The sequence below is a fragment of the Rhinolophus sinicus genome, linkage group LG07 (genome assembly GCF_036562045.2).
Source record: "Rhinolophus sinicus isolate RSC01 linkage group LG07, ASM3656204v1, whole genome shotgun sequence".
NCBI lineage: Eukaryota > Metazoa > Chordata > Mammalia > Chiroptera > Rhinolophidae > Rhinolophus > Rhinolophus sinicus.
Window position 1 is genome coordinate 18,283,531 of NC_133757.1, and position 72,089 is coordinate 18,355,619.

Genomic DNA, 72,089 nt, shown 5'->3' on the forward strand with positions numbered 1-72,089 from the left:
CTAATTCCTCAGAGTATTAATAGATATTACTTGAGAAAAAGATTTCTAGCTCAGTAGTTTTCAGATTCTCTCTAAGATAACGAAACATGCATATATAAGAAGGCTTCTCGTTGCATTTAGTGTTTGTGCTCATTGTGGTTCTTCAAGGAGTCTAATATATGCACAGATTCCTAAAGTTATTTAACCCAAGAAAGCCTATTTTTAAAGTCTTTCACTGGACCATTCTTATTCATAGCCATAGTTCTATGGACAGCATTCAGCTTGTTTTATCAAAAAGTACCAGTGAGGCAGGCCCGGTGGCTCAGGCGGTTAGAGCTCTGTGCTCCTAACTCCAAAGGCTTCCAGTTCAATTCCCATATGGGCCAGTGGGTTCTCAACCACAAGGTTGCCCGTTCGACTCCCGCAAGGAAATGTGGGCTGTGCCCCCTGCAACTAGCAACTGGACCTGGAGCTGAGCTGCGCCCTCCACAACTAAGACTCAAAGGACAACAACTTGAAGCTGAACGGCACCCTCCACAACTAAGATTGAAAGGACAAAAACTTGACTTGGAAAAAAAAAAAAGTCCTGGAAGTACAGACTGTTCCCCCAATAAAGTCCTGTTCCCCTTCCCCAATAAAATCTTTTTTTAAAAAAAAAAAAGTACCAGTGAGCAACACATAAATTCCAGCAACAATCCTTGGAAGGCCACATATCTTCTTGTGCCAATGAAAGTTGCCCATCCAAGGAAAGTTGTGTTTATGGTAATGGCAAGACCTGCCTATCCTCTCATAGTCTTTCCTCTCCTATAGATTTAGTAGTTTGTTAAAACTAAGATTCTCAGCAACAGGCAAGATTTCTTCAATCATTCTAATCTAAGTAAAGGGAAGAGTGAGTCACTAAGATTCACTATCATGGTTTATTAACCACAAAAGCATTTGCATTGGTTCTTAAATCCCATAAAGAAGAGAAAGAGTGATGGAAATCCAAATAGATATCTATGTTGGTCAAGATTTAGTAGAGTCTGACTTGGGGAATCACTATTTCCATTCCTGATTCAAGATAATATTTGTTGAATACCTACTATGTATGTACCAAGTGACATGCTACGTAGGCACATACATGGGCAGTATCTTATTTAGTACTGACAATTCCACAAGATAGGTCTTGTTATTCCTCTCTCAATAAGCATCTAAAGCTTCTCCTCCCTGCTCTTCCAGTCTTCATCATCAGTGTGCCGGGGTTTTTCCAGCTTGTCTGATGCCCAGTCCAATTTCAATGCCATGTTTTATAAGCTTTGTTACAGCAGCACCCCACTTCCACGTAACAAATTCAGTTCCAATAAGCTGTTGGGGTGATGTTTTCATATCTGTAGGACAAATGGAACTGTAGAAGCTAATCTGTGGCCCATTAGAGGAGCTGGCTTAATGGATGAGGCAAACACAATGAGGCTGGACCAGCAAAGATGGCAAGAGCACAAGCTATGATGATGCTGTTAAACTTCTGTCTTAATAATCCTTGAACTGCCAGACGCTTCACATGATAAATGTGTTCATTGTTTAAGCCAGTCAGTGTCAGGTTTTCCATTATTCATAGCCAAGAGCATCTTTATTGATGACCAGAATCAGGAACAGAATATGAGTTTATTGATTCCCAGCCCAAGGATTTTTCCAAGGGATCTTTACATTTAGTGAGAAAGAAGAACTCCACCTGGAACATGGGAGCAGCACACTGTGGGTGTGGCCTAAGCTGACGGAGAACACTGTTCACCGGGACAGCCACTTTGTAGATTTAATGTTTAGGACACACTAGAGTTTTACATATTCTGGGAACAACAGAACAGCATTCAAAACATGGTTTCTGTCCTTACGTATCTTTCATTCTTACCATACACCTGAGAATGGACCCACCCGGACTCCTTTTGCGTACATCATAGATTTTTCTGTTTCTTATCACAGTACTGCCAGATAGGAGGTAAGTAATAGGTATGTGCCATAGTCACTTGATATGTACAAGTTGATTGGCTGATTGTGTGACTCCAGCGAGAATAAATACCAAGAAGCAGAGAGGGAGGAGGGGAAATGCGAGACGAGAAGAAAAATTTGGCCAATTCCATTTCTTTGGTGTAAATATCATTCTAATTTTTACTTTGAAATACTGTCAGGCCTAGTCTCAGAAATTGGCAATGATTTGCACTCAGAGCTCTGAGTTTCTACGTGGGTGAGTGAAGAACATCTTTTATACATTATAAAGGAGAAGATGTTCTATGCAACTCTTTCCAAATTGCCATCTTAACATGGTGATCATTCTGTGTGTGTTCCCTGAACACATATTTAAGTTGGGAAGCAGAAAAGGGAGGGAGGAGAGACGTGTGGTTGGATTACAATAATGTTTCTTTGAGCACGTTTTGGCTCCGTAGAGCTGAGGTATGTTTCATAAACAGCAGAGCCTCAATTGTCACATTTTCCTAGGGATTTGAGGTACCATAAAAAAAAAAAAAAACTAGTTAGCGTCTTCTCATTTGTCATGATTTACTTTTCATGTTTTATAAATGAAGCATCACAGTAGAATCCAATCTGACCTCTAAATGATGGGCAGATGAAGCCGAATTGTAATTTAACTTTCACCGTTTTAAAATGTGTTTTATTTCCTGGGAGAAAAATGTAGCTCTGAAATTGGTATTGTCTTTTCTCGTGAGCTGATTAAGACCTTTTCAATTGACATGACTGAATGGATCCTATCTTTTTATCATTTGTGTTGCATTTGTACTTGATTGATTCATTAACTATTTATTGAACTCCTACAATACACTAAGCATCCTATTGAGTGGTGCATTCATTTCCTATCACTGCTGTAACAAACTACCACAAACTCAGTAGCATAAAACAACACACATTTATTTTCTTACAATTCTGGAGATCAAAAGTCTGACATGACTTTGATGGAGCTATAACCAAGTTGTCAACAACGTTGATTCCTCCTGGAGACCCCAAGGGAGAATGTATGTCTTGCCTCTTCTACTTTTAGGGTCTGCTGGCATGCCGTGGTTCATTACTGCATTGCTGTGATCTCTTGCTCTGCCATCAGTCTCCTGTTACTCACTCATCTCCTGCCTCCCTTGTAAGGATGCTTGTGATTATATCAGACCCACCTGGATAATCCAGTAAACTCTCCCATCTCAAGTTCCTCATCTTAATCACATCCACTGAATCCATTTTTCCATATGAAGTAATGTTGATAGCTTTTGGGGATTAGAAAGTGGATATGGTGTGTGTGTGTGTAGGGGCGGGGGGACTATTCAGCTGGCCACAAACGGAAAGAAGGAGCTAGCTTGCTTCTTAAGGATGATACAGTCTGGGAAGGGAAATTAATATATTTAATTACAATGCTTTATAAAAATAAATGCCAAGAGAGAAATGCCAGGGAAATGTGAGGTCCCAAGAGAAAATGCTCATATCCAGCTGAGGGCACAGAAAAGTTTTCCAGGAGTTGGTTGAGCTGGAATTTGAAGGGTGGGAATATTTGGGGCTGGAGTGATGAGAACTGACATGTTTTGAGTACTTTCTAAGAGTCAGGGCATTTTGGTAAGTGCCTCATGAATTCCTTTATTTGTCATAAATGTCTCATAAGATAGGAACAACTATTTGTCCATTATAACAAATGACTAAAGGCAATAGAGACAGGTTAAGCTGTTTGCCCCAAATCACACAGTTTTCCACTCATGGATGGAAAAGCTCTGCTTCAGGGCATGCCAGGTTGAGGTAACAGGACTGTAAGGGCAGGGCACAGTGAATGGAAAGTGCCTTAAATTCCTGCATCCCCTCTGCCCACCACAAAGGCTGCAAAGGTTTTATAGGATTATCTCAGGGATGGCCCTGGGGGCTCAAGAAAACAGAGGAAGTTTCCAGAACAAAGAAGCATGAATGTGAAACTGAGAATATAAAGAAGTTTTTACTGCTTCCCCCAGCACTGACTTGTGATTTCTCAGTGGGATAATTACAAAAATGAAGTAGGGAGAAAAATGGTACAATTATATTTAATTAGTTCCAGTGGCTGTTGGCTGTTTTAACCTTCACCTATGAATATTATTAGCAGGCAGATTGTGTCTTGTGTTGTAACCTGCATAAAGCAGTTTTTTGTTCACTTGCTTATTTTGTTTTTACCCCTTGTTTGTTTTCCTTTCCCTTGGCAAACACTACCAGGGTAATAGATTAGATTAAGACTATTATGTGATATATTATTTTAGCAGTGCCTATAAGACAGTAATAAAGAGAAAATTCAATAGTATTGGCATGATAAAGTGAAAACTATTAATAAGGAAAAAAAGTTCATCACAGTCATTACATTTGAGTGTTGGAAAGAAGCATAGTATGTTGGGGGTTGGCAGAATTGCATTACAAAGTCATTTAATTTCTATATGGATTTTTTTTTTTCCCAGTGAGTAATTAGTGTAAATAATTTTGGCTGCTTCAAAAAACCATGGATACTGACAAAAAACTAAGGAGTAGATGATGGGAAGCAGATGGATCATTTAATTTATTTCTCAATTATAGTTGACACATCAGGCACAGAAATCTGCAAGTCATCTATTTCTTTATGGTCCATTTTGCAGCTGTGTTTACTGTCATAACAAATAAATACATTATCTCATTAATGGAACACTGAATAATCTCTATGCCAAAAAAAAACACACATCCACACACAATGCTTATGCTTCAAAGAGAACACAAAAAGGGTTTCTGAATACAGCAGAGTTGTAGGACCTGTGTGGAGTAAAGGCTTTTGAAAATAAGATGTGATCAAGGCAGAGTGTAACCTTTTACCTTTTAGATATGATCTATTGGTCATTGGGCAATTTCCTTCTCACCTAGCCACACCATCAAATGGAGTCACACTTGGAAATCTCTGTGCATTTCCTAGTTAATGTGCACTGAATATAAGATGCAGATGGATAATAAAGATTATTGTACTCCATTTTAGGATCTCTCGTCTCTTCAACTAGAAATACCAGAAAGACTGGGGAAATATCAGAACCTGCCTCTGGGCTTCATTTGAAGTTATAAAAGCAACACGGGATGAATTAGGAGGAGGATAGGTCCTTTATTCTCAAGAGAACAGATGTACTGTCACATTCTAACAGCTTCCCCATTAGAGTCGTGCAGTTGGTGGGAGGGTTGTGGGTGGGGTGGTTGCTAAAGATTGGGTCTAATAATCAAGAAGTGTGTAAGTATTGATCTCCTACTATTTCTTCACTTTGGGTTCGGAGTTCATGTGGTCCATGAGTATTCAGTGTTGGCAAGCATTACAGAAATGCACAAGCTACTGGGACATTCTCCTTGACTTTGTTTGAACCTATAACCCATCTATTGGTCCCATTCATTAATTCTCATGACTATTATATCCTTTGTTATCCGACCACGTGGTCCAACTTTATTTAATAGCTGTATCCATGAAAAGTCCTTGGAAATCAAATTCAGGCCTAGAGATTCATATTGATCTACATTCAAATCTCACTTTTACACATTTTAGTTTTATGACCTTAGACCTTAGATCACTGACCTAATATCATTGGGTATCAGTTTTCTCAATTGAAACATAGGAGTGATCTATTTCATTGGATTGTGACATTCAATAATAAGACAATTACCATAAAAGCTTAGTGAAATGCCTGGCACAGAGTAGGTGCTAAAACTATTGTTTTATATTAGAAAATATATAGCTACATTATTATTTGTTCCTATTGCATATTGTTATAATCTTAGCTATACGGTAAAAATACATCAAGTACTCCTGTAAAGAGGAGAAGTATTACATGTGTTATGTATCTTCTTCCTCAAGATGTAAGCTTGGGGATTTGGTTGGAAATTTTCTTAAAGCAGACTACTTGTACACCAGTTTAGGATATGAAAAAATGACTCATTCCAATAATGCATGCTTACCCAATAAGACATTACTTTAAATCTTTTTCATCTCTACTTTATGCTGAGATGGGGCACTATACAAACACTCGGTCTTCATAGTATTGCCAGTGTTTGGACTAGTGTTAAGACTTTGGTCTGATGATAGATTTGATGCTAATTTAAGAAGTAAAAGTCAATCCAGAAAAAATGTTGTTTGGATCCAGCATATTAGAATATCAGGCACCTTTTCAATCATAATTTCTGAATGGAGAGATACTTACTGACACACACCTAATACACACAAACACACACACCTAGAATTTCGGGATCTGTGCATTTTCGAAGATCTGGTGATATGTGATTGCAGTGTTCTCATCCCAGAATACTCCTAGGTGAGTATCTGATGGTGAGTCTAGAACAAAGAGAAAGGCTGACTAGAGAAAAGAGAGGAGAAGTTAACAGAAACAAGAGGGTTGGGTCTAGATCCAAAGCTGTAGAGTACTAAAACAGGCCTTCAGGAGGAAAAACGTCTAATGAAAACTGACATTTCGATAACTATATGGTTTGTCATGTGATTGATGCCTTCTTCATAACCCCTACATCTTTGGTAAAGTAAAAGTGAGTGAATTAAGTCTGCAATTGTGCCACTGATGGGGAAAGCACTGCAGGGATGAGTTTTAAGTCTGGATCTGGGTCCAAAGAGCCAATAAGGACATCCACCCTAAGAAGCAGGAGAGGGCAATGTAACTGAGCCCCTCCCAAAATTCACAGGAATCTTTTGAGGAGTTGTGGACCCCCATGGCCATGGAATTGTGTTTGTCCTGCATAAGGCACATTTGCCGACATCTTTAGGGTCAGAATCGTTGGCAACCATCTGGTTTTCAGTTATAATGTTATAATTTTCAAGACATTTACCACTGAGAGCTTGTTGCTTAGACATGCCATGTTTTTAAAGCACGGACTCTACAGACGATGATCTGGAGGATGGCTACCATAGCTACTGCCCCTGTGGAGTCACCTTCACAGAGGATGTTTTTATCTTCACCAAATGGTGAGCAAAGAGAATGCGCTGCATGCCAAGACTTCTCAGAAGTACAGTCTGTAAAATTGTGGGCTCTCTCCTCATGAAGCTCAGTCTTCCTGAGTTTATAGCTCAACTTACTCATGACCAAGCTCAGACAATCACTCTCTTGATCCCTGCTGTGTGGGGGTGTTGTGTGAATAATGGTGACAGCTAAAGACAAGGAGTCCTGGGGAATCATTGTGAGAAAGCAGGGGTGGTAGGCAGTGGATTTCAGGAGTGTGAAGGGATGTGTGGGTTCCTTTAAGATGCAGCTCCATGGGTCTCCGTAGGCAGCAGTTAGAAGGATAAATGGGGAAACACAGGAGTTTTAATTGCAGGCTTAGGTCACAATTGCAGTAGAAAATGGGTGACAGGTGGTGGCTGCTTCCCTACAGTGATTTTAAACTCATTTAAAAATTACATAACTTGGCCATCAAGGGGCAAAAAACTAAGGCTGGAACAGATGACTTCTAGTTTTTAGACCAATGTTACCTTCTTCCACACAAGCCATCTCTATCTAAAGCTAGAGCAAGGATCAGACATGAATTTGTGCATGTTTAAAATTTTAAAATCTTAGAGTATTAGAAGTACATGGTATAGCCAGCCATCCACGGGCATTCCTGCATTATCCAGTTTCACACAAATGAGGACTTAATCACAACACACTGCATGACAACGTTTATCATCTCTTCCTAGAACTAGATCCTGAGTCCTAATTCAGTTTTGGAAGCAAAATAGAAAAGTCCCTGTTCACTACATCTCTTCATTTGTTCTCTACAAAGCAATTCGTTTACACAATCTTTGAGATGATGTCAGTTACGAGTTTTATTAGACCGTATATAACAGAACCTCTATGACAATGGCTTAACCAAATGGAGATTGCTGCTCATCATGTATCAAGAATCCAGGGCTGGGTGATCCCAGGCTCCTGCTGCTGCTCTAAGAACCAACCACCTTCTATTCCCCCATACCTTAAGCCATGGTTTTCCTTCTCAACTTGTAAGAAGGTTTCTCTCTCTCTTGTCTCATGTCAACATTCCAGGCAGAAGAAAAAAAAGAAGCAAGAAGTGGTAATGCTTGCGTGAGAGAAGCAAAATATTTTCAGAAATTCCCAATTAGTATTTGCTTAGATTTTCTTGGTGAGTCCTTTGTCATTTGGCCTCTCTTGGCTTCAAGGAATACAGGGAAATTTAATATTTGAGTTGCACATATCACTGACCAAAAGAAAATAAAGGTTATAGAAAAGTAGAAGGATACTGGGAAGACAACCAGTATCCTGCCCAGTATCCTTCCACAGAAGATGAGCTTCTGCCATGGAGGAATCTAAGCCATGGGACAAATGCTATTAAGTCATTTATACACTCATTTATTCGTTAAGCAAATGTTGATTGAGTTATTACGCTAGTGGTGCTGAAAGGTATAAAGGTTACATGCAATCCCTTTTCTCAAGCATATCATGGTCCAGTGAAAGGAGACACGTACATGAGTTCCCTGCAATGTGGTACCTGCTGTGAGAGGAGAGCTATGGTGCAGCTAAGGGAACACAAAGGAAGGGCAGCTGGGCCCCCAGGAAAGAGGGAAGTGAAGACTTCCTAGATGAGGTACTCTCTAAAGAAACACATCTTAAATTTTAGAAGGCTGGCCTTGAATATTGTGTCAATCAAAAGATGGAATATTTCAGAGCAGATGTGCCACTTACTATGTGATCTTGGCCAAACTGCTTAATCTTTCTGAGCCTCAGTTTCCCTTTCCTGTTTTCACCAAAGTCATAGGGCTAATATATAGATCAAATGAGCCAATAATAAATAAGACACCTTGCGTCAGTAAATAATAAATCAGTGTTTATTGAACACAAGATTGAATGCAGAGTCTACCACTATCTCCATGTCACGGCTAAGGACAATGCAGGTCAGAGAGGTGGTGGACCTTGTTAAGAGTCTCACAGCAGTGAGTGAAAGAGCTGAAGTTCCTAACCCAGGACATCTGACTTTAAAACCCACCTGCTTCATACCTTTCTCACTTCAACCTTGTGATTTACAAAACGTCCAAGAGTGTAATATAGATTACACTGTGTATTTTAACGTTCACACAGTGTCTGTGAAGAAAATGTGTCAGTTCCACAGAGAGTCACACTAGGGTAATTTGGCCTTTCTCTCCCTTCACGTCACATCTAAGGGATCTGATTCAAACAATAATGAGATACCTCCTGGGTTAGAAGCACTATGAGTACAAAAAATGCTCTATACATCATTCTCTCTTTAATGGAACTTTGATTTGCATGTAAAAGTACTTTGCTTTCTGTGAATGTCTCATGTAATTATAAATATGTTATTCTTCTTATCTCAAGGGCTTTTCAAAAAAGAGTTGAAGCAGTATTTAATAAAATATACAAATATCAAAACAGGGTAAAACTCACTAACCAAAAATTCCAAATCAACAACAAAACTCAACCAAAGCTAAAGGGAAATAAAGAATTAAGTAATAATGAGTATTAATGATAAAATCAGAAAATCTAAATTTAAGAACTGTAAGATCATGAGATATAAAACTCAGTAATGATCTTCCTGAGAACCAAGGTGAAAATATGAAATAGGATGTATGACAGAGTTCTTATTGCATAATAAAAGGAAGTGGCTCTTCCTGCATAATAAAATGAACTGAAGGCAGATTTTAATGTGTTTTACCGATTTTAAAAATCACAGGAGTTTGTCCTTTGACTCACTATGGGAAGAGGCACCTCATGGCCTAATTTGTAAGATTGTTAGGTTACAGGTATTTTTTAAATACAGATGACCAACTTATCAATCTTCTTGAAGAACTGATTTAAAATAGGTAACATGTCCACAGACATGCCTAAGGCCAAAAGTGGTTTGATGCTAAGAAACAAAGTAGACAGAGGAGTCTTTTGGGAAGCACATATATTCTGTTGCTTTGGACAACTAGGGATCTGTAATTATGCTAATTCTTTGACATGAACAAGGCTCTAGCACTAGCTGAAACTTTATTCTCTGCAGATGACTGCAGAGAATAAACCAATTACATCCCAGAGAAAGGGGGTGGACCCCTTGCTTGGTCTTGCCTTTAATTGGCATAATTTTATTTCCAAACATGTTTTCCCAGTGTCCATAGATGTTTGAGAAACAAAGCCTGTTTTATGTCAATTTCATTGAAATGAAGCAAGAAGAGAAATACAGAAGCCTCTGATATATGATCAGGTCAGAAGTGTTCTTAGATGGTACTTAATTTTACGCTTTTCTTCTGGACCTTCTACTATTTTAAAGTTCATATTTATTCATTTGGAAGACTGCCAAGCACAGTGTCTCTTCAACGGAAAATTATTTTGTGAAAAGATAACCCTGAGGATGTCAGGATGTGTTTGTAAGTATACAACTTTTGTGTTTTCTTAATGAAGCATTGGAATGTCATACCAATAAAATAGAAGTGAAAATGGAATCCTTTTTAGTGTGTGTAATTGGAGAACTGGATACTGGAGAGACTTGGAAGTGATCTTATTTGGCAGTCAATGTCAAAGGGGGAGTTAAAGGAAGTACACACGTTCATTTAAAATCACTGAATAAAAATCTCAGCTTCATATGAATAGACACAGCATTTCCCCTATTGTATTTTTAATATATTTATGAGGGGGAAAAAAATCTCACTTCAACACTGACAGTTCCATCAGAGCATTTTTGACTTGCAATTGGCATGCAAATGCCTGGATACATTGTTCAGCAGATGCATTACTATTCACAACAGAGGACTGCTAAGGGAGACAGCAGAATCACTGACCTGCACTTTGTTAAACCCATGTAATCCAGAGTTAGAAGCTGCCTCAATAGCAAAGATCAGGTGCAGGGAATGGCGGGAGGCTGGGATTCTTTGCCATTGGTGTGGAAGTTGGCTCAGTGGCAAACCTTGGCTCTGTTTTTGGTCTCCACTTTTTCAGATCTGCCCCTCAACCTCTAGTGACCTCTACAGCTTACCCAAATGTTTCTCTATTTCAATTTCTTATAATAACAATGAATTATAGTTCATTGAAGAAACAAATTCTTGTTGTTTCATACCTGTAGCATCCCTACAATCACCATCATACACATAGATCAGACAAGCAGCTAGCTATACCAGTTGCTGTAAATTCAGGTTTTATTACTATATCCTAGAGTTTCACATATAAAGTCATCAAGCTTCCATTCACTGAGTCCTAGAGTTCCACATATAAAGTCAGCGAGCTTCCATTCACTGTGTCTGAATGTGGCTATACTGTATTGCATTTCCATCAGCTTTTAACAACCTAAGTGGAACCAGAACACTTTGTAATGTTTATAAGCTTACTCTATAAGATTTTTAAGGTTTATATCCAGAACAACCCTTCATGTGTCAATCAACAAAGTCTGATGGTCTCTTGTATGAGAAAGACATAAGATTAGTCTCCAGAAGGCTTTAAAATAGCATCTCTGCTATCATGGAGCTTGCAGAATACAGAGGGCAATAGGACAATCATAAGAACCTGGCTCTACCAAATGGAGAACTAAGAAGTAAGAGTAACAGTACCTAGCCATGTATTGATTCAACCACCATTAATGATGACTCTAACCTGGCTGCTGTACTAGGTCCTTTGGCTACATTAATGAGTAAAACTCACAAGACTCTTGCTTTCCTTAAACTGCCAATGTAATGCAGCACAAACATTAAATAAGCAATCAAAGAAATAATGCAGTATCAAAATCTTAATGACGGACTAGTCAAGACTACGATAAAGGAGAAAAACATGGGAACTTAATTTATATTGAACGCCCAAAACACCCTCACTGGAGATGTGAATTTTATTCTGAACAATGGGAGTAAATAAAGTTGGGAGGGGAGAAAGGAAAGGAGAATTCAGTAAAGGAGATAGAACTTGAACCAAAGGGAGAAATGACCTTGATATATTTAAGAAACAGGAAGGAGGGAGATCCAAGATGGCAGAGTAGATAAACACTATGTCTGCTTTCTTCCATGAACACATTAAAATTACAACTAATTTACAGATCAACCTGGAGAACCATCGGAAGTTGGGCTGAACAGAAGTTTTATAACTAAAGGTATAAAGAAGCTTGGTAGGATGGGGGGGAGACGTGAAATGGGCTAGACCCAAATCTCTGTTGGGTATTTGAGAACCTGGAGGGCTATCTTGGCCCCAGAGGTTCCCCTCCAGAGGAGCAAGAGACCTCAGGCTCACACTGGCCTTCCCAGCTCAGAGTACTGGTGTCAGAAACAGGAGCCCCACAACATCTGGCTGTGAAAAAACAGTCGGGATTCCAACAATCCAGGTGAGATGAAAGGCTTTGGGAAACTTAGGCATCCTCTTAAACAGCCCGTGCACAGACTCACTCACTTGTTGGCACTCACCTTGGGCTCCAGCGGAGGGACGGTGACTCGGGGGGACTTGGAGATATGCGGGGTCAGACTGAGGTGTGTGACTTTAGGGGGAGGACTGGAGGACAGTTGGCATTTCTCCAGTGAAGAGTCCTTCTCCTGTGCAGCCAGCAGGTGGGCACCATCTGTCCTGTGTTGAGCCCACCCCCACAATGGCCAAATCTGAATCTGATTGGCCTGGTAAGCTCTGCTGCTCCACCCTGCTGAGTCACTGACAATCCCACTCCACCCAACTCACCCAACACCTGATGCACTTTCTCTGCAAGCAGCCAGCCCTGCCCACATTACACTCTTTTTGAAAAACTATCAGACTTCACAGGGCCCAGGTGGTCGGCAGCTGGTCTTGGTGTGCTGTGAGACTTCTGCTGAGTAGCTCCAGGCTCACCATTGGCACCAAACCAGAGACAACATCAACATAACAACATTCACATCATAGGGTTACCAGAAGGATAAGAGAGAAAACAAGGGACTGAGAACATATTTGAAGGAATAATGACTGAAAACTTTCCTAACCTGGCAAAGAAAATAGACATACAAGTCCAGGAAGTGCCGAGAGTTCCAAACAAGATGAACCCAAGCAGGACCACTCTAAGACACATTATAATTAGAATGGCAAAGGTTCAAGGCAAGGAAAGACTCCTAAAAGCAGCAACAAGAAGATCACTAGTAACTTATAAGGGAACTCTCATAAGATCGTCAGCTGATTTCTCAACAAAAACTTTGCAAGCCATAAGAGATTGGCACAAAATCTTTAATGTGACGAAAAACAAGGATATATGACCAAGATTATTGTACCCTGCGAAGCATTCATTTAAAATTGAAGGACAAATGAAGAACTTCCCAGACAAAGAAAAAGCTAAAGGAGTTCATTATCACCAAACCAGTATTACCAGGAATGTTAAAGGGGCTTCTTTGAGATGAAAAAAAAAGAAATCAAAATTATGAATAATAAGATGGCAATAGCTATATCTGTCAACAATTACTTTCAATGTAAATTGACAAAATGCTCCACTCATAGATAATAGGAGGACTGCATGGCTAAGAAAACAAAATGCTTGCATATGCTGCCTACAAGAGAATCACTTCAGATTGAAAACAAAGGGATGAAAACACACAGATGGAAAGTGAAGGGATGAAAAACGATATTTCATGAAAATGGAAGCAAAAAAATCTGGGGTAGCAATACTTATACCAGACAAAGTAGACTTTAAAACAAAGGCTATAACAAGAGACAAAGAAGTGCTCCCACTAATCCCACTTCAGGGTATTTACCTGAAGAAAGCCAAATGCTGCTTCAAGGGGATGTGTGCATCCATATGTTCATTGCAGCATTGTTTACAACGGCCAAGATGTGGAGGTAACCTGGGTGTCCATCAATAGATGAATGGATAAAGAGGAGGTGGTACACATATACAATGGAATATTGTTTGGCCATGGAGGGAATGGGTTCTTGCCATCTGCAGGGGTATGGAGCGTACTGTGCTGAATGGAGTGTAAGACAGAGAAAGACAGAGCAATGTGATTTCACCTATATGTGGAACCTAACGAACAAAATAAACACATGAAACAGAAACAAACTCATATAGAGAGCGAATATATTGATGGTTGCCAGATGGGAGGAAGGTTGGCAAAGGGGAGAAGGGGGAAAAGATTAAGAAATACAAATTGGTTATTACAAAGTAGTCATGGGGATGTAGGGTATAATATCTGGAATATAGTCAATGATATTTTAATAACTATATATGATGTCAGATGGGTACTGGATTTGTTGAGGTGATAGAGGGGAGAGGTTGGGGGCAGGGTGAAAAAGGTGAAGGGGTTAAGAAGTACAAACTGGTAGATACAAAATAGTCATAGAGATGTAAAGGGAATATAGTCAATTATACAGTAATAACTATGTATAAGTGCCATCTGAGTACTAGACTAGTCAGAGGGATCATTTCTTAAATTATATAAATGTCTAACCACTATGCTGTACACCTGAAATTAATATAAAAATAATATTGCATGTCAACTGTAATTGAAAATTTAAACAAGGAGGGAAAAGTGAAGGGGAATAAGAGGTCCACATTTCCAGGTATAAAACAAATAAGCCATGAGGATGTAATATACAGCACGGGGAATATAGTCAATAATATTGTGATAGCGTGGTACAGTGTCAGATGGTTGCTGGATTTATCATGGTGACCACTTCTTTAGGTATATAAATGTTGGATAACTATGGTCTACAACTGAAACTAATGTAGTATGTTAGCTATATTTTAATAAAAATCTTAAAATAAAAAAATTACAATGTTAGGATACAGGTTCATGAGAGAGAGAGAGAGAGAGAGAGAGAGAGAGAGAGAGAAAAGAAAGAAAGAAGAAAGAAAGAAAGAAAGAAAGAAAGAAAGAAAGAAAGAAAGAAAGAAAGAAAGAAAGAAAGAAAGAAAGAAAGAAAGATGTGATTAGAGTATGTGCCAAGAAAAAGTAAGTGTGGTTAAAGTTAAGTAGGGGAGGCAGGCAGGGTTTTTATGTAGAATGGAGCTTGAGTCTTGATGTTTCTATAGAAGCATCTTCCTGTGACAGGGTGAGCAAGCTTGAGCTTCTCTTATGCATGTTTTCTTTTTGAGGCAACATAAAGCCCAGCCATGGTTTGTGGTCCTGAATGGGACCAAAGTTTGGCACTCCAAAACATACCTTTGGGTTTATTGCCGTTAAGCTGGTTATTAAGAAATAAAGGACTCAGAAAGAACCTTTGACCCTCCCTCCTACCTGTCTAAAGAAATTCAGACAGAAAAACCTGCTTAAAGGAACGGAGAATCACCTTAGCATCATTATATAAACTAAATGTGTAATAAGGGGAGAAATCTAGGAAAGACTGTTAGACTTCCCTCTGGATCCTATTGTTTCTGGGTGGCTCAACAAGAATTCGTTTACCCCATATTTGCTCTTTCTTGTCTACCTGTAAATTGCCTGTTTTTCCTTTAAATCCCCAGACCACTGCTTCTCTCTCCACGTCCAGAATGGCATGTAAGCCTCAACTACCCAGTGCTTCCTTGGGTCTCATATTTTTACGGTACCCCCACATGAACATCTGTAACAAATTTTGGACATTTTCTCCTGTCAATCTGCCTCACATTAACCTGATTATTAGCCCAGTCTAGAGAACTTAGAAAGGTGGGAGGAAAGTTATCTTTTTGACCTCCACAGTTCCAATAAATTTCATCAGTTATTGTCATCCATACTGAAGAAATTTTCCAGTCCCTTGGTAAAGCAAAATGCGAAACGGATTAAATTCAAAACTATCTCGGAAAAGGCCAGCTGTTTGCTTATAAATCTTTTGCTTCTCATATGAAATAATATTCCAGACTATTTCTCTTCAGATGCTGTTGTTCACTTTAATAATTGGGTTTGGCTGAAAGAAAGGCCAGTGGGGTTTGGGGAAGCTGACATTCACAACATCCAATTTCTAAAACTCCATGTAAAAATGCGCAGTGGCATTTTTGCCACTCAGTGTTGATTGGAATTTACTTTTGCTGGTCACCTGAACTGTGAATGAACAAGGGACTTTACATATGCTAATTCTTTAGAGTCCCCTCCAGAGAAAACTAAATACAACTATTAGTATCTGTAGCTTGAGGTTGTTCTTCCCAGACTTCTTGGCAAGCAACTCATTATCTGGGGACAGGACAATCTTCTCAGCCTGCCTGGGAGTGAAAGGTTTTGCATCCAAAACACCCTTTAGAATGGACTTTAAAATCTCATTTTTAAATAGAGTTTGCAGGTTCACCACTGGGAGCATTTTTTCTTTGAGGAAACAAATGTGTCTTCTGCCATGACACTGAATGAGCCTGGATTAATTCTGAGTTAATGTAAGAATAAGCAAGAACCAAGATTCATCCTTTATTAACAAAATATGCATATGTGCGCTCACATGCATGTGTGTGTATGTAATTTCTATATAAATAAAATCATATATAAATTACATAGAGTCTTTACAGATATAAAAACTATAGTCTAAACATAGTTATAATTACATCAACCCATGTGGGGAGGGAAGAAAGGAAAGGGGAATTCTGGAAAGAATTCCAGGAGAATTCCAGGAACCTGGAATTCATAAATGGTCACTCCCACCTGACGTGCACATCATCACACCATGGGCAGACTTTCTCACAAAAAAAACAACAACAACATTTCAAATGTGAGTATTCTTTGCTTTTGAATTTTCAAATGCATTTCTTCAAGAGAAAGGGCAACCATAGCTATCATGTATTGAGTAGTTACTGGTGTCAGACACTGGGCTAAGCACTTTACAATAATTTCATTTCCTATCTAGAGCAACTGTATAACAAAGGTACATATTATAATATTATCTATACTTTTCGTGGAAGCAAATTGAGGCTTACATAGGTTACTCAGCCTGCCCAAACACACATATGTGCAATAAAATCAGCATTAGAAGCCATTTCAGGGTGACCACAGAGCATAAGGTGAGAAATATCTATGAAAAAGATGGTAACAGAGAAACAAGCCTGGATTTGGAGGCTTGGAAGACTGAATTTAAGTCCCAATCACCCCACTTTCCATGTGTCCCTCTTACTCAACCCTCCCAGTTACTCAGAGGTAAAACCCTCTAAGGTATAGTTTCCTTATCCTGGAAGAGGGGAAAAAACCTTTGTGAAAAGTGCATAGTATATTACCTGGTAGGGAAACATTACTTAACTTGAACTTTAGAGTTGTACCTGAAGTGAGGCAGAAGGACATAATTTTTGCTCATGTGTGGCTACTTTGCTGCAATACAATACATGTTCATGTGTGATTAGCTATTCATATCCTCTAAGCAATTGGGAAATCCTGTCTTTAATGACATTGACACCTGGAGTATATTGGAAGACTATGAGTATACTTTCAGGGCTCATTTCTATAGTTTGTTACCAGTATATTGGATGGTCACAACTACGTGTGTACTGGAAATAACCACATGAGATATTGAGAATTTATAGATGGCTTAAACTCTATTGACAATGTTCTATTTCTTTAGCTGGGAAGTAGGTATACAGATATCCATTATGTTATTTGTTATACACTCAGCCTATGGGAAAAAAGAATAAAAAATTTACACATAAAAAATTAGCTCTCTCATTGTCTATGATTCTCATACAGGATGCCATTGCCTTTTGTATTACTTATGTTCTCCTTTCCCATGGAGACCTCCCAGAGGTGGACACCTTTCCCTTTATATCAGTGATCCTTCTTTGGGCTATTGCACAAAGAGTTTTGTATGGTTGTCACTAAACTGTTTCCTGTGTGATTCTAATGTCTCCAAGTAGACTATATGCATCCTGAGAATTAGTGCTGCATCTTCCAATCTAGTGTTTGTTTTCTCATGGCACGAAGATATCTGAACCCACAAGATTAAAGACCCCAACGTTCTACTCCAGGCAACATTTGGCAAGTGACTGCATTTCTCTGGGCCTAAGTTTCCTCCTCTGGGAAATAGAAGGGTTCAATTTCAATACTGTTTTTCTTTCTTAGATTATATGCTATGATTCTGTGAGTTCTTGCGGAGAAACACTTATGAATAATCTGAAAAGAATAGCTCTCAAACTCCAAGATGCCTCTCAGCAAAGAAAGTTTTTAATTTGAAGTAATAAGAATGAAACTATAAAATTTTGGAAACAAAACTTTTGACTTTGAAAGAAATGAACTATGGTAATCTTCCATAAAAAATATATCTGTTTCTAAAGGCTACAGCTTTCCATTCTGAAATCTGTCCATCTAAGCACCAGAGCGAGGAGACGTTTTTTGGCTGTCCTATATGTGACACCCACAGTGCAATCATACAGGTTTTTAAAACACTTGCCTGCCAAGCAGTCATGAAGCTTCTGAACTGCATTTTTGAGCATCCTTCAATGCAGTTTCCCAGATGATTTCCCAAGCAAATGAGATACTTTGTCATTTGGCCCCTGGCTAGTTCATGGCTGGAGTCAGAAAAGACAAAACTAAAGCTGTCCTACTTTTGGCACATCATGAGAATTCAGGGTTCTTTGGAAAATGACAATAATTCTGGGAAAAATAGAAGGCAGCAGGAAAAGAGGAAGACCAAATATGAGATGGACTGACACCATAAAAGAAGCCATAGGCAGGAGTCTACAGGACTGAGCAGGGCTGTTGAGGACAGGACATGGTGGACATGACTCTTTCATAGGTCACCAGGCGTCTGAGCTGATTCAGCAGAACATGACAAGAAGTTCATGGATGCCCATTGGTAAAATTGCATTATAGAGAAAGCCCATCCTAAAGATCTCACCATGTCTCCCCCATTCTATATTTCAGTCCCTTCCCCTCACTCTTCCAACTTCAGCATATTTGTACAGGATCTTCTACATATGTAGACTGCTGGAATTTGAATGGTTAAGGCTCAGAGATGGAACCACTTGAACTGAAGTGGTTTCATGGCTTTCGATTCCCTCTGTGCTCCCTTTAATGCTTATAAAGATTGAAAATGCAGATAATATATTTGATTTACTAGCCTACTTTAAGGTTAGTTGACACCTGAAGTAGGTCAAATGGGACCTAGAAGAGGTAAGAGAGTATACGCCAAGAGAAATGAAGGGTGGTTGGAGGTTAGATGGGAGAGGTAGGCAGAGAATTTGTGGAAGAGATACATGAGCACATATTTCCTTTCTTCCCCTTGAGAATGGTCATGTGGGAGCATGCCTGTAGCAGTGACAACCAGCTTGTAACCTGGAGGGCATAGATCTGAGGACTGAGGCCAGCAAGTTGAAGATAGCTAAGAAGATAGATGGAAGCCCTTGGGTTATTGCTCATGCCATTGTGATGCTTGATGAATAAACCCTAGGACCTTCCATATCTTGCTTACTAACAAAACAAATGCACTTGTTCTAAGCCATTTTAAATTGGGGTATTCCATTAATTATAGATGAAACAGTTTTGATTCAAGTCCAATAGATACTCTCTGGGTTTCTTTATCCCACTGCCTTTGTATCATGTTTTAATTCACAGCCATGCTAGAGGGGAGGTGATACAGTCTCCTTAATTTCTAACAGGTGGAGGAAATTTTAGATGTAATAGACGGAAATGAACTGGGAAAACTACATGGAATGGCTACATTTTTGAAACATAAGTCAGAATTATTTATTATGCGATTATATAAAAACACATTTTTTATTAAGGTGCATATACTATCAAGGGAAATTTGAGCACTAGGAGAGGTTCAAAAGGAAAGTCCATGCCCCGGAACTAAGGGATATAAACATACTTTATTACAAAATAACAGTTTAGAACCAAAGCTAGTGACATGCAAGGCTCATTCAGCTCTGATATTTGAGTCAGGCAGATTATGACTCCTGAAGTCGGTCATGGGTAGGCTGAGGGTCATGTAGATGTGGCAAAATAGAATGGCAGTATTCATCATCTCCTGCCTCTTGTCAGCGGCACTCAAAAGGTCTAGGGAACTTTATTAAAGCAATAATAACCACATATCTAAACTGTGGCCTTTGTCTTGATTTAGTTATCTGTGTGCCTCCAAATCATCCTTTGCCAATAGCATTGAAAGTCACTGAAAGATGGTAGTTACTTTCCCCAGAATCCTGTAATAAACAGGTACCTTCCTCAGAATAACATCACGTCTAGCTCCAATACTATCTGAGAATTTGGGGGAACTAAAAAATGGACCACTTGTTACCACGTGTTAATGTTTTGTTCACTGGAGAACATTTTTCATTTGTTTGATTCTTTTTGAAGTTGACTTTTGCCTCATACTCACTGATCTCTGGGAATCTTACTGTGATCCCTCCATCAGCTGTGGCTGATCACGTTGAATATACTGCTCTAGATTATTAATTTAATATTTTTAAAAAATGGAGATAGTTTTATTATTGAAATAAGATTAAAAATTGTATTTATTCCTGAGAACATGGCCTGGTTCAATGACGATGAGGGGAATATAGTTAGTGAATTGTTCTCCGCAAGTGCACCGTGTCCCCTGGGCTCGGCTGCTGTTCTCGGTGACAGACTTCATTGCTTAATTGCTTTCATCAGCATGTCAGACTAAGGTTGAAAAACAAACAGTGTGTTTCAAAATGTCTTCTCTTAAATTAATTATGACAGAGTAATTTGCTTCCATCTTAAGCCAAGTCAGAACTCAAAAATATTTTTCTTAAAATGTTAAGAAGAACAACTTTATAAAAGCCTGGAATAAAAGTATGTGTCCTTGAACAATCTTTTTTTTTTTTTTTCATGAGATATTCAAATGATTTTTACAATTTTGCTGAACTGGCTGTTATAAATATTAACTTTTTATATGGACATAATCCTTATATGATCATTAATGAACTATGGAAAATAAGGTCTAGATGCTGAAATCATTTGGCAACTATTCATACAGTTGGGGTGTCTTTCCCCAGGAAGAGTTATGAAAGATGAAATGTCAGGGTTGAATGGGAACATATTTTATATATTTATCAGTAATTGGGTGATCAGTGGAGATATTTCTGATATTGGGAATGCTGAGAATCTTTATGTAGAATATTGAGTCAAGGAATTCAATTCAATAAATATTTATTAGGTCTTCACTGTGTTTATGGCAACCATCCCTCCTGTGCCCACCCTCATCCAGCCATTCAGTAACAAAATTGAATTTACACATAGTTACCTATTCACAAATACAAACACTTGCCATTTACTGAGGACACTGAAGTCCAATGTGTAAAGCCTATAATACTCAAAGCAATCCCTAAGAAGTTATAAAAATGCCCATTTTACAACCATGGAAAATGAGTAGCAAAAAGTTTACAAGTCATGCTCTGGAAGTTATTGAACCAGGATTCAGATAGAGGTTTATTTTATTCTTCCACAGCTAAGCTCTATTCAACGAAATGTGCGTGTGCAGGCACACACACACTCATGCACATACTCTCATGCACACTGGCAGCGCAAGGAAGATCGCTGTAGCACTGACGCTAATCGTGGGGAAGGAACACAGAAAGAAGTGCATTTGAATGGAATAAATTCATGAGGGTCAAGGCTAGTGGGTCCATTAACCTTCTCCCACCCACTTCTGGAAAGTTTTGGTGACAAAGAACAGTTATGAGATATGTCTGTAGGTTCCAAATTGAAAGCAAAGTTATGATGTACGTCCTGTGCTCAAATTGAGATGCACTAGAAACTAATCAAAGAAATCCACCAGGACCAGAGCAGAAACCTACTAATATTTGCTTTAAAATACTTACTTTGCTTTATACTTTACTTCATAAGTGTAAGAAACTATTTTTAGATATACACTTTATAATATACAGTGGCCTCATTTCCCATTTGAGTTTTGGAATGTATATGGTTAGCAGGAAATGTATCACACTTAACTTAAGGATTTTTGAAATGCAAACATCCAGAACAATATAATATTATTTTTATTTTTTCAAGTATTATATAAAATACTATAAAGCTGTTTTAGAAGTTGAGTAAATTACATTAGGTTTGAAATGGAGAATTGTAAAAGTAAACATGACAGTAAAAATAAATAGGACTTAGAAGAGTATCTAGCACATAGTAGATGCTAACTAAACATTTGATGAATGTTTATATTATATGACAGTGGCAATGAATTAAACTATTGTTTTTATACTATGTAAATATAAGTTCTGACAATTAAGTTCACAAACTTGTTGCAATGATGTTGCTAACATTTTTGATGTCAGAAGGATTATTCATTATGAATTTGTACCAACTGGACAAACAGTTAACCAAGTTTATTATTTGGAAGTGATGAAAAGGCTGCGTGAAAAAGTTAGACAACCTGAACTTTTCATCAACAATTCATGGCTCTTGCATCACAACAATGCACCAGCTCACACAGCACTGCCTGTGAGGGAGTTTTTAGCCAGTAAACAAATAACTGTATTGGAACACCCTCCCTACTCACTTGATCTGGCCCCCAATAACTTCTTCCTTTATATAAAGATAAAGAAAATATTGAAAGGAAGACGTTTTGATGACATTCAGGACATCAAGGGTAATACAACAACAGCTCTGATGGCCATTCCAGAAAAAAAGTTCCAAATTGCTTTGAAGGGTGGACTAGGTGCTGGTGTTAGTGTATAGTTTCCCAAGGGGAGCACTTTGAAGGTGACTGTAGTGATATTCAGCAATGAGGTATGCAATATTTTTTCTAGGATGAGTTCGCCAACTTAATTGTCTGACCTCATATTTACTATGGTACAAAATTTCATCAGGCCTTGGCAAAATGTCATAATCTTGAGATTTTATTTAAGAAGTAGTATCTGAAAAGATGTGTCATTCTGAGGAAAACAAAGAAAAAACAATCCTGCAATTGAATCATATACTGAAATACTAATTTTCAGAAATAATGTAAAAATATTTCCAGTGGTTTGTTTCATTTTAGAGTAAGGCTGAACACATAATCACTGTGAAATTCTTAAAAAATAATGAGTATTATCTATTCCTCAAGGAGGATATACGTGCCTACAGAGAAATGCTTCTTGTTTTTCAAAATGACTTTTAGATTTTTCATTTTATAAAATTATTTTAGAAAAAAAATCCTCACTTTGACTTTTATGTTCTACAAATGAACAATTTTTTAAGGAGTCTAAAGATCTCTAGGTGAAAAATAATCCTAAATTGAATTTTCCAAGTCTCTGTGGTTTTCTTAACTGATTTTAAAAAATATAAAAAGAAGGAAGGGTTGCTTGAGAGAGATTCAGAATCAATCTCATTTTTGTGGTGACTGCTCAGTGACTTGCATAAAATAAATTAGTCTTATTTGGAACAACAGAAAGTACATAATAAAAAATATAGTTAAGATTCATTTTAAAGTAAAACAGCATGGTTGCCTGTTTGGCAAACTAGCAGAAGAAAGTATTCAGCTCATCTTTGTTAAATTATTAATCTAGTTCCCTTTTACAAAATCATTTATGTTTGTGGCAGAAAAGGGAAGGGGCTGTCAACCTCTAAGTTCTCTAGCCAGCAGCCTGGGCAAAGAATGAAATGATTTTTACTTAATATTAAATTATATTTGCATTAGGCTTATTATGGTTCAAATAAAATATTTATTTCTCACTGTTAAGAATAAAGTTTGGTATGAAATATGTAACAAAAGTTACTTAACTTTTGCTTCATTTTGTAGTATTCTCAAATTTTCAGGCTTTTTTCTGGGTAACTCATAGTAAGCATACAATTGTTTAGGTTATTGGGGTTATAACTTAAACAATTGTATGTAGTGGCCCCATTTAAAAAAAAAAAAAGAAGAAGAAAAGAAAAAGAAACATTGTATGCCAGTTATCTGTATCTCAAGTACAAGATAGGCATCCATGTGTAGAAAGAAGTATAAAAGATAATTTCAGGCAGATAGAGAAAAGGGAACCCCTTACACTGAATGTAAATTGGTACAGCCATTATATATATAAAAAAAAACACATATGGAACTTCCTCAAAAAATTAGAACTAGAACTACCATGGTCAAAGTATACCGACCTTCAGTTATAAAATGAAGAAGCTCTGAGGATCTAATGTAGAGCAAGTTGACCATAGTTAATAATACTATGTTGTATATTTAAAATACACTGAGAGCCAGCCTTAAGCATTCTCACCAGTCGGTGAGGTGATGGGATTTGTTAGTTAACCTGATTGTGGTAAACATGTCACAAGTCACACGCATATCAAATTATTGTATTGTACACTTTATAAATACATGCGATTTTGTCAATTATACCTCAGTGAAGCTGAGAATATTAGATACTAATAAAATGTGTGCTTCTCAATGAAGAATGATTTAAATGATATTACCTCCTTAGAATACCTCAGGTCCTATAAGTACACCAAAGGGTCATCCAGTAGGAACAGTGGCACAAAAGTGAGCAGACAACCCAGGAAAGTAAACCTCAGAAAGACTCATTTTGTCTCAGGGGAGTCTGGGGAACAAGAATTTCCAAGCAGGCTTGGGCTGGGCAGGTCTCCAGCAGACAGCACAAACATATGGGCGTGACCTGGACAAGCTCTTTAAATGCAGTAGAGATCAGTGAATAAACCCAAATCTTAGTTTCAATGAGGATCTTTGTTGCTGTTTGTTCTGTTTTGTTCCCCTTGACATGGTTTTACCATTCAGAGAATCCATCCATGTCTTTTCCTTGTTTTTTCAGAGCCTTCCCTCCTGGAGTTTACATCCTCCATTGTATTGGGCAGCTCGTTTGTCCTGCTGCAGAGCTCTTGTTTCTTGAACCTTGTCCCTTTCTTTTATTGGATTTATTGCCCATGTTTTGTTGGGGAACATCCTCGGTGGCTTTCTCAGAAAGGATTCTGGAAGAAAAAATAAATGACTCATTGCATATCTCAAAATGATTTATTCTATCCTCCTACTTGCTTGACATTTGGCTGAATGTATAATTTTAGTTTAAATTTATTTTCCCTCATAATATTATTGAAATTATAAATCCAATGTCTTTGACATTGAGGGCTGCTCTTATGAAGTCTGATGACATTCTCATCTCCATACTTTTTAGCCACTATGGGACTTTTTGGGGTCTTCTCTTTATCCCTCACATTCTGAAATTCCAAAATATATTTCTAGCATTGGATCTAATTTCATTTATTGTGCTGAGCTAACAGCAAACTATTTCAGTCTAGAAATTCGTGTCACTTAGTGTTCAGAAATGTGGAAAATGTGGTAAAAGTATTGATTCCCATTATGTTCACTGGGAACTAATTCACATTTATTCACATGCTTTTTGCTTATTTGTGCCTCTGGAGACATTGTTTGGCATAGTCATGATGATTTCTAAACTCATGCCTCACTTCCATACCACACTGAAATCAAACTGTGCTGTTTTCAAGCCCTCTCCTTCTCTCTTCTACTCATTCAAATTCTGTTAGTCAGGAGACTGGGCCGTGTCCCATGTGCCATAGAAAGGCCTCTGAGAATTCTAGTGTTCATGTCTTCATGGTCTACTGAATCCTGTTGTCAATGCCTCACACTTGAACACCTTAGCACCAAATTACTTTCATGACCATAGTCATGAGGGACAGCAAAGTGATTAGCTTTTCTTAATCTCTTCTACTTAAGTACCTTTGGTTCTCTCTCTCTCTCTCTCTCTCTCTCTCTCTCTCTCTCTCTCTCTGTCTCTCTCTCTCTCTCTCCCTTTCTTGTCAAAAGACTTCAAGTGATTTAAACAGCACAAAGACTAATAATGTTAATGTTGATAATAATCATAATAGATTAGAACTTTAGTTTTGTAGAGAATTTAATATTGTTTTCAATTACTTTCACTTAAAATCTTCCTCCATCATCTTGTCTCCCAGATAAACCATACTAGTTACTTTTAAATTTCCCAAGGAAAAATGTTACACAGTTGCAAATTACTAGGAAGTTTTCTTGGAGGAGAAGACAAAAAGTTCTTTGAATGCTTCAAAAATTTTTTTAATTTAGAAAGTTTAAGTCCTTACATTTTTTTATGGTGGTTGAAATAAATGCATACACCAATGAAAAGGAACATAAATCAATTTTAATGTTCTCATTGAGTTGCAAACTTTGTCATTGTCCCTCTAGCACAATATAGATGCCATAAACCATGTCTAAGTAGGCAGAAGAAATTATTTCCATTAGGTGTTTTCAGTTGGGTAAGACTCTTTAGGTTTTATAAGTGTATTTTAATTTAAATGTATTCTTAAACATAGCTTATGAAACTCATCTCACAAACTAACCTAAGTACATTAATTCCTAAAGTAATGGCATATTTAAAAAATTCATTCAATATATCATTAATTGAGGTCTTTAAATATTCTACTTGTATTTTTCTTTTTAAATGTATTCAATTACATTGTAATTATACAGAGGTTTTTCAGTAGTGATGTGATGAGAACTTTCTAGCTCCCATTTCCAGGCACATTATCAGAAGAATAAGAGAGTTTATCAATAACAGAGGCATTCAGGAAGCTACCTCATGAACAGCTGGGAGACCGAAAACTTCTGCAGGTTAAGGCAAATTTAATCAAAGACAAGAAAGTGGGATTGTGAGATGGGAAATAAAAGAAATTGTAATTTACATACAGAACATTGGAGGATATGTGGCCTGCTGATTAAAAAAAAATGCCATTTTCCTAATTTTCATATGCAAGGCAAATTCGCACTTTCAATGCCTTCATTTTAAAGAAGTTGGCCATGGATGAGGAAAGGGGTTAGTTTTGGTATATGAAAGATAAAAACTCAGTGCCAGATTTCTGGACCTATATCCTCTTAAGGACAAACTCATTGATTTCCCCCAAGACATTGTGCTGACACTGTTTGCACTGAGAAGCCCACTCTCCTTTGAATCTAGATGGGCATATAACTTGTGTATAATCAGTGAAGTGCAGCTGAAGGGACACTGCAGGACTCTTAAGTCAATGGCAGCTTCCGCCTCATTTTCTGGAGCATCTTACCTGGAGCCTTGAGCTGCCACGTAAGAAGTTTAACTACCCTGAAGCATCCATGCTTTGAAGAAGCACAGAATCATCACATGTAAACTTTAGGGTTGGCAGTACTAATCCTGGAGTCATTTCAGCCTTGTGAATGCATGTAAATCATCCCTTTGACGAGGCTAGCCTCCAGCTAGAGTCACTTCCAGAGGCACCAGACATCATAAACAAAAAAAACAAGGTACCCCATTGAACAATAACCAAATTCTCAATTTACAGAATCCACAAGAATTAAAAAAAAAAAAGATCATTTTAAGCAAATGAGTCAGGGGATCATTTGTTACACAGCAATTTGAATTAGAAAACAAATTTGTGATTTGCAATTTGGAACAAATATAATAATGTATGTCTACTGCCAGTGGACAAGGCATACAAACAATTTGAGTGAAACAGATGTGTTTTTTTGTTGTTGTTTCCTAAGTTGTTTTCAGGGGTGGTAGAGATAGATAGAAAATTTAAGTAATAAATAAACCTAGAAATGTTGGTTCAAAGGGTGATGTCCTTTGAGCAGAATTTTGTTTTATATACTATTTTGAAAAAGGATATGCAAAGATACTCTCTTAATACTCTTTCTCTTTCTGTTCCTCTTAGCAGATTTTTCCATATTGAGTCTTAATTTTAAAATCTAGTACCCAAGATTTTGTTCCACTTTCCAGAATGTCTCAAAGAATACTTAGCCACAAAACCATTGCTCGGCCTTTTAAGGATTTACACACTCACCCACTATGGATGCCATGATTTGGAGATGTCCTTGGAAGAATTAATATTCCATATTGTGGTGCTTATGGATCTCTTATGTTCTTCAGTCAGGAAACAGGGCCTGTAATTAAACCTAGAATTTTTGCAGTAATGTTTTCTGCAACAGCCTGGACCTTAATCAACTACTGGTTCACTGAATTCCATTTTACTCCATGTCAGTGTACAGGCTGCAGAGCGCTTTTTACCCCTCCCCTCCTCCCACCCCAAACATGTTTTCCTTTCAATTTAGAATGAATTGCCTCAAGGTAAGTTTGATAGTGGCATTTTTCTTATTTTCCTGAAGCACTGAGCATCAGAAATAGGAGCTGTTTCAAGATTAAATAGCTGGTTAGTAACTCATTCAGGATTAGAACCCACAGCATAGAATTTAACAAACACGTATTGAGGCCCTGTCCAGTGCCAGGTTCTGCATTAGGCGCTGGGGTTAGAAAGACTAATAAGCTATTCTCCTTATTCATGAGGACTGAATGCTTGCTACAGAAAAGAGACTTTGCAGTCAGTATGGTAAGTGATGAAACCAAGACGTGAACCAAGTACAATGTGATTAGTACAGCAAATAACAGTTATTACCTAAGTTATTACAGCAAATAACATAGAGACAAAAGGAAAACCTGGTGTGCTTTAAGCTAAGTAACTGAGGATGAAAATGATGGGTCGGGAGAAGCAGAGGGGCATTTAAATGTGGTCCAGTCTCAGAGAAGAGAACCATCAAGAGCATAAAGTTCCCAGTATATTGAGGGAACAGGTGAGTATTCAGTGTAACTGGAATAGGGCCAGAAAAACACAGGTAGGGATGTGAGCAGGCTCATATCTAGTTGTCCATTTAGACCATTATAAGGAAATAGATATCAATATAAATACACACACAATACAAATACATACTTACACACACTCACTCACACACACACACACACACACACACACAAATATTCATTTATTTTAAAAGGTGTGGCTTATTGTCAGTTAGAACAAAGCCCAAGAAAAAGATCTATTGGGAAACTGCCTGACTTCTATAATAGTAAGAAGTTCACCTCTACCCTACCCCTCTAGTCCAACTTATATTCCATGGTGACACTTGTCTTACATGGAATTACAGAGACCTGATGATGAAATTCAGGCTTGCATTTTAGACGTCTCTCTTTAGACTCAAAGCAGTCCAGCAAAAACACTACTTACAACTATTGTAAAATTACTTCAAAATTAAATATGGTCAGTGAAATATATATATATATGTATTATAACTATTTGAGCATATTTTAGTGCTCTTTATAGATTAGTGTCCCAGGCAACCAGTTTCCCAGGAGGCCCTTTTGGGCTGAAACATAGGGAGGAAAATGAAAGAAGTCACAGAGGACAAGGCTTATGGTGAGAGGCCTTGTATATCAAGTTTCAGTTCAGAGAGGGGGGAAAAAAACTCTGTGTGTGTGTGTGTGTGTGTGTGTGTGTGTACAGAACCCAAACTCCTCTCAATCTAGCACTAGTTCTTAAATGCCAGGTGAATGATCTGACTGGTTTTAGGTAGTCTATAACTTTAGAGATAGATATAGCCAGGACATGCCCTAACAACCGATCTTAAAACTTTATGCCATAAATTTATTGGCTTTCATTTTTTTCAACTTCGTTATTAATTTTAGGTATACCTAGGTCTTCCTTCCTAATTCTACCTCGTTAGCCCAGTCTTCCTATTCTAAGGCCAGGACACTTTTCATAATACGATAGATTCCAACTTTACTTTGTATAATGTGGAGACAAAGTAGTCTTTCCCTCATTAAGTCAAAAACAGCCAAAATAATTGCAATGTCTCAAAACATTTGTCTTGTGGAAGGAATCACCTGAGCAATCTAAGGCCACAGTATCACGATATGTTGCCCATCTCAGGAGACGAGGTACACAAGAGTACCCAGAGCATCTATTTACAGGCGCTCTGTACATAGATGGGAATGACTGTCTCAGAAGACTATGCCAGGCAACGGTGTGTCTCACTTTAACTCTGTTCCCATTGTGACAAACTAAGAGGATTCAAGTTCTTCATCAGAGGAAGACTTCATTGAGCAATGCACTCCCGTTACATTTAAGGATTTGTTTTCCTCTGATTTTTTTTTGTTTGTTTCCTCCTGTAAGGAAAACATATAGTGTCAGTTCATTCTACCAAAAATAAAAATAAAAATGGAACATCAATTTTAAGAGTCAAGCGTGATTCTGAAGACAGAGAGTAAGTCATGAATTTTGATATGTTACTTCCTGAGACTAAAACCCAACCGTGTGCCCTCCAACGCATGGTGCATTCGAGTGATACAAAGGGCATACGTACATATGGGTATGTGGAACTGCTTCCATAATTTTGACAAGGTCTGGTATTATGCTGGTACCTAATATCACTTGTAGCTATCCCATTTAAATCAGCTAAAAGTGTAATCCATTTCAGTGAATAAAAATATTGCCTTGGATGATCAGAAAGTATTCTCTTCTCCCATGGTGCATTATTATATAATTTTCTGAGACATTGTTCAGTCTAGGGGACAGGAGTGCTACATCATATAAGGCTTCTTTCAAATCCAAGTAGGTTACACCTAAGACTTCAGGAAACCTGGGAAGCACTTCTATATTCTCTCCAATCTCTCTCTGGAAAGGAACTCAAAATTGTTTATTTGTATGATTTTCAACCTTCTTTTAGGTGCTGACATTTTTTTCTTTCTATATTAGTCTTGGACAGTTACTTCAACACACATAATACAGAGAAGCCAAGCGCTCTAATTAGAGATCCAATTTTTCATCTTATCTCCTCCAGTGCCTAAAAATGTGAAATTGAAAAGTCATCTAACTTCTCTGTGCTTCACTTATTTTTACTCTTTGAATGGAAATAATAACACCTGCCTTACTTCATAGGGTGGTTGTAAGAACGAAACAGGTAATTTATGTGAAAATACCTTAAAATGTCATATGTAGCTAAGGTATTATTAAGGCATGACAATGAAAGCACACAAGTTGGCACATTTTTAAAGTAATCAATTTGGTTATAAACCAGGAGAATTGTAGAAATGGAAAGCACGAAGTATCCTTGGTAGTTTATGTAATGACCCTTTTCTGGACATTCTTTCTTTCCCAAGGATTAGGATTTAGCACCTCCTGGCTCTGGGGATAAGAGTGCATGCTTTTTGTCAGGTGCAGTAAAGGGATGTGCTGTGTATTTGTCAACCCTGCCCTAGCTTTTCTTCTTTCTCCCCTCTTCTCTTTTCCAAGTTCTCCATTCTTACTTCTCAGTATTGGGACCCATCACGTCCCTCTGTACACAGAAGTCACATAATTCACAAGTACCCCGTGAGGCTGGGAATCCCACACTCAGGATTCCATTAGCACAAACTGTGTCTCCGTAGTCAGAGCCTCGCTGTTGTGACTTCTGACCAGTCTGGCAGTTACTCAGTGTCTTTTCTCCATAGCACACTGTCTTGAAACTACATTAGACTAAATCGTCCGCAAGTGTAATAAAATTCCCTTGGGACCCATATCACTGGGGACTGACAAATTCACTATGATGACATTGCAAGTACTTCTTCCCTCTTTTTAGCACATTTTAAATGGAAAACCAAATGTTCTGTGTAGGGAGAGGGAGAGTTTCCTGAATATGTTCAGTAGATGAGTGAAATGAGAATGTAGGTTGGGCTGATGTGGTGACAGTGGCTATAACTTCCTGTGCTATGATGCGTTCATCTATTTTCAAAGTGGATCCACCTTCTTGACCATTGAGAGATGGAGCAGGAGGATGTGATACACAGCCCCACAGGCTTCCTATAGATGTGATAAGGAAACAAATTCCCTGCACCCAGAAGCAGCTTTGGTACCTCGTGCTGTCCTACCTCTACATACAGCCATAAAGTCAAGGGTCTCTGATATATTTGTAAGCCTTCTGCTGCTCATAGCAATAATCCAAATTATGCCAAGGGCCAGGTGGTGTTAACAGAATTTCTATGGCTTGGTCTTGCCCCGATAATTGTGATGGCTCGTGAAGATACTGGCCTTAAGTCTATCTTTGGATTGAGCCGAACACTACCATTTTTTTCCATTCTGAAGCAGGAATGATAACTGATTGGAGGATGTATAGAAATCACTTCCTGCTTTATGATGTGTGGATTAATGAAAGTATTAAACCATGCTAATGATAGATAAGAAAATCATTTCCACCGTAGCTGAAAGAAATAAAACTGCTCCATCTTAAATTAAAAAGGTCTAAAACTTTGCAAGCTCATCAAAAGTGCATGGGCAACAAAGAGGTAAAAGTTTATAACCCTTTTTGGAGCACCTTAATTTCTTAACATACATCATTTTTCTGCTTCATTGCTGTCGGTGTGCTTCCCAAAAGATTCTGAGAAAACTAATTTTTGCAAAAATAGAATAATAAATATGGTCCAGGCTAATATCTTTTATAAAAAGAGGGAATACTGGGATTTTCCCCATTTATTAGCATGCCACACTGTTAATTTTATTTCATTGACACTATTACCCTTGTAGCAGCTTTGTCCTAAGCTTGAAAAGCCTGATTTACTACTCAAAGATTAAATCTCAACTTGGGCAAAATCCAAGCAATAACATTCCTGAGAAGGCCACAGCTTGTGTGCATAGCCCCTCAGATTTGGTTGAGTTTTGTTTATAGAGTCAGTATAAGCTTGAGGAAACTAGAAATATCAAGGGTGATGCCAGAATATATGTACCAAGTATCCCCCGTGCAACACTTTTTCTCCTCAGTCCTTTATCTGAGTTCAAAAACAGTTGTGGTCCCCATTTCAACACAGACCTTGACCAGCTCTGTTCAAATTCAACCTCAGGCCCTGGGCCACCTACCCCTTGCTTAATAAAGTCACGACCTCGGAAACTGATAGGAACTTATTTGGCCCTTATACATGCACAATGTGGAAGTTCAGTCAATTCATGACCATGGAGCTGCCCATGATCAATGGGTCAAGGGCCAGGGGCTGAGGAATACACACTTTCACCTTGCATTTCCTGGCCAAGAAACGTATAGAGCTGTTTCAAAATCTCCCCAGAAGGTTCCCTGGGATTGGTCACCCTTAACAGTGGCCAAATCCATAACCTTCTTTTGGCTTTATTTTATGTCCTCTGTCCCTCATACCTGCTGTATAAGATTGATTGCATTAAAAAATAAACTATCTCCTCAGAAGCTTTTTCTCATGCTTAGCTTTAAGAGGAACCCATACAAAGACAACATATCTTTTATCTTTCTTCACAGTTGTTAATTATGTCACTTATGCTGATGTTCTCACTTCTTTTACCCACCACTAATGGATCATGGAACTTTTCTGTACTCAGCCAGGGAATGGCCTCACAAACCCTTTCAGCAGAAGGCTCAGTTAGATTGTTCATTTGCTTAATTTCGCATACACTAACTTTCCTTGCCTTAGGATCTCTACCTCTGCTCCAGAGGGGATCCAGCATCTGCACGGCACCCATCTCTCTTTCTGGATAAGTGCATAGAAGGCCTGTCACTCACCATGCTGTCCTTTCACGTTTCACTGTGAATGCTGGGCAATGGGCTAGAGAACTCCTTAGCTCAGTTTTCTTTCTTACATGTCAGCCGGTGACATTTTGGATTCAATTTTCTGTCTCATAAGTGATCAATACCATTGGATTTTCAGAGCCCTTGATAATAGTTAAAACTTTAATGTAAATTCTGAAAAGAGCATGTTTCTACAATTTAAAAACATTACCCAGAAATATTTGTTCCCTGACCTTTGCTCTTAAGTTCTCCCAAGGAACCTGCATTTTTGAGTTCTAGTATTTTATTTGTTTTTCATACCAGATTATTTTTCTACAACTTACTAACTTAATATCCCAAAATTTTCAGTCCCTGTTTTACCAAACTAGACCTCTGAGATGCTAAACCATGTCTTCATATCTTGATTCCAATTTGCTTTCTTATCTCATCTCTGAGACCCTGGAACAGTGTCCTATGACTCAAGGATGCAAAACTTGTTTCCAGAACTAAGAATGAGAAGACTATGACAGTGGAAGTTCTGATACCGGTTTTTTCCATAGTTATTTCAAAGCAATGTGGAGGTGAAGTGTATCTCTGGCTAATTGTTATATCCTCAACATCAGTGCACATTAAAGATTTACCATAAGTATCTGTCGAAAGAAATTATTAACGAGTAAATCAATATTGACTGGAGAAAAGTCAATAATCACGAAGGATATGGACATCCTGACCAAGTGAAATGAAGAATTTCAGGCAACAGAGAAGAAAGTGGCTCCCTGACCTTAAGTTATATAGGCAACTATGAACTCCTGCAGTGGGTCCTGGGAATTTCATTTACAAAGAACAGGAAGGGAAAAGCACTCGTCCCATTGCCCTACATATGGATGGTTGGTAAGTTCTGTGGGCTATCACTTTCACCCAAACTCACCACTTCTCGGTCCACATTCTAATCACTGCTGTGGCAATCAGTTGCATGCAGGTGTAAGCTGGCAGCACTTCCCCTGTGCTGCCTGTTTCTACCCCAATACATCTCTGCTGACTCTGAGTTTGATACCTTAGAAACCCACTCGGCCATTTTGATGCATGTGCAAACCCAGACACAGAAGGTATTTAACAGCCCAGTGAAAATTTTATGATAAATAGGGAAAAGGGCCAGTAGATAATAGTCCTTTCTGTCCCTTTGGTGGAAAATTCCTATGCTTATTCTACTTCAGAAGATACCTCAGAAGATACATAGCAAGTTCAGTCACAGTTGTGATAAACTCAACAAGTCATCCTTTAATTGGTTTTCTTTCCTTCACCTTTCACTCTTGGAAGACCCAATCTCCAATTCCTGGGGTCACTTCCAAAAACAAACTAATTGTACGTATGTCTTTATCTTAGGCTCTTTTTTAAGTTGGACCCAATTTCAGATAGTGTGAATGAGAAGTACCCTGGAAAGCAGACCTTAGGACAGAATTCTGAAACTACCCCACTCTCAGTAATGAAGCTCCCAGTGCTGACAGTGAGTGTAATGGTGACAGCTCCTGGCGTATGAAAGCATTGTGGTAACCAGGATTCTCACTGGTGGTGAACGGGAATTAGACGAGCTATGAAGGTGAAGTACTAACTTATATTGAATGGCGATATTTAAACAATATATGGACAATTAATTTATAAATGTTTTAAAGTTGATTAGCAACTTTTGAAGCCTTGAAGTATAACATGCTCAAATTTAGTCAACTACCAACTTAAGGCATACTATGTGAGTTAGAGCAGCTCCCCGGCAGTGTTTAAATAGGCTCTCAACTCCACGACAGCATCAGGGTGAGTGCGCTGAATATTAAGCTCAGGATTCAGCTGTAACATTAGTAGAGCTACTAAGTAGAGTGAGTGCAAAGTCTCAATAACAATAAGTTTGATATGATACAATCATGATTATGGGAGGAAGCAGTGGGACCCTGAGATCTGAGAAAAAGACATTTAAATAAAGCAACATAAGTAAATGCCCATATTCCCCTAAATCCATATGACCAGGAGAAGCAGAAATCTTCTCCATATAGCAAGTGGCCTTGAGATATGGCCAATAGTTCCTGAGTCAGATGCATTAAAAAAAAAAAAAGAAAGAAAGAAAGAAAAAAGCCTGCTCTTGTCAGTATTGGCCCTACCTTCCCTAATTGCATCTACACTAATAGCTGTGGTCACATTTCAGCACAGTCTGAATAGAAAACTACAGTTCGTATTGTAGGAGAAAATAGTGTGTGCCCTCCACCCCCATATTGCAATGTCTGGCTATTGTTTACTGGAAGACACTAGAGGAGCATGTGACAGAATGGACTTTGAGGGTGTTGGACCGGTAAGGCTGAACAAAATGCTGGGTAGGAGATAGACACAGAGTTGGTGAACAGAAGGCTGACTGCAGGTCCACAATGAACAATGATGACCTCTCGCTGAGTTTTCAAAGGTAAGCCAGCTCTCATTCATTGAAAGGAAGGCAGGGCCCCCTTTAGGAAGGACTTTGTAACAGCACTGCTTGTACATAGGATATATAATAGTCCATTCTTTCCCCATAGGGACTTGCAGTTATTTACCAGAAAAACTGTATTCTAGAGAAAGAATCATGCCCATCATTACAAATGGTTGTTGTAAAGGGTCTGAGTTAATAATAATACTAATGCTCCAGTACAGCCATAGGAGAATTCCAGATAGAGTGTGGGCTTGGACTTGTGGATGTCAGGTCGTAAACAGAGTACTGGTCCAAGTTAATCTCATGGTAGGTTCAGTGGAGTTAATGACACACCCTAGAAGCTGAGTACATCATTGGGAGGTAGCAATTGTCAAAACTCTGTCATTGGTTTCTTCACCTGTGGAGTAAGACACAGTCCCCTACTCCTGCTGCATGAGATCACCCCCCAACCAAAACTACCCACACACAAGCCCTATTTTGGGTTATGACGTTTGAGAGAAATCTAGTCTAAGATCAATTCCTTAGACACTGTATAAGTCAGAACTCATTTCTAGATCTTCTGTTGGAACTATGGGGAAAGAGAACACCACTTGTTGCTACACTTGGCAATACTTTCTCTACATCTGTAGCTGAAAAGGACAACCATGCATGGGAACCTGCTCTGAAATAAAGCCTTCACAGCATAAAAGCAGAACAGAAACATGGGGAAAAAATTACACATGAAACTATTTGACCATGGACCCAAAGTTGCTTAGATTTAATAGTGAATTTGGCCAATATGCTCAAGTCAGTCTGGGTTACATTTCTGTCACCTCTAAGCAACTCGGGCTCTTATTTCTGAGCGATCTGAGCCCATGGTGACATGCACTTGGTTACTGAAATTGTTGATTTACCGTTAATCCTGGGAGTGGAAGTGGCAATGTCCCAGGATTATTCACTGAGTGCCAACACAGAGCCTTCCATGTCCCCTTAATGAAGCGGCATCCTACCTTGATGATCAGAGTCAATTATCAATGCCTATGTGGAAACTTCTTTATTTGTCTGCTGGAAAGGCAAACATGACCAAGTGCACCTGCAATTTTTAAGGTCAGTGGAACTCATATTATATTGCCTGGTTATGGTGACCAATATCCCAGTTTGTCTGGTTTTTAAGGAGGATCCTGGAAGGCAAGACTTTCCGTTTTAAAACCTGGATAGTTCTAGACCAACCAAGACAAGGTGGTCACCCCATCTTTGGTCAAGGTGTTCCCCTATTAGGAAGAAGCACATCTATATCCATGAGGACACAATACACAAATGCCCCAAATGGTTCACTGGGAGGGTTGGAAAGAAGGCCCACTCCTGTCTTTACCCCTTAAATTCCCTACCCATATGGTCTACCTATTGGAACCACAACACCATGTAATGACTGTTGGTTTAAAAATATTGCCCATCACTCAGAGAATGTCAACTGAATCTGGTGCCTTCAAGTGGTAATTCTTACTGTAGCTTGTGACACTAACCCTGGCATTTGATCTTTGAAGAGATGAATGGTTTGTCATAGCCTAAGAGCCCTTTTATGCATCAGACTTAATGTGAACACTAGTGGATTTGAGCAGACTATATCATGACTTTATCCTGTGCCCTGCTTAATAGGACACCTGCAGGAAGTTACTCTATGTAGCTGTTTCTAATACCTGTGCAAGTCTGGAAGTGGAAAGAAGCTAAAGCCCCAAGGGACAACTGTGACCCATGGGGACAGGAGCCAATTCCCCTTTCCTGTTTCTTCCACCTAAAATACTGAGGCTTATTCTACATGGATTCTCACAAAATCTTTTACGAAATCCAGCCCCATTTGCCCCTAGTGATGATAAGTTTGATGACATACTATTGGATTTGCCTCCCTTCCATCCTTCCCTGTTTCACCCAGAATAAACTATCTGCACACAGGCCTTGTTTTAGGCTATGATTTACAGGGTGTAGGGGTGAGGCTAGCCTAAAACCGATGCCTTAATACTTTGTGCAAATCAGAACTCTTGCTTGCAAGTGACAGAAATTGAACTGAAACTGGTGTAAACACAGTGTGACTCATTAGCCAAATTAGCTGTTAAATCTAGGCAGGTCGGGATCCAGGGACTCTGATCATTTTATTAGTAATTGGCCCTGTTGCATCTTTTTACTCTGCTTCTTTTCTGTGGTAGGTTCGTTTTGAAGTGGGTTCCCAGCGCACGGTTGCCCCTTGCAGCTACAGCCATAGAGCAAATAGTTTCAAGTTCATCAGAAAGATGTGTCTTCTTTCCCAGCAATTCCTCCAAAAAGCTTGGAATTGGATCCCATACCATTGTCATAAGCCTGGATTGTATCTACCCCAGAAAAACAAAAACATAGCCTGGGATGATGTGATGCTCCTACTGATCGCTCCTGAGTTTCAGTCCCTGGACCTTAAGGCGCAGGGTACACCACATTCCTAACTCAACAACATGGTTTGAGAGCAGGAAGGGGTGCTTCGTGAAGGAAAATAAGGAAACAATGGCTACTAAATGGGCAATGGATGTTGGGCAGGCAGAAAACACAAGTGTCTGCTACATACGTCTATCCTCTCAACCTTACTCCCCCATCCTTTTTCATATATAAAACTTGTGTCCTTCCCTGTCCTAACATCTACCTGTACACAAAACACACAGCCCTCCCCCCCGGGACTTCCCCTTCTCTTCAGCTGCTCTTCTTGGTCAATGCACGTCCTTTTACGAACCCTCCATTAATTTTCATATTTGCCTCTGTGCTCAGGTGTGCTAAAGAGCTTCCCTCAGGTCGCTGACACGGCCCCAGTGTTCTCTGTGTGAGTCTCCCTTTCTTTACAGGACCATCATTCAGGGAAAGTCACTCACTTCATCAATATCCTTTAACACCGTTTGCTTTTGTGCGTGTGTGAGCATTCAAGCAGCAAGGGAGGACCACCGAGGTCATCAGAACTCCACTGAGGCATTTTGTCAAGTACCAGGGAGTCTCCATAATAAACACTGAAGAAGGCTGAGGCATATCACTGCTCAATTCATCATGGAACTAACAGGACATAAGAGGTGGGGTGAGGGAGGGAATACTGAAGACATAGGGAAGAGATACATTGCGAAAAATGTCTAGCAAGAGCCTCTTATGTTTTATGTTTACTGCACAAGGTTAGGACTTGAAAAGGGATCCATTTTTCAACAGCTCATGCAATAGTGCTATGTTGAATCTCAAGGTAAGGTGTCACCTCTGCTACTTATGTGTGCAGTGGGGAAAACCCAGCTATCCCTGATTGGGTCAGGCACTTCTCCACCTACTCATGTCAAAGGGACTGAAAAATTGAAAAATACTGCCTCAACGATACTGTTAAGTTGTCCATGATTGGTGCCCAGTGGAGACCACAGTGAAGGATTCAGTTCCTGGGTGTTTGAGTCAACTTTAGTTCTTGTTCTTGGGCTGAAACAAAATTCATACTAGTCATTTGGCATCACTTTGTCACAATATGAATGGAGAGAGCATATTTAGATCAGTGAGTAAGGACTTACCCTACTGGAAAGGGGAGTTAGCCTGTATGATTTAACCATGATAATTTCATGAATGCGTTTCAAGGTAAACACACACACACACACACACACACACACACACACACACACCCTAGCAATTAGAGCATGATTTATGCATGGGCAGGTGGGCAGGTGTTCTAGTGGACTTGCCAGAACCCTCATCCCTTTTTATACCGTGTTTGCCCGAAAATAAGACTGGGTCTTATATTAATTTTGCTCCAAAAGACACATTAGGGCTTGTGTTCAAGGGATGTCATCCTGAAAAATCATGCCAGGGCTTATTTTCCAGTAAGGCATCTTATTTTGGGGGAAACACGGTAGGTACAGGAAAAAGATTCCTAAAAGTCTTAAAAGAGTTTATCCTATTTTCCTCTCTGGCTCTATTTGGGATCTTCATTGAATAGCTCTATCTATGCCACCATGTACCAGAGTTCCAAAGAATTTCTGTATATCTGGGGATACTTATTCTTCCAAAACTGCATTATGTATACACTGACATCATATTTCAATATCCCACACTCTATTCCCACCATGATTAAACATTTCTCTTGGCTTTGTATTACTTATAGATTACATTCCAAACTCTTGCCTTGTCATGTTAAAAATTTCAGAATTTTGTCTCAACCTGACATTCCGCCCATATCTACAATCACATTCTGATCATTTCTTAAATATACTATGGTCATTGATGCTACTACAAATGTTTTTAGTTAAGTCTCAGATAACATTTTCTGACTGGTGATATCCTATATGCAATCAAAATGTTACCTTATTAATTCTTGAGCAGATGTTAGCCTCTTACTCCTCTGTGTCACTCAAATAATAATTTTTAAAAGGCCCTTTTTAATTGTATTATTATTGCTATTATTATTATTATTTTGCTACCAGACTTCGCTTTTGTGACTATGTTTCACAAAAATGGTTGGTAATAAAGTTTACTTTATTTAATGCATAAATGCAGGAATAAATAAATTATATCTTAAAATTTACATGTGTCCTTTCTTCTATTATAATGATTATTTTTCCTTTTTCCTTTCTACCTCTTTCTGTCCTTCCTTCCTGTCTGGTTTTCCTTCCTTCCTCTTTCCTTCCTTCCTTTTTTCTTCCTTCCTTCCTCCCTTCTTCCCTACCTACTTCCTTTCCTTCCTTCCTTCCTTCCTTCCTTCCTTCCTTCCTTCCTTCCTTCCTTCCTTCCTTCTTTCCTTTCTTCCTTCCTCTTTCTTTTCCATCCTTCCTTCCTCCTCCCTTCCTTAACTTATTCTTCTAGTTTCCTATCATACTCACATAGTAAGTTTTGTTTTGTTTTTTCTGAAGTCTCCTTACTCATATCTAGAAGACTGTTAGATAAATTTTCTGCCAAGTTACAGCAGGTGATTGATTTACCAGTAGTTTCACTACTATATAATATAAGTTGACATTTTTCCAGCCAGTTATAACAATTTCCTCATCATATTTCCAGCCTATGCCTGCTGCTTGGTCTCGAAGGCACTCACTGCTACATATTTTAGATTTTTGCCATTCAGCCCCTCATGTCTAGCTACCAATTGCTGCATAACAAACGACCTCAAAATGTTGTGACTTATTATTATTGCTCATTATGGCTTATGAATCTATGGGTTGTCTGGGCAGTTTTGCTGATCTGGGCCAGGCTCGATTCATCGCATCAGGACTTACTTATCTGTGGTCCATAGTCAATGAGTATGTCACTTGGGGGATGCTAAAGCAAAAATTGCACCAAAGTTCAACAGGCAAGAAAAACTTTATTCAAGGTTTTTGCAGTAGGAGAGAGAAGACAGGAATCAGTCTGAACACAACTTTGCTAAAACTAAGGGCTGGAGAGTTTTTAACCCCTGGGGTGAGCTAGTGGAAATATACTAAAGAATGTTAGGAGGTAGTCATAGGCTTTCTGTGTTTGCTAACTGGCTTTGTCCAAAGGAAAAATAAACTTCTCATAACTTTTTGACAGGAGTTAGTTTTGCAACTTAGCGGAAGGTGCCCATGGGAGTTAGGCTCCTATTCTCCCAGAGACAGAGATGGAGGATCCATCTTCCTTAATGATTACATTTCAAAGACATGGCTCCCAGCTCTTTGAGGAACACACAAAATTGTCTTTTTTGTAGTAAAACTGGAAAGAGGTTTTTTAAAAGCTTGATGTCTCAAAGGGGCAGACGAAGAATTTACAATTATAAGTTTTCTAAAAAAGATGCTCTAAGAAAAAGAGATCAGAGGCCTAGAGTCAGGCAGAAAGAAGACTGTCTAAAGTTTAGGCGAGCTGAGGGAAACATTAGTGCCATCTTGGCCTGGGATGGTGGGGCTCGGAGAGGCTTGGATGAGACAACTTTGCTCTGCTCCAGGTACCCCCACATCCTCCAGGAAATTAGCTCAGGATTGTTCTCATGTCAGATTCAGAGGCCAGAGAGTCAGAAAAGAATCAGAAGAGGACTCTTGAGACCTATGCTCAGAACTAGCATACTGTCACTTCTATTGCATTCTATTGACTAAATTACAATAGGGTTTTATAATGAAGCCAAAGTGTGGCAGTGCATTCCACCTTTAATGGTGGGAATATGGAGGTGTGGAAATATGCAAGTCACTTTGCAAAATGGTGTGGGTTAGAAAATGGGGGCATTTTGGCACTCAATCAATCAAGCTCAGTGATTCTCCTTCGAGGTCTATAATCTTATATGGCATATATACATATATATTATTTTTCAGTCTCCTCTAAAAACCAAGACTTACTTCTCTATAATTTGAGAAGACGGATTTTTTAAAAAAGCACATTCTGAAAATTTCTCATAACCACTGGTATAGGAAACAGTAACCCATGAAATATATTTTATTGGTCACATATTAACTTAGCTTAAATTTCAACAACAAAAAAGAATGTGTTCCCTATATTCATAGCCAGCATGTGCAGCCAAGTATTCAACACTCTGCACTGTCGCCATCTGTGTTGTCACAGGTTCATCCCTATTGAATGAACCCTCTTCGAGGGTGTGGGGCGAAGTGGAGGCTTATGGAATCTTCAATTTGATGTAATTCACAAGACCAAGAGTCTAGAGTTATGCATGCTGGTAACTATGTTACTGATACTCAGTTTCAACACCTGCAAATAAAGGTGTTGGACTTTGCTTTATCCAATTTTAGCATTGGTTATTTTGGGGGTTTTGTACCTTTATGTAGTTTGTCACGAAACATTTCTGGTGGATTTCAGAGAATGTTATAATGTTTTTCCAACAATCTGTGGTGTGTCATATTGTACGTGCAGTATCAATGCCATTATTGCAATCTTTTATTGAGTGAGTTTGATGTATCAAGCATACATTACCTCATTTAACCCTCCCCTCAGATAATCCAGTAAGACATGTACAAATATCCTAATTTTACAAGTGATGTTCAAATAAAACAAAACAAAGAAAACCCCCCAGAAACTTGGAGGGAGCTTGTCTAAGTTGCTATAATTAGAAAAATACAGAATCTTTGTTAGGCTCAGTCTATGTCATTTAAAGATCATGCTCTCATCCACTCAGGTCTATTCCCCCATGAATGCATAGTAAGAGCAACCAATCACTGGGCTCTTTCAAAATTTTTACAAGACCCAAAAATATGGGAGAGATAGATTTTCTCATTCTTGTCCATTCTCACCCCAGCTGATATATACCCACTGTGTTCTTTAAAACCAATCCTCTTATCATAATCCATCCAATGAAAATCATCTGAGACCTGATGATATTAAGATCTCAATATTTACAATTTCAAAATATGCCCCTTATACATTTTAGTCTTGAACCTTTATCACTAAGATGCTAGTGGCCATGACCTTGACTTCCATATATATATATATATATATAAAGATTTTTGCCTCATTGAATCCCTATGGATTTTATAGGATTCTCAATTTTTCAAATATGAATAAACTTAGCAACCCATAAATTCAATTTATGAGTACAGCTCTCCATAAATTAAAAGCTAAACTTCAGAGTGACTAGCACGCTGATATTCTCAACTTGCTAACAAAAAGTAGAACAAGACCCATGAACATTTTTTCCCTTGCACTGAACCTTTGAAAATGGAAATTAGTCATATTTACCTCTTAGCTACATTTCTTTACAAAAAGTTGGAGCTTGTCATTTCCTTATAGGTACCACTAAAAGACGAGGAAAGCAAATAGTTCTACAGACAACTGCTCAGGAATCTTAACTTACTCTTGAGAGACTGGAACCAGAGGGAAGACTGCTAGAATGTGCATACTGTGTTGCTTGCTTATTTAATGTACTTCCAAATAGTTTCCTACAACTTTGACTTACATATTCAAAAATCAAATAAATTTGTAGACTTCCACTCATTTTGAGGAATGAAATTCAGAAAAGGTATTAATATATTTATGGTGACAGCTATTCTATGTCATCACCAGGAGGGACCTGGTAAAAGTAGCAGAAACTATGTATCAGAATCAAGCAATAATATGCATATAGTGAGGGTCCACTCTATGTCCCCTTTGAGCTTAAAAGCCCAGTTCTTCAGTACTTTGTCATACAAATGTGATACATATGTGTAGATATGATTTATCAGTTTTTATACTAACCAAATGGTAAGTGCTTTAGACACATTATCTCACACCAGCATTTATTAGGTTAGTATTATTTCCATTTGATGGGTCACTAAACAATTGATTCAAAATGTATTGTCTTTATATAATCAGAGTATATAGTATGAAATATGTTAGGTTTAGTGGATAACAAAGACAGAATTTGTAGTATCATTGGGAACTAAGTATGACATGAAATGTCAGTAAATAACACAAAATATCCTATTTTAAGCACAAAGTTGGGTGTTCCAATCTTCAAGAGTTTCTAAGCAAAGGGACTTCTCTTAGGGGAGGTCTAGTGGAAATAGGATAAGGGGAGACCTTTTCCATGGGCAAAGCACTTGCAAAGATACTCAGGTGGAGAAACGGAATAACAACATTTTGAGTTCAGTGATTTCTGTTATGTGTCACCTACAAATATTAGGAAGGAGGGACTCGACTTAAGGAGAGGAGAGTTAATTTGGAAAAAAGTCTCCAGAAAACAATGTGTCATGGACTGTTCCTCTTTTGGGAACTCCCCCTTCCCCTTCTTGTGGTTCTGCTATGGCTGTTAATCAATGGATGTTTCCACATTTCCTTCTCTAGGGCAGAAGGTGGGCTGTGGGTCAGCCAATCAGAGCCCTGTTGAAGATTGAGGTAAATGGACCATCTCTGTGCTCATGAGGAACCCTCAGAACTGCAGGGTGCTACCACCATGGGGCAGAATCTGCCTGAGAGTGAATTCAAGCAGAGGCTACAGCGCCAAGAATCAGAGAGAGAATCCTGATGATGTAATGGAAACATAGGATACAGCCCGTCCCACAGGTAAACAAGATCTTCATCGTAATTTCAATTTTTTTTTCCATGAAGGAGAATTTGATAGCTTTGACTACATTGAACAAAAAACATCTTTGGAATCTCTAAACAAAAGGTAAATCAGGAGAACATGAATATTTATAACAAAATATCCAAAATGAGTGCTGTTCCACTTTGTCTCATTTAGAAATATTAGAGAGTGTTAAAACCTGGGAAGAGATGCATTTTTCAATAACCAAACATCATTTATCTAATGTGCACTGCTGGTTTACTATGTCTTTTATAGGAGTAATTTCACCTACTGATGCGTTCAAGGGAACTGCTACCTCCTGCATCTTCAGTCCTCTACTGTGTTTCCCCGAAAATAAGACCTAACCTGAAAATAAGCCCTAGCATGATTTTTCAGGATGGCATCCCCTGAACATAAGCCCTAATGCATCTTTTGGAGCAAAAATTAATATAAGACCTGGTCTTATTTTCGGGGAAACATGGTAATCTCTTCTATCCCTTCATCAGTCAGTCAATTGGGCTAAGTAATTGTTGCTCTTTTCCTCTTCATTTCCTCATTTTCCATCTCAGAGAAAGAGAACCCTCTAACTCTGAACTGTGTAAGTGATAGGTGTCCTCGAAAATTATCTTTTTAAAGGGGTTGAATTACTTTCATATGCCCACTAAATGACAGTTTCTATTCTTTATCCCACATCAAAACAAAAAGCAGTGCCGTGCCTGCCTTCATAGCTTAAATGGGAGTAAACTTTGTTCATTGTCTCTGCTTTCTTATGGTCATAATTTACACTAATAAAAGTTCAGGTAAAGTTCTTATAATGAGGATGATCCTTTGTTGTTCCCAATGGATCTTGTGCTCCGGGTAGGCAGTAACTAAATAAACACCTCAGACGTCATAAAAACATGAATACGCTTCATAGTAACAGATCTTCATTGAAGCTTGGCTGGGACTGAGTTTAGAGTAACTATGTATTCTTTCTGGTCAAGGAGTTGTTTCAGAGATCATTCTGGTGGGGAGGAGGTTGGGTGAAGTATGCTGAGGTCCCAGTTGGTGGCCGGCTCTCTTCTCAAGTGTCCTCTGAAGTGTAGAGATCTGGAGGGAGCTATCACAGCTCTTAGAGAAGGGCAAAGAGGATCTCTGAGAAGAGCTTCCGATTCAATGTAAATGACTCTTGTGTAGAATAAAATGTTCAGTCACTAACCTTAATAAATGCTACTGCCCAAGCAATAGGGAATGAGTGGGCCACATACCTGGAAGAAGTTAGCCTAGGCAGTCATAAAACCTTCTGACCAGGTAGACAGAAAAGCATTAGAATGGAGACCCAAATGTAGTTAATTGAAGCTACTTTGCTCTAGGTCCGGACAGGACAGATTCTCACTTGCAGTAAAAAGCCCCACAATGTCCTTGCAAGATTACTTCTCATTACAGAAATAAATGTTAAGGCATGTGTTTGACAAGAAAGCATAAGAAGGAATAAATTAGTACCCCCTCTTCCTGTCTACTGTCTCTAATTTACAAAATAGAGAAGAAAAAGAGATGAGAATGAGGGGGTTGGTGAAGGGAATGAGTGACTGACTTCCTGAATGAGTGAATGAATGCATGAACATGGGAGAAGCATGAGAAGGAATGGACAGAAAAGGCAGGAAGAAAGTGCACGTGTGTGTATCAGTCATTCAGTGACCTGTAGGACAGGTGTAATCAGGTTGAAATGAATGTCAACAGTACCAAAGAAATAAGAACAGGAAATGGGTACAAGATGGCAACTGTCAGCACAGCAGCTGGAGGGTATGACAGCTAATAGAGGGATGTTACTACACAATCAGCCATCCCGGTTTATTTCTCAAGGTTGGGAGAAGACTTAGACCTGAGAAATTTCTGGTTAATTACACGAATTCTTGATTCCTTTTGTACTGTGTTGTTAGCAGCACCTTTCTCTTTGTCTCCCTCCATTCTCCTTTCTGTTTCTCTAAATTAGTGCATCAAATCATCTGATCTTGAGAGCAGCAAGAGGCTGGGCCAAGTCCCAGTTTGACATATGCTAACTATGCCTGGAAAATAAAGGAGGGAGGAAAGTTTGGGAGAAAGTGATGTGGATTGGGAGAGCGGTCTGACAGATCAGGGCATGGTGATCTGCGTTGCAGTCTATGAATGCTGCAGCCCTACTAAGTTTGTTAAGCTCTCTGAGATTCAGTTTTCTCATCTTTAAAATGTGAATAAATGCACTCACCTTAGGACTGTAATAAAGAATGAAAGACAAAAATGCTTAAAATGGTTCTTGGCATTGAATATTATAAAATTCTACAGGAATGAGATAAACAAAGAATCCAAGATGAAATTCTTGGTACTGAGGAAGAGCAAGAGGCAGTAGAAGGTCCTAGAAAAAGCTTTGGTTTAGGAGACGACAGGCAGTCCTCTGTTAAAATTCCAACACTTTGATGTAGCATCTAGTTTTATTGCATTTGCCATTTTAATTACCTGAGCTTCAGTTTGCCGATTTGCAAATGGAAATAATAAAATATAACTTGTACCTCTTGTAAGGATTATTCAAAATGCTCAGGAAAGAACAACTTAATCAAGAAAAGAAATTATCTATGGGAAGAAAATATGGAAAGAGTACGGGTCCATCTCATGTCCCCTCTTGACTTAAGCTGCAAAGATTGGAGTGGTAATGAATAGTCCAAGTAAAGATTATCAATCCCTGATCAGAAGATGCAAAATTGCTTTGACATGTTTACTGGGGTTTGAGGAACATCTCTCATTGGCCGTGAAACTAATGTCTAAAAGTAGGAGATGGTGCAAATAATAGTAAACCTGTGAGTGTTCAAAGCCGACAACTACTAATATGATTGTCCTATTAAAAAAACGCAATGCAAGCATAAAAACTGAACCTATCAAATAATTGCCTTAACAGTGTTTGCTCCTGTCAGATTTACTCTGACCTGTGTTCATGTACACGAAGCCAGATCTCCAGAAGGTTCTAGATCCCAGAAAAACAAAAACTTTCAGGAACCCAGGACATAACTACTGAGCTTCTCTATATTCCTCATTTCTACTTCTCTTTGTTTCTCTCTGTGCTGTGTTCAAAATATTAGAGAGAAAGCAACGTGTGCTCAACTTGCATAAAATGCCAATGGATGCATCAGTCAACTAAGGCCAGAGGGTCATTGTCACCCTTTGGTGAAGGAAAACAGTGTGTTCTGGCAGATACCACAATGTGTAAGTAAGCAAGAGTTGCCCAAAGGGACAGACCCACAGTTCCCACTCTATAAAGTGTACTTAGTGAGTGGTAATTTTTCTCACTCACTGGCTTTTTTCAAGTGAAATCACAGGAGGTGGAAATGCTGAAGAGAAGAAGTCAGAAAGAAGAAATAAGGAAACTGTTGCCTTCTTCTGCCAGTCAGGAAAAATAGGGCAATAGAGACTTCCATCACTATCTCCATATTTCAAATTCTCATCAGAAAACATTTATTTATTTATTTATTTATTTATTTATTTATTTATTTATTTATTTATTTTTCACTTTAGGCTAAGAATTTTCTTGGGGAGTCATAGCAAGAGAAGTTTCCCATCACATGATGTGCAAATTAAGGACCATAGCTAGAGAGAATGTTCCAAATCCCATTTATTAATACTTAAAAGTAAACCCAGCATCAATCCAGTAATTGTCTGTATCAAGGGTTAATCAACCTTCCTGTAAGTAAAAGAATAATTTTCATACTATTTCCCCACTCATTAAGGATAACTGCCAGATGACATTCTCTGGATTTTCCCTCCTCCACACTCCAAGTGGCAGAGATAAATTCTATTGTCATTTTTATGGAAGCATCTATATGAATCTGAAACTTTTATTATGTTAGCTTTTGCATTGATATATTTCCAAAATTAGCTCATTTTAAAGTCTTGTAAATCACCATGCTGGGTTAATAAAGAATGACAGGGAGTGAGTTTAGCAGGAACTACAGGAAATATCAGTCAATCTTTGTTCTCTTCCTGACCACCTTAGCCAACCTCCCCTCCTCCTTTCAGCTAAATTCTCTATCTGAGCTGCAATTCAGAATCATGTCAATGTAGACTGGCAAATTGCTTATGTCTTAGGTACTAGAATGGATTATAATGCTGTCTAGAATATGCATTGAAAAGGATTCGGAGGTCTTAGTCTAATCTCAATGTCGAAAGAATACAGGGGTTGATATTCTTGACTCTCCTAGAATAGAAAAGAATACCAACATGCATGCCATTCAGTAATACACACTGTTTCCTCCATCAAAAGGAGCCTGGAGTCTGGGGGAGTGCTAGCATGAAATCATTCGGAAGATGATTGGCACTCAAAATATGTAACTATGCTCAACACAATCTCTCTCTCTCTCTCTCTCTCTCTCTCTCTCTCTCTCTCTCTCTCTCTCCTAATTACCCTACAAAGTAGGTACTTTCATCCTTACAGATCAGGAATCTGAGGCATTGAGAACTAACATTGCCGTGATCACATAGCTAGGACGTGCTGTAACTGAAAGTCCAGATCAGAGAACCTGAGTCTGCACTCTTAAGCCCTGAGCTGTATGGGCTCCAGAGCATAAGGAATCAACACTAACTGAGACACAGAAGCGGGACAGCCAGGTAGGGATCCTTATTAACCCTGTAATGTGCTCCTTCACACCAGCCTCACCACTTACTTGATTCAGATCTCTCATTGTCTCTTGTACCTCCACAACACTATGGGATAGCTGCAATTACTCTTACATCTGCATCTGTAGCACTGCCTGCAAATACTCAGAATTATGACCATTATAACCATAAACAACAAGGAGAGATCCATGTATACCTCACCCTATCGCTAAGATATTGGCATTTGGAGAAGGGTGTGGTAGAAACAAGAAGACAAACACATTTGCATGTCCCTCTTAAGTCTTAACAACGGTATATTTCAATAAGAAAAAGATTTTTAAAAGGACAAGTTAAAAAAGAATTCTGGTTGCAGTGGAGTGATACATTTGTTTACAATTATTGTCAAATAGTATCAAATCCATTTCACTACTGGTAAATATTTTATGAACTCATTAATGTTTATAATTCACTGTACATCTCATTTCTTGTTTGTCAATTATTTGTGTTTTATTTTAAAGGACAACAAATTCATAAAAATTACTGTATTGGCAAAATCTTCCATCAGCCACTTCTCCTTCCCCTAAGTAATTTGTGTCTAGAGAATCTGTTTCAGGTTGAGGTATTTTTTATCATAACTTTGCTTGAAAAAGTCTCTTTTCATGACCAGTGCGGATAAATCTTGGTCCCATCGTTACCAATCCATTGCCTAGGCAACACACACAGATGGTCAATAGTTCACACAAGTAAGCAACAGACCATGTAAACAAGGCTTCACATTATTACCAGCATATCTTGGTAATAGAGCCAAAATTCTGCGTAAGAGCAGATTGCATGTTGCTTCCACATCAGTCCCCCTGGGAAAGGCAATGACTAGGCTCTCTAAGGCTGTGTGATTTCAGCCCATTATTAGCATGGCTGCTTCACCAGATAGTCAGTGAACATCAGAGAAAGACGCCTCAGTTGGCAGAAAAGGGGTACATTTCTGTACCAATTTTTTAGAGTCAGAAAGGTTTATACGTAAGAAATGACAGAAAAGAGGAGATGTCAATGTGCCAAGTGGAAAGCTGGAACTGTACCTACAGACCCAAACAGAGGACAGGGAGAGCAGCCCCCGTGACACAGTGGAATAAGCCAAGCAGTTGCAAATACAGAACCGGCAGCAAATCCTCTTATGACCATTTGCCATCTGTGAGACCTCCAGGCCTGTTACTAAATACTATGAAGACTATTTCTTCATCTGTGAAGCAGAGATAATGATAGTCCAAGCTGTTGTGCTGATTAAATGAGATAATGTCTATAGTACTCTAGCAAAATGTCTGTATCAAAGTAGTTGTTCAACGAAAGCCAGTTCCCTGACTAAGACTTTCCAGCACCGCCCAACAGAAACAAGGGTTTAATTTGGGTCCCAAACCCATCATTTCAGCAAAGACCTTTTGTTAATTGCCCAATGAACGACTTTATAGGAAAAGTTTCTCTTTTGTTGAACACTAATGATATCAGGGTCTGTATTTCATTTTCTAATTGTGTGTGTGTGTGTGTGTGTGTGTGTGTGTGTGTTGCTTTGAGTAGGGTTGTCCAACTATTCCAAGGTCACTCTGCCTTCAATCCATCTAACTCCCTCTAATTGTTCAACTTACCCGTTCCTCTGGGTAACTGTATCCTGCACCCCCTTCTATTATGCTTTTGAGAAATCATGCCTTTTCCATCTTCTATCCATTTAATTCATGTTGGGTAGATTGTGCATCTGCTTCTAGGGGTAAACACATGACTCAGGCCCTGGCCAATGAAAACTTCACTGTCATTTTTGTTAAAGCAAGTTTTAAAGGCAGCTATGCTTTTCTTCTATGTTTCTTCTATGTCAGCTATGTTTTCTTCTATGGTGGTCCAGACCCCAACATATGAAGAATATTTTCCAGAATGAGTTAACATTGGGACAAAAGGGAGGAAGGGAAAACAATGGATTTTGGTGGCATGATTTGAAACCTTAGATCCAATATGTCTGAAGTGTGAAACTTTTGATATTAGCACAGGTGTTAAAGAATGGGAAACACCTAATCCAGACTGGGTTCCAAGAGCCAGAAGTCAAGCTTATTGGATTCCTCATGATGTCTGCTATGAAAACAAATCAAGAACATTGTAGGGCTCTAAGCCCCCCAATTTGTTCAAAGCTGAGCCCTCATTTTCTCCACACTAAAGAGCTAGGGAAATTCTCAAAACTGAATTCCTGAGGTGGGGCTTAGTGCCAACATGAAAGGGCATACTAAGGATTGGGTCATATCATCATAGTGTGAAAAAATATTGATAATTTCATAAGATGGTTCATTGTCCCTTCTGGTTGTAATGTGGGGTGGTTATTTGGAAAAAGGGAAGGAGTTTTACCTTCAGTGAAATGAATCTTTAATGCTGAAGTTCTAAATTATCCCAGCATTAATAGACTGGTCTGAGTCACAATTCAGAAATCAAACTTGATCAACTTTGAATATTCTAACCAGATAGGAACTAGCATTAGGTGTTCATTGTTACAAAATATTTGAACATTAGAAATTTTCTGATTATAGTGGATTTTCTTTTCTCATTTTTAGATTTTCTATTTTTTGAGAAAGCATACATAGTAATGAAATAGAGGGCAGATGATGGTTTTTTACTCCTTCTTAACCAGCTAGTAGGCTTTTGATTGGGAATAGATAATGTTTCTGTGCCTCCATCACTTCATCTAGAAAATGAGGTTAATATTCCTGAATTATTGGGCTGAGAGTTCATTTAGGATCCTGTGAGCACACAGTCAGGACCACTCCCTGTTCTTAACGTTCTTCAGAATGATTCTTTCCTTTACATGTAGAATCTTGAGTGACAGTCCCTTATATTGCCTTTTCTTAAATTGTACAATCATTGAGGGCAAGGATAGGGTTTTATTTACTATAGTCACAGCACAGAGTAGGTGCTCAGGTAATGTGCTTGGGGGGGGGGGGAGAGAAGGAGGCAAAAATAATGTTTATTCATTTACTGTTTCATATATTCAATAAATATATCTAAGATAAAGTGTCATTAAATACCAGGTGTTATTACAGATAAGACAACATGATTTCAACTTTAGCTCTCCTTCCCTTGTTTCACCCACTGACCTACTGTGGGCTCTTCTCCTGGGACAGCTGCCTGTGGGTGTTACTCCCACTTTGTCATCCTATGGAGCTCTCAGAGTCTTAACACAGTGGGACACACTTAGAAGTCTACGGAATAACTTGGGGAAAGGGAAGGCCAAAGTGGAACAAAAATAGTGTTTTGAAGGTGATAGAAATTTTTCCCAGCTCATTCCTCTGACTACCAGTTTTCTCCAACAAATGTGAGGAGGATTCCTTGATGTCTGGAAAAGACGTTCCCCTCATGCACAAACCTGCCCTTTTGTTCTCTGTAACAGATGTTCTATATATTAACAAGTGTATATTTGTAAATATAGGATACAGTGGAAAGAAACAGCAGTCATGGATTCAAATCAGATCTCTACCACCAATAATCTGTGATCTTAAAAAATGACTTAACTTCTCTGAACCTCATGTTTCTCCTCTTAAATGTGGGTAACAATATTTACCTCAGGGTGGGCATTTAATAAAATAATGCACGTCAATAGCCTAAGCTGTGTGTAAGGTAGAGGGTGAGTTATAAAGATTCTAAAATCTTAGATGCCAAGGTTCAGAAAGCACATTTGAATAAAATTTACTATTTAACAAGGATGAGTCTCATGTGTCGTAATCCTAGATGTGGCTCTTTCTATCTTTATTTAGCTCTTTGTTGGTGGGAGAAGTAATGCTCATTTCAGAATCAAGGCCAAGACCTGACAACCTGCCCACCACCCAGAATCCAGTCCTGGGGTGATACATGTTTGAGGGGAACGTGCTGTTCTTCACTGGATCACACAGCCATGGAGGAAGGGGTTTCTGTGGATGGATGACAGGATGTCTTGGATTAGTCCTCAAATCAGGGGGCTGTTTTTGTCCTGTTGGGATGTTCTGTTCTGAGATTCTTGCGTCACTCAACATCCTTTCTTTACAGATTTTATCTTTCTTCCAAGTGACCTAACATTGCAGATAAATGCTTCCTGTAGTCTGGGAATTCATAACGGGCAGTAATTAATTACAGGTTAAGAAAATAAAATAGGAAATAAGGTAGTAGTTTTAAAGTTCCAAACAGAGAGAGTCAAGGGTTGGACCTAAACTAATTGGTTTCCTGATAAAGTTTTCCTCCAGGGGCTCTGAGAGACCTTTTATTTTAATGAGTATTTATCAAGATTAGAGGCTTCTCTAAGCTATTGCTACCCAGTTACAATGAAAAAAAAAAGCTGAAGAGTTGAAACTCTGTAACAGGCTTAAAGATTTGCTGGATTCAAAAGGGATATCCTACTAAAAATGGCACCACAGTTTGGGGTAATTACTTTGCCTTTTTCCAAGTCACCACACAAGAGATCTTATTTGAATTTTGTAATTGTGCAGAGTTGAGACAGAATGGATGGGATTTGCTCTGTTAAGAGTTTCTAAGTTAGAGCTGCTGAAGTTTCCTGATTCCAAATCTATGCCTCTACTTACAGCTCCATTCAGCCAGGTAATTAGGACATTTTTATTAATTATGTGATAATTTTTGTTTCTATTTTTTATGTAATAAATGAACCTCTGATATCCTGAATTAATGAATTAGTCATTCAAAGATGTTCTTCTCTTTTAAGGCCTCACTCTGTCTTTTCCAGTTAGGAAGGTAGGACATGCACATGCAAAACGATATCTAGGACTCCATGCTGGATACAGTATTGAAGAAAGTAATTCCAACACCATCAGTGGCTTCTGTGATAAGTGAAGGTTTCCCAGAGGAAGTGATGGTTAATTGTGATGTTAAAATAAATAGAAATTATGTAAGTGGAAAATGGAGTAGTCCTGGAGGATGGTATCTCTATCAATGCAGAATCTGGAAGGCACAGAGGATTTGTTCAGCGGGGTAATGCTTTTATACTTCTCCCATCAAGAGATGGAGTCTAATTCTATTCCCCTTGAATACGGCCTGCCCTTATGACTTACTTGAAACAAATAGAATGTGGCAAAATGATGCTGCATGACATCTAAGGCTAAATCATACAAGGTATTACAGCTTCGGCCTAAGCTCTCCCTTTTATGGTACATGTGACTTCAGAAGCCTAAGAACTCTGGCTATCCTGAAGCTGCCATGCTGGGGAGATCATGTGGAGAAGCTACATAGAGGAAGATGGGAATGTCTGAGGAGATCCAGCGGATTCATCCCCCAGGTCTTCCAGTTTTCCCAGTTCACGTACCAGACATGTGAATAGAGATGCTTTTTAGATGGTGGCAGCCCCACCTGCTACCTGTTTTGAATGGCATGAAAAACCCAAGCAGAGAATGCCAACCTTAGTTCAGACAACTCCAAGACCTGTAAGAGATAATGATAGTAAACGATTGTGGTTGCTCATGTCTCGAAGTCAGGGGTATGTAATTACAGAGCAATAGGTCACTTAAACAAGAAAACAGTGACGGGATCAGTCTGACTGGAAGAGAAAACAAACAAACAAACAAATAAACAAACAACTCTTTATCCTGAGGATAAGAGTGAAATAAAACTGGAAAGCATGGTTCTGCAAGACGAAAGGGAATCTTGAATGTTGGGCTAAAAAGTTCAATTTTTTTCTCTTTGACGAAAGTAAAACACTTGGTATCATCAGAAGATAATTCTGGCAGGGCGTGCGGACCGTGACTTGGAAAGAGGTGACTGAGTCTGGGTAAGAAAATTATTGGAAGGCTCTAATGATTCACAAATAGTACAATGAAAGCTCTAAAAGAGCAGAGTGGTAGAAATGGAGACAAAGAGACAAATTCTAAACTCATAAAAGAACAATCCCAGTCTGACTGCTTTATTCTTGTTTTCTGCCTTCCACATACTGAGCACAACAGTAGACCCTCAAAGCATATTTGTGGGCAAGACAGAAATCATGGCTTAATAAAAGTATTTTTAGATTAAGAGAGAAAGAACTTGGTTCTATTCTGGGCTTTACAACTTACTGATATGTAAAAATTAAGCAAACTCCATGGGACTAATTTTCTTCTATTGAAAATGCAATAATATTATCTGCCTCATAGACTTGCTGCAAGCATCTCATTTCCCCTTTAAACCTCTCCTTAACCAATTATATCAATATCCACAGCTTTTGCTACATGTTATATGCAGAGAAGGTAACATAGGTCTCTAACCCCAACCCATCCCCTGAACCCGAACAATATACCCTCCTGATATCTGCATCTGGATGCCCACAGAGAACTCAAAATAAACATGTCAAAGATGAAAATGGTCATCTCCTTATTCCAGATTCCCCACTACCAACACAAACAGTCTAAAATATGCTGTTTCAAAGGAACCATGACTTCATAAAAAATATGCACTTTACTGATAAAATCTGGCCCAAGTGAGAGACTATCAGGAAAATAATATTTGATTTGTGAAACTGTCTGGCGCCACTTATATTTCCCACCATCATAACCAGCTATGTCTTCTAACCAAATTTAGGTTTGTGCAAGTTACCTTTTATGCCCTGCATTTATTGTTTATTAAATATGAATGAATTAATGAATGGAAAAGTGGAACACAGTGTATACACATGTAACTAATGGATTTAAAGTCTTATGCCCACCCTCATATACTTTAGTGCACCTACAGCTGAATCAGACGCACCCCAAGCAAACAACAAAAAGTGCAATAAAATATATAACCAGGATGCCCAATGATACCATAGACTACTCAGGTGTTTGTGATCGTAAACCCACTTCTTGTTTTCTGCAAAATGTCTCGTAATTTCCTTTACTTAGAAAACACAAAGCATCTACAGTGACATCTGACTCTGGGGGCTCTCTGGAATCATAGGATGAGAGCTCAAATCATAGTGAACAAACAGGATTCAGAAGAATATCAATTTGGACTTCCATTTGAAAGGAACAAGACGACAGAGCTTAGTTCACATTTTGGTACCCGATACATATGGATCTTAAACAAAACATCAGGAGGTCAAGTTGCTATAGTTTTCCCCTACTGATGATGTCTTAAGGAACTTGGAAAGAAATTCTCAACCTCATCAAGTTCTCTTTGCACCTTTAGACCTTTCTCACTGTATGAAATCTCCTGTCAAGGAGAACTCTTAGCTAGATTTCAAATCAATCTTAATTAAGATCACAGGTGAGATAAGAACTTCCCTTCTAGTCTGAAAATTGAACAATTTACTCAGTGTAGACTTCATGTAGTCTTTTACACAACAAGTAAAGTGGAGGAGACTATAATTCCTCGTTCTAGAGGCTTGACGTAAGTCAGTGAGATGGAAAGTTTTAAAGGATTCCTTCTGTTCTTTTATTAAAATCTGCTTTTAAACTTTTAGCAGCCTGAGCTGATTTGCATTTGGCAGGTTTGGAGGTAGCTGGGGCAAAGCCCAAGTTTATTGGGAAACTTAGGCTGATAGAAAAGCTAAAAGCAAACTCTAATCTGCATAAAAGGAGGCCAGGCCTGACACTACCAAAAATGACCAAACCTGCTTCTGTCTTGCTTTTCAGATTATTGTCTATACACAGGTTCAGCTGTCACTGATTCCAAGAAATAAGTCATGAGTGCACAATGATGTCAGCTATTTCTGCACCCAAGATGTATCACAAGTGAAATCATTGCTCCACTCAAAACTCTTAAAAACCCATTCTTTAGGAGCTGGTTAAAAGGACCCTAGATTATAATAAAAAAGATAGAAAAAAAATGTTTTAGTAGTAAGAAAAACCTATGCTTATATAAACTAAACTCATTACCAGAAAATATTTAAATGCAATTAGCGGCAAATGTTTACCAAACAGAACCATTTAATAACTATATTTGGAAAGTTTTGTTCAATCTGAAGAACTAAGCACAAGCTGTACTCGCCTACTCTAAGTCACCAGAAATGACAGAGATAATATTTTTAAAAGCATAATGTTTCCTGAATACAAGAAGGGAAAACTTCAGTATGTGAGAAACACAGAGATATCCTAAAAATGGTAAAAAATCGGAAAAGAATGGGTTGATTATAGTTCCAGTAATACCAGAGTGTCTTATATTATACTCCCCCATCCCGTTTTAAAATAAAACTTTAGAACTATGGAAAATTATAAACATATTGCTCGTAGGTACTAGAGAATCACAAAAAGTAAGTGAAAACTTGAGGCCATTTGACCTTTGAAGGGAGGAAATCGCATCATGTGAGACCTACATTTTATAGATTTTATGCTTGGGGCACTCCAAGTTACTAGGGCATATTACTCATGTAGAAAGCTCCAGACTTACTGGTTTGATGTAGTAGGGGACAGACTTAGTAGCTGAAAATGGAGAGAATAATCCTGAAAAGAAAACAGCCACAGTTGGAGCAGCCCCCAAATTTACATATAAACTTCTCTCCAATCTATAGCTGACCCCTAAATTTCACACATCCTTTGTAGGGGAATTACAAAGGACCCAGCAGGAAACCATAACTGTAAAACTATAAAAGCTGAGTAGAACTTTCAGCAGTTCATCACCACAGTGGGGGAAAAGGGGGAGTGTAGAGTATGAATACTATGAAATTAGTAGGTGTGGTAAACACATTGGATTGCCATTGAAACCCCAGAGGTGTTAAACCTTAGGAATAAAGACTAGGTCCCAACACTAAGAATCCACCATAAGATTAAGGGCAAATCTGAAGAAACAAAACAAAACAAAATAACACCCTTATAAAGTGTGAACCTAAGAATGAGCAATTCAAATGATTAGTAATTTGTTCATTAGAATAAAAAAGAACATTCTTCTGAGGAAGATAGCTAAAGCCAGAATCTACAATTTAAAATGTATCATTTAAAATACCCAAAACACAATCAAAATTTTCTAGGAATGTGAAGCAAAAGGACAATTTTACCTAAGATTAAGAGAAGAAACTGTCAATAGAAGTGTCAATAAGACAGAGGTGCTAAATAAACAGAAAAGGAGAGATTTTAAGGTGAAAAATCAACATGTACATTAATTACTTGTAAAAAAAGTAAATAGAAGTTCTAGGATCTCAAAGTAAAACATGAATTGAAAAATGTACTCATGGTTTTAACAGCCAACTGGCGCACCGACAGAGAATAGAGTCAGTGATAATGAAAACAGAGCAACAGAAGTTACCCAATTCAGAAAGAGTGAAAAATAGATGAACGAAGCCTCAGTAACCTGTGAGACAATATCCAGTGACTTACTGTATGTGTAATAGGATGCCTAGAAAGAGAGGAGAGAAAGAGCAGTGGACTGTTTATTAACAGTGATGATAATTAGCACTTATATTTATTACGTACTTATGTTCTAAGCATTATGTTAAGCCCTTTCAGACAGAGTATCACATTTAGTTCTCTTATCAACTCCATGCATTGGGTATTAGTACACCACCATTTTTTTTAAATTAAAGTTTGTTGGGATGACAATTGTTAGTAAAGTTACATAGATTTCAGGAGTACACTCCAATTTTAAAAATCTGTAAAATGAGACTAAAAAACTTAACTGGCTTTCCCAAATTCCAACAGTAGCAGAGAAACTTAAGTATTGTCAAAGATATCTTAAGTATGTCAGATCCCATGCTTGTGCTTCCTAGCATATCTTACCTTCGATTAATACGAGTTTTATTAAATACCCCAGGTATTCTAACTCTTTCACTACTACAGTTTTAATGGGGATATCATTCCTCATCCTCTACTGATAAACTAGGAGGAAGTGTTCCAGGCATCATTATGTCATAGCAACATTTTACATGTTAAAAAAACAACAAAAAAGTATGTTTTAGAGCCAGTTCATATAAGCTTGTAAGAGCCAATTATATACAGCTCTTTCTAGGTCCATATTTGGTGGCATCAGGCTGATAGCTTAAAATTGTCATGGTAGGGTATTTACACTACAAAGATTGACAAACACGGCCAATTGGATGGAGTTTTATTTCCACACTATCCCACCTCCTTTCCCTGCCCCCCACGTCAGCCAGTGAAAACATTTCTAGCATACCACTGACATTTACCAGCGGGAGCACTGAGCCCTACCTCAATGGCTTAAAATAAAACCTATTTTTTTTCATGAACACACAAAAAAGAAATCAAAGATAAAATTTATTTTCATGAGTAGCATAAATCCAGGGGCACATTATATCATCAATTTATTTTCTCTCTATATGTGGGCTCCACTTTCTTCTCTGCATTGGCCCCATTCTCAGACAGGATCTCACTTTGTGACAAGAAGATGGCTACAAAAATTGCAAGAGAAAAAAAAAAAAAAGCATGTTCCTTTGTGGTTTGCCCCAACCATATCCTAAGATGAGATTTATCAGTTTGAATTTGGTTCCCTAACTACCTGTACATGCAATTTTTGTGGCCAATGGAGAGAATCAAGCCTGAGCAACATGCCTCAGTCTGGAGCTTTGGGGTCAGTTCCACCCAAAGCACACACCCTGCGGTTAGAGGAGCCGCATTTCCTCAGGGGAAAGGAAGGAAGGTTTACTAAAGAAGTTGCATGGCAAGGACAATAACAAATATCCACTATACTCAGCATGTACATGGATATTCTATTTTAAACTCTGGAATGAAATATAAATCACAGTGTGATTCCTAGATCAACACATGAAGTAAGGCTGATAATACTTTTCCTAGGTTACGGAGACTTTTGGCCTTGCTACAATACGCAGGTCTTTTATGCCCACCGGAGACTTCTCTCACATAACACCTTCCTTGCCACTGAACTACCTGAGTAGTATCTAAATCAAATTCCTTACCAGCCAAATCTTGCCCACATATTGCCTTAAATGCTGTCTGGCCACCTAGTACACTCCCAGCGCAGTGTGGGCAAATGACACTGACCTGGTTAAAGGATGAAAAAAAAGGAAAGGCAAAAACTTTATTTTTCTAATGTTACAAGAGTTTTTTTTTTTAAGAACATGTGTTTAATCTTCTGTGGGTTTTTCAAGCGATCTGGGATTTAGCATAAGAAACATTAAATGCAACCTGAAACCTTGAGAAACACTGCGATTCTATGTGCTAGTCTTATTTAAAATGAATGAGGCTGCCAGTTCCCATTTCAGCAACAATATTTTATAAAGCTATGCTTTGTAGGTTGATCCTGCTACACACAGGGATTACCACAGAGGTACTGCTCGGGGTTTCCAGAGCGAAGGAGTAGTCCTTTTGAAACGCAGCTAAAGACACAAGCAGAGACAGGTAAATCTCTGGCTTTCGACTTATTTTCCACCTTTACACTTCACCTTGTTCTCTGAATAGGGCACTGCTGTCACGAATGCTTCATTCTGTCTTGGATATATTTACCATCTCCTTTTGCCCGAAGTGAAGCTGGTCCAGTAATTTCCAGACCAGAATCTTGAGTGGGGAAAAGGGACTCCTTGGGTCAAATACCTGATCAAATTTCACTGTTATAGAAAAGTATGTTGTATTCTCTGTTCTGGATCAAGAGATGGCCTTTTTCTCCAAAACACAACAATGCTCTTTGAAATTATTGGATCTCAGACCTCGTCATTACTACTTTTGGACACACTTGCACTGATTTGCGTACCTTTTGTCTTCAATACATCTTCTCAACTCTCCATTAACCTAAACCTATATGTACTACAATTTCATATTTATTTCTACTATTTTTTCCCCACCACAAACTCTCCTTTCTCTTTCATCCATCCAATCTAAATCCTGACCATATTTTAAGACCTACTTTATATCTTTTCAGGTCAGCATAATTCATTTTAATACTTATTCATGGAAGTTATTTTTTTGTTACGGTATTTTTCATTCTTGTTTCTTTTTCCTTTCTTTTTCTTTTCTTTTTTTACATTTTTAGATCAAAAGCAACTTACACACTCCTAAACAGCTTGGCCCACAGCGTTGCATTCCACATAGGCATATATCTAAGTTTATAGTGACACTTGTTGCTGTAATGACCCTGATTTTTTTCTCACATATTATCATATTTCTCTATCAACTGATATTTTAATTATCAAATTTGAGGTATTTCAATATTATCTAGTGCATTTAAAAATATATATGTGTGGGTGTGTGTGTGTATCAGGTGTGCCAAAAAAATCTATACAAATGGACTCTTTGGTCAACGGTGCTCAAGCAGGAGTTCACTGTAATCAGAAGTATCTGGATGCTGATGGGAACCACTTTGAGCACCTCTTGTAATTGCAGAAGTCAAACGTGACTTGTATTCACCTTTTGTTATCAGTATATATTGATTATTACAATTTTAATACAGTTTTCCTTTCTTAAAATGTGTGTACATTTTTTGGGCACCCTCTGTGCATATACACACACACAGACACACAAATATTCCTGGGATTTGCTCCTTAGATTTCAATTTAGAAGATCTTGGACAGATTCAGAAATTTTGATTGCATTTTCATAAAATCAACCCAAATTATTCTGAGGCAGATGAGGTAAGGCTGAATTGTGAAAAAAAAAAATGTTTATGAAGGACTTTTAGTTGATACTTTCCAGACTGTTCCTGACGCATTAGTAAATGCTGTCTTAAAAAAGAAATTGGAACATCTCTCCTCTCCACACAGCCACACAGTCCCCCAAATTCTAAGCATTAAAAGAAAGTTAAGACTGGAAATCGATTTCTGGTGAGGATGTGAAGTTTGAGGACCCCTGGACCTGGAGATGCTGAGTAGCTCAGGTTTCTGTCAAAGTGAATCTTCCAGATTAATGAATCCATCGAGGAAAACTATATATTTGGGTGGTCAACCAGTTGGGCAAGATTCTTAGGATTTGCAAAAAACAGCTGGAATCCTAGGCTATCATTAACCTAACAAATCATGCAATTTGATTTTTTCTCTTTTTGATTCCTTACCAATTGTTGCTAAATGTTCATGAAACAATCCAATTTGATTCACAATCCAGTCTTTTTATGTGATTGATTGTCATCTCACAGAGTCTTCTGAATATATATTCTGCACAATTTGGAGATGTTTCAATGGCTCCTCTGGTTTCCCTAACAGTCCCAATGAGGTTTCCACTTGTGAAGCTCCAGAAACGAGTAGGGAGGACATGACAGAGGGAGGCATAGCCGAATGGCACAATAGAAATAGTCACATTTTGCTTCCAGGAGACGTGGGTTCTGATGCCTCGTCTGTACAAAATCAAGACAGCTGACTTTATTAAACTCTTTGCTAAAAGTTTTCATTCACTTTCTCATTAGAGCTTCCCAATATGTTACATTGTCCATTTTGCTGCTGAAGAAATCATGTTACAGAAATTGAAATGATTTGCCTAATCTTATAGAGTTTCTAAGTGGTAAAATAGAGATTTGAAGCAGGCAGGCTGATTCTGAAAACCATTCCAAACCACTAAAACACTGTGCTGCTAATTCCCGTGTTAGGGACCTCAGATAATCTATATACAACTATAATACATGCCTATGTATATGCTTATTCTGGGGATTGAATAAGATTAATGTAGTTTAAGTTAAAAAAAACAAACAAAAAAAAAACTTGGAGGGACTGGATGGCTCAGTTAGTTAGAGTGCAAGCTCTCAACAACAAGGTTGCTGATTCACTTCCTGCATGGAATGGTGGGCTGTGCCCCCTGCAACTAAGATTGAAAATCGCGACTGGACTTGGAGTTGAGCTGCTCCCTCCACAACTAGATTGAAAGGACAGCGACTTGGAGCTGATGGACCCTGGAGAAACACACTGTTCCCCATTATTCTCTAATAAAATTTAAAAACAAAACAAAACAAAAACTTGCATACAAAAGACACAGGTAAAAGCAAATGCCTACAAAGTCGAGAGGTGATGTCCAAATGAGTATGCAATGTTTACCTCCAGCCATTGTTACTATGTGGGAAGGTTGGTCTAAAATTGCAACATCTCTCAATGGTTTTTCCAGAGTAGCATGTGAAATATTTGACTTTAAAACATTAGCGAAAAGAATCTATGATTTAAAAAAAAAAGGACTGTAGAATGCTAGCCTGAGTTCTATGAATTAGATAAATATAATCTTATTAACAGAAGTAGACTTTGTAACTGTAAGACAGGAGGAAATCACTTAGCCTACCAGTATCTGATGTCTTATCTCTAAAATAGGTCTGAGATTAGAAAGTTGCCGTGGTGTGTTTTTTTAACGCCTTCAGTTCTATCCCATTCTAAACGTTTGGGTTCTATATGAAAAATTATACCCTTGATCTTGAGCCACTTACATTATAACTGAGGATATGGAAATCACATAAGATAAAAAAGATCTGAGATTCCTTTTCCAAAAGCTTACCAAAAGAACCTATTTCCTACTTGTTAGAGGAAAAAGTAATTGGAATATGACAGAAAAATAAATAAATAAAACTTCAAAGGGGGCAGTTATCTGAGAACTAGAAGAATCAGCCAACTAAAACTCTAGCAATGGGAGTATATTTGGCAAAATGTAATAAACACAAAGCTGGGATTCTGGGTCATAGGCTTTGTCAGGATGCAGAGCCATTTGGGAGAGAAGACTCAGGAAGTTAAGTCTTTTCAAATAACTAGGGTTTTCTAATGGGGAAAGGGGTTAAGCTTGATCTTTATAGCTCCAGGGTCAGAATTAGCATCTGAAGACAGCTTTTGTTTTCTAAAGGGAAGCACTTTCTCAAACCTATCACTTGTAAACAAGTCTGCTCCAAGAGATAGAGAGTTCCTTGTTATTGAAAACATCTATAAGAGAAGGGAGAGGAACAAATTATGGGGCTGCTGAAAGAAGGTTTTGAGCATCAAAAGGTGGGGCGAATGTGATACTGTTGCACATATTTGATTGCTCGCTGTCAGAATAATCTAGAAAGATTTTTAAACATGCTGTGGGGAAAGTGGGAAATCCCCCCTTTCTCTCTTGGTTCTTATGACTGGTCAAATAATTGACAGCGAGGCAAATTAACAGGAAAAAAAAAATCAACTTTTAATCCCTGTGCATGGGGAATTCACAGAAGCATGAAGAGTTGCAAAGTCACGCAAAATGAGCTACATATGTCTGTCATTCTGGACTAAGGAGAAGGAGGTGGGGGTCTGAGAGGTCAAAGGGAAGTAAGGCAATTCACAGGGAGATAAAAAAGAGTAAGGGTTTAGTCAGCAAATGTTTTGGGGCCATCTAATGACAACGGGGCACAGGAGAACTTTGATCAAAGGGGTCTTGCCAGGTTCCTCCCTGTCTATCACATCGAGCTCAGATTAAGCTACAGTTACCTGTGGTGATAGCTCCTTCCTGGAAGGGGCTTTCTATCCTAAATTCTTTCAAGCAGTTAGGAAGTTCGCAGGGAGGTCACCGTTCCTTCTTGAGTCTTTTGGGCCTTAAAAATAACCAGCTTAAAATAATCAATATCCCAAAGAAACATATTTTGGGATGGCAAACTCTCCTTGTCCTGAATGCATATATAAGATAATCTGATTCACTAGGTATAGGGAGAGTCTGAGAACTTGTGTTTCAGGCAAGCAGTGACCAGTTACGCTGTTGTAGCTCCTGCCATTGGAACCAATGGACTAAAATCCCCAAAAGTCCCCTTTCAGGTTTGGGATTCTCTTTAGAAAGCTTTAAAAATGTTTACTTTGTCCTGAGCACACACATTGTGCAATGGACTATGATATATGCATCCCATTTATTATCTTTTCTAATGTTCATCTCATCCCATGGACTGGTTCTCTTTCATAAACAAAGACAGTGATGCTTTGTGAGGTTATGCAATGATGGCCTAGAAACACTACTATACATACTGCCCAATGCTTGTTGCATTGTCCCTGATGATGAAAAATCATCCAGCCTAAGAGAAAGCTTATAAGAGTTTATTTGAGCCAAACATACGCCAATTGCTGAGAAGCAAAATCTCAATGGGTTGAGAAAATGCTCTGCAAAATGGTGGTTTGCACCTTATTTTAAATGTAAAAATCAAAGGATGAGGGTTACATGAAATCCATGGTGGTAGATTGTGGGGGGAGGGGGGAGCAAAGCGGGGAAATCTCTGGGATTGGATAAAAGTAAATTGGAGAGACAGGTACTTCTTCTATATAGTGGGTGCAGGATAATTAATAATTCACTTTTCACAGCATATAGAGATGGTAATCAGGGGCCCAGAAAAAAAGGGATTGCTCTGACATTCCAAGGGCATGCAAAAAGACAATAGACAAGCTCTCTTAAGATAAAGATTGACCATTGTCCAGGAAGCTTCAGGCTAAAGATGTGACTTCCTGCCACAGCCCACTTTAGTTAGGAATTTTTATGTTCACGTCATCCACTGTGGTTATTTTCAGCCTCCTGAGCTTGTCAGGTTTAACATGTGGCCCTTTTTTCATCCACATGCCTAAGAAAAGAGTTACCCTTAAAATCAGGATCTGGGATAGCGGGCAGGAGGTGACTCCAGGAAGATAATAACACCTGTGCAAGTTTTGTGAGCATTGGCTCTTGTAAACTCGTCTGCCTCACACACAGAGAGTGTGATTACCAGTCTCCCAACCGAAACCTGAGCAGTAAGTGCCTCTTGTACCACACAAATAACATTGATTCAAGGTTATAGGGATAATGGTGAGGGGGATGTGAGAGAAGAATCTGGAAAAAAAGTATTTTTCAAAATGCAATGATATTTATCTGATTAATGCCTTGGCTTCCGGCCCATATTTAATGCACATCTGCACTTAGAGGCACACAGAATTTTCTCAAAAGGAGCTGATTGAGCAGGAATGCGGTGAATACGTAAAGCAAAGCCAATAATACAATATACAATCAGGGTGACCTGACCGTTTATTTATTTATTTTTTCAGAGGTGGGGGAGTGCCCATGGTATTATCATTTCATTTTCTGTAGCCTCCTCAGCTGCACAAAGGCAGCAAGCACAGAAACTTTGTGATGATCAGATTACTCTATTCACCTCTTCAGTTTTTTTTTTTTCTTCAGAAGAGGATAATAAAAACAAAGTCTTTGTTTTTTTTATTTGTGTTTTACCCAAAACAGACCAAATTTTGTGAAATTAAGATGATTCTGGATATGTAAAGGTCAGTCAGGTCTTGGCCTTCTTTTTTCATTAACAAAAAAATCAACATCCAATGTTATTGCTTCAGGCTTTTTTTTCTTTTTTTTTTTTAAATCAAATGGAGATGCTGGCAGATAGCTCAGCAGGGCCCAGTGGGGAATGCATTACATTAACAGAATCATAAACAGTTGAGGCAAGAGCCAATTATTCTACATATATAGTATGCATATATATGTACATATATCATCCATATATTTATATAATATCATTATAATTATATTTTTACTGTTTGAAATAATACCATTTACACTGGAGATAATGACCTTTCTGGAAATAACAATGGGACAATTGTATTGTAAATTAGGTCTTTCGGTTCCTCAACATATAACAACAAAGGAAGTCAGATGGCTACTGAGACATAGCATGACAGTTTACTCTTTAACTATGAATTACCTTGGATTGATGAGATATCAAAAGAGAATATCTTCAAATCTTGTCAATAAATACAATCTATATGATATAGAAAGAAATTAGAGAAAAGACCACATAGAGGCTCTTTATAATGGGACATTAAGGGTATTGTTAAAAATAAACTGAGGTATATTAAAATTTTACAAAGTTTATTTTGGAAAAGTTGATTTGAATAAGGCAGCATCAAACCAGAAGTGGTTAGAAGCACTCCACAAGCAGAAGCTCGGGGAAAGACATTTTTAGAGAAGAGGCAGAGCAAATCAAAGAAATTATTTGATTGGTTGCATCATTTGGGAAAGCCTAGTTGGCTGTGATGTTTGTTCACTGGTTTCTATTTTACAACCTTGAGACATTACAGACTTTGGTTTTGGTTTACCTAGATAAGCTGCTAAGGCATTAAAGTCACCTCGGTCTAATGACTTCTTTGTTTAATTAATTTAACAGTACATAGTGGTAGATATCTATGGAACTTGCTTCAGACGTAAGATTTGTCCTTTTCACCATGTCAAGTAAATAGCTTATACTCAATAAGTATTTGTTGAAGTGACATGAATTTGGAATTTGATTGGACATAGAAGTTAAAAATGATAACCAGGTATAGTGCCTACATCAGGGGTAGGCAAACTACTTTCCAGGGGCCAGCTGTCTGTTTTTGTAGATAAAGTTTTATTGGAACACATCTATGCCACTTTGTTTACATATTGTCTACAGCTGCGTTTGTGGTACCATGGAGGAGTTTGAGTAGTTATAATGGAGACCACATGGCCCTCAAGTTTACAAGTCTAAAATATTTACTCTCAGGGACTTGATAAAATGTGTGCTGGAACTTGTTCCACATGTTTGTAATGGTGATGGTAGGAAACACAAGAAGAGGTTTGCGAGTGGGTAGAAGGCAACAAGTTGAATTTGACTAATTGGCTTTACATATAGCTGCCTGCTATCACTATAAGACCATCGAATAAAAGAGGACATAAAAGGATAGATCATATGGTGTCAGTATTATATCGAACAGTTGTCTCTACAGTTCAGAAAGAGGGAAGTTTTGGATTTTTTTTTTTTTTTTTGGCATACTAGACTCTTTAGCTAAATTGTGATCTTACAATGGGGTCTGAACTAAGGAATAAATAACACCCATAATGCATGAAGAAAATGGATAATTATTATCACTTTTCCCCACATCTTGAAACTGTTCTATTAAAAATAAAAAAGAGATCTATCAGAATTGTGTATTAGAGTGTTGTTAGGAATTTAAAACCCCATTAGCTATTGCAACTGAATGAATTTATTATAGGATTTTTAGGCACAGAAGGGCAGGCTAGGCTCCTTTGATCTCAGAAGACAGGATGGTTCTGAAGAGAGTCAGAGATTCAGAAAGACTCAAAATTTCAGGATTCCTAGTTTCACCCAAATCCATCCAACTATTCCCACCAACTTTCAGAACCCCACTCCATCTCTAGCAACACCTTCCTTGATTATCACGTAACAGACTCAGCAAATCTGTGAATACAACTTATGTTGTAATTCTGCAACCCAAAATAATATATTTCCAGTGTAATTATCAGTAAAGTCATCCCTATAGATACAAGGAATTAGGGAATCTTTTGGGAACATCAAAGCACTTTAATTTCTTGATAATAATTTAACCTACAAGTTTTAAAGTCAGAGCTTATTTTCTTTTTGTGAGCTCTCCAGTGCAGCCCAAAATCGTCATATTGCTTTCACAATTTTTATAGCTATTATTACAACCATGACAGTGAAGTGCTTCTCTCACTATGTCCTCCAAAGACCTGGTTAATAAACACATAATTACATTCAAGCTTACAGTGAACATCAGTATATTCACCTACATTCTGCCACCATCACTTTACTATATCAACTTTACATGTATCGTCCATAAACCCACAACTTTACCCATGTGATTTTTGATACATTTAAATAAATTGTATACATCATTATACTTTACCTATATATTTACTAACCTGAGTTTAATACTTATTTAATATTCCTCCCCTGTTAGGTATGATTTATATGCAATAAATATAAATGTGTTAATTGGACATTCACTGAATTTTTACTCAAACCTGTGTAAATATTTTATTTGCTTTGTTTACAATTATAACACTATTGATTTTATATATATTAATATCATCTAGCTTCAATGCATTTACTTGTTCTAACAGTTGTTTGGCAGGTTTTGTAAAACTGTTCATGAAAATACTTTATTTTTGTTCATTTAATTTAATTTATTTTAATTTTATTTATTTACTTTTATTTCAATGAGTGGGACCTCTAGTAATAATGCTGAATAAGAGAGTAGAGAGGGAGCATATGTGCTTTGTTCCCAATTTTAAGGAGAAAGCATTCAGTATATAATTGTAGCTGTAGGTTTTCCATAGATGCTTTATGTCATATTGAGGAAATTCTCTTCTATTCTTACTTTCTGAGAACTTTTATGATGGATAAAAATAGAACTTTTTAGGATTATTTATGCAAATATTGATATAATCACATGGTTGAAAACATTCCTACAATATTCTTTATTGTTAAGTCATTCTAGCAATTAATTCTGTTAGGTTTATTGATTGTTTAAAAAAGTCTTTAGGTGATTTATTTTTTATTTTTAATGACCTTTTTTTTTTTTTACAATTATAGAACTCTGATTAGATAGCTTTTTTGTTTTTTTTCCCCGCCCCTGCCCTTTCAGTACCATAAAACTCTAAAGATGTTGCTTGTTTTCTAGCTTGTCTAAGTAATGAAAAGGGATATGTAAGTAATCCATGTGTATTTTTTTCTGTATTTTGTGTTCCTTTTTATTCTGGTTACATTCAAGATTATTCCTTTATCTTTACATTTCAAGAGTTTGACAATATGATATGCCTATGTGTGTATGTCTGTTTTGTTTGGTATGATCTGTTTTGTTTTTGTTTTTGTTTTTTCAAATTCTGAATGGGGATTTCTGAACTTTATAAATCTGAAGGGGTTTTTTGTCATTAATTAATTTTGGAAAATTTTTGGCCATTATCACTTCAAATATTTCTTAAACAAACATCTCTCTCTCCCTTCCATTTGGAACTCCAATTACATAGACTTAAGACATTGTCCCCTGATTCTTAGGTGTTCTGTTTGGTACTTTTTAAAATTTTTGTTTTGTTTTATATCATTTATATTGGCCTATTTTCAAATTTGTGATCCAACGGAGGAAGAATCAGCAAATTTAAAAATAAGGCAATAACATACACACACAATAACACACAAACATACATATTATTTCTAGCATTTACATGTAAATGTTATTTCTAGCATTTGTGTTAATTTCTAGCATTTTTATTTCAATCTTTTTATTGAACTGATCCATTCTGTGGTAAACAGAATAACAGTCACCCAAAATGTACATAACCCACTTCTCTGAACAGGTGACAATGCTATATTTCATGATGAAAAGAATCCCTGATGATGTGATTAAAGTTAGGGCCTTAAAATAGAGAGGTTATTCTACATTATGTGGGTGGAGCTAATATGTTCAAATTAACACTTAAAATCGGAAAACTTTCTTTGGCTGGTGGTGAAGTCAGACAGAGTTGAAGCATGACAAGTCCATGACACACCAATGTCTGTTTGAAGATTAGAGAGGGTAATGCAATGAGGAACTGAGGTGATCTTTGGAGATAAGAAAGATTCCTGGATGACAGAAAGAAAGAGATCTCAATCCTACAACCACAGAGATTTGAATTCGGTCAACATCCTAAATCTTGGATAGCCCTCTATTTATTTAAGTCTTCTTGATTTAATTTATCAAAGTTCTGTTGTTTTCAGCATCCAGATTGCAGAAATTTTGCAGGATTATAATGAATCCATGTTTTCTTATATTGTAAATGTTTTTCTAAAATAAACATTTCTAAGAAATGTTTTTAGAGGTTTCCCTAGAGTTTAATGAATTAAACATATTTAATTAATCAGATTGTCAATTATTTGTATACCACTTCACATGATGTATAAGGTCTGGTGAAATGAATTCTCTTTCAGAAGTGTATGAGAAAGTCTTTATTTCCTTTCCATTTTTGAAACATACTTTCCCTAGGTATAGAATTCTGGATTTGATGTGCTGTGTTTTTGTGTTATTTTTCAATTCATCACTTTCAAGATGTCATTTTTATTTCCTTCTGTCTTGCATCGTTTCATACAAGAAGTTTTCTGTAATTCTTATGTTTATTACTCTGTAATCTATATGTTTCTCCCCCCTCTGTCTGCCTTTTAGATTTTCTGTTTGACTTTTGTTTCTAGAAGTTTGAACATGATGTGCTTAGATGTAGTTTGATAACTTCTATGGACAAATCTTCAAGTTCATTGATTCTTTTCTTCTCTGTGTCTAGTCTACTGATGAGCCAGTTGAAGGCACTATTCATTTCTGTTATTGTGGTTTTCATTTCTAGCTCTTCCATTTGATTGCTTCTTATAGTTTCTGTCTCCTGCTGAAACCACTTATCTGATTTTATGTGTTTTCTAACATTTCCATTAGAATCTGGATCATATTAGGCATAGTCATTTTAAATCCTGATAGATAATTCTAACTCTTGTGTTATAAATCTAGTCCTGATGATTGGTTTGTTTCTTGGTAGTACTTTTGTTTTTTCCTTGCTTTTTCACACCCTTTAATATGTTTTGCTCTTGAAAGCTAGACATTTTCTGCAGAATAGTAAAGACTGCAATAAACTTTTATTATGCTTTTAATATGTTTTTATGCCTGAAAATGGGTACATGTTTCTTTCTGCTTGGTCTTTATTGATGGGTTTTCATTTATTGTACTTAGAAATTTCACTGATACTGAGATTTTTGTTGCTATGGTTATTGTTAGTGCATCCCTGTAGCTACATACTCTATTTAAAGAGGTGGCTGGTTTCTGGAGGTTTGGTTTGGTTTGGTTTGGTTTTGAACGCTGCCCCACCTTTGGCTTCACTGGCACTGTGTCTTGGGTTTACAGGGTGTAACCTGCCCTGTGGTCCTGCCCCTATCACGGCTGCAGTTCTGAGCCCAGCACACAGTCCTGCCTTTTCTTTTTTCCTGTTTTCTTCCCTCAATTACAATGGATTTTCACCAGTACCCTAAGTACAATAATGTTTGTTTGTTTATTTTTGCCCTTCCCTACACAGATTAAGTTCCCTAGAGGAGATTGAGGAGAAAAATTCTTTGCTCTGCTTGAACTCCTGGCAGCTTCTCCCTGCTCTGTATCACATAGAACACTTTCTTTAATTTTTTTTCCAGTCTTTTCTGTGAGCACACAGTGGGGTTCATGGAGAAAAATAAATGATATCCCTGAAAGGATGCAGAGTTCCTTAATTTCTGTGGCTTCCAGGAGCTTAACTGTCTCAGCAATTTATGATCAGCCTCCACCCATTTAACCAATGACCTTTGCTGAGCTCTATGATTGTGTAAGCCAAGGCTCATATCTTGCCTCTTCCAGGTAAGCCAGGGCTCATATCTTATTTCTCTCTACAGGCATTTGTCCCTCCTTCAATTTGGGGCTGGGTATTTGCTC